Raw genomic sequence first — 72,089 nt, forward strand, 5'->3', positions numbered from 1 at the left:
AGGCCAACGCCATCAGGCCCTGCTCCCCTATTTCCTTCTACGCGATCGCGATCGCGGAACTCCCTTTCGCGTTCGCGTAGACAACTCAGTCCACCCCTTCGTGTTCGCGACCTCCACTCCGTATTCGCAAAGGCCAAATCTAGCAGCCTCCCACTTTCCTCTTCGCGATCGCGGAACTCCCTTCGCGATCGCGAAGAAGGAAACCAGAAACAGAAATCTGTAGCAATAACACAACCCGAAATGATCCGAAACCACCCCAAAACATGCATGAGGCCCCCGAGACCCGTCCAATCATACAAACCAGTCCCATAACATCACACGGACCTGCTCGAGGCCTCAAATCACATCAAACAATGCTAAAATCATTGATCACACCTCGATTCAAACTTAATGAACTTTAGAACTTAAAACTTCTTCATTCGATGCTGAAACCTATCAAATCTCGTCCAATTGACCTATCTAACTTCCAGAATTGGATTCCGACCCCGACATAAAAAAGTCCACTTACGGTCAAACTCCTCAAAAACCTTCAAATTTCTATCTTTAGCCAAATGACTCCAACATGACCCACGGACCCCCGAATTCACTTCGATCGCGCTCCCAACACCAGAATCACCATACGGAGCTATTCCCAGACTCGGAATCCCAAATGGACATTGATAACACTAAAATGCACTTCAACCCAAACTTATGAAATTCTTTCAAAAATGCTAACTTCCACAATAGGTGTCGAAACGTTCCCGGATCTTCCAAAACCCGATCCTGACGCACGCCCAAGTCTGAAATCATCATACGAACCTGCTGGAACCTTCAAATCCCAATTTTGAGGTCGTTTACTCAAAAATCCAATCTTAGTCAATTCTTTCAACTTAAAGCTTCTGAAATGAGAATTCTCTTTCCAAATCAACTCCGAACTTCCCGAAATTCAATTTCGACCATGCGTACAAGTCATAATACCTAAAGTGAAGCTGCTCATGTCCTCAAACTGTTAAACAACGTGCTAGAGCTCAAAATGACCGGTCATGTTGTTACATTCTCTCCCACTTAAACATGCGTTCGTCCTCGAATGTGCTAAGAACTGCGCTGGAGTTGTCCGAAATCACTGTTTAACACCTTGTGCACGTACCCGTGCTACTGCAACCCAGTTAAGTACATTAGCTCGATCAATTCTGAAGATACTCCCTTTTATTCAAGCAAATAAGCTTAGAGCCCAATTCCAACATCCGGAATTCTCTGCCAGGCTTGCTTCCAATATATGAACACCGTATCAATCACTACACGAGGTACCAGAACATGACTGCATACCCTTGCTGAATTCTCACTATGCACCACATCATTCATAGGACCATAACAACATTCTCTAATCATAATAACCGACATTTCCCGAATCTGATGCTCACAATGCACCTCATGATATATATAATTTTTGTTCCAACTCTCACAATACCGCTACGATGGAAGAGACGTGTAGAAATCCATAACCAACTGCCGATTCAATAAATCATTGGGTCTATACTCCTGACAAGAACCATCACCTCATCATGAACCAAATAATGGTCTTTGCTCCTTAATATACTTTATATAATCAGATTGCACTGATCCTAAATCCAATGATCTCGTCTCACCCAGTACGAACTGCTCAGGCAATAAGCTACACCGAACATGATCAAAAGTATCATATGATGCCACAATGTGCCAATAGGTTATGAACTTGAACGTGATATATAAAGGAAAACGAACACTGGAAGGGACTACTCAGCTCACGCACTAATATGAACTTTCCTTAGAAAATGGGAAACAAGACACACAAAAATTTCATAGAAAGCTGTATTCAAGATCACACTGTTGCGGCCTGCAACCCGATCCAAATAACATACCCGTGGTGGCGTGCCACCCGATCCATACATAAAGTTCACATAAGGAGATACACAACGAGCTAAATTGCTCATTACAACAAAATACCGAATATCGGTCACAAGCACGCTAAGTGCATAATACAAACCCTGGAGAGACATATAGCGCCATAAGCTACAAAACTCAAGCACAACTGAGGTGCGATATATGATCTGAATCTCAAAAGCCATCCTGCTCATATGACACCATCGCTATGCGAAACCTCAATGCCTAAGAAATTTATTAAGCCGTTTCGCAACTCACACGGCACGATATAGCATTACATGAAATAGCCGGCGACGAAATAACATCCAATGTCTGAATACTCCTCCATAAGGAGTGCTATGCTGAAATGAACACATTCGGCCTGATATAGAGCCCATATTAATATTTAAATCCATTCACAGACCTCAAGCCGATTCTGCTCGTACCAAACTACGCCAATAATCTTTCCTTGGTCCATAATAACCCTTTTTTTCCCATAACACACAAGAACAATCGTCCAATCCGGAACAACCCTCTAGAACCAAATGAACCGAGTGCCCTTCAGGCATAAATTCTCAATTAGCGATAGTACCACAATCTCCATACTTGGTTTAAATCCTCAATCAATTAAGTGACTACACGTCATACTTATACAATCTTTCCGAGGGATACACTCCCACGGCCTTCTAAACTAGGTAACAAGTCTACACATCCATACCACTGGCCATACAAATGCTGCAAAGCGAATCAAGGATCCGCGAGTCAATACACAAAACCTCTTACTCATGACACTGATCTCAGGTGACGCTGAAGATAATACCAGCTTACTCTAAACATCTAAATTCTTTTCCTGCTCATCCGAGCTTGTGACCTCCTTGCCAACACCGAACCGCAACCTTGATTCTCAACTTCCAAATCCCATACTACTCATGGCACTTAATCATAACAATGTGCGAGAGTACAAGAATTTCATCATAACTCCTGAACCACTAATCGGGTAAACACTTCATCATATAGAAACCTTTTACTTAACTCATTTCAAGGGAACTATTACAACTCGTGACTAAATTTTCATAACCGCAGAAAATACAAACCTCAAGTAGTGGTCAACGATCAAACCTCACACACATTACTGTAATCATGTGTATAACTTAACACGCTGAAGGAACCGATCACTACCACTAGTATGCCAATTCAACCATAGCTAACCAATCCAACCTCTTCCAATTTATCATTAATTGCCTTAGAATAATAATAACTTCATTCAACACATAACGCACTCAACCCGCACTCGTCCCTAGTGGCCTTGTAACACGAGACCATGCTGTCTCAAATCCCACGAACCACCTTATGCCTTCCTTGTGTGCATATTTGCATCTCAACTGGTACATCATTCTGATAATTCCTCTACGAATCCGAAGTCATTTTCTCTCATTCCCCCCAAATGTTACACTACAAGCTGAAGATATCATAGAACATTCCAAGCCTCTTTTCATAATCTGTTACAAAAGCTTGACTCTTAACCATACTTATGGGCTCGAAATCATTAGGCACCATACTTTAACTTTTGAATCCACTAGGACCGTTGTTGAGAGCCACCCACTCTGACTTGGTCCCGAATATAATCAACTCCATGAATCTTCTAGCACATGAACACCCTCTCGACAAAGCACCCGTCTGAATCACTTTCCTTGAAACCCACATTTATACAAGGCATAAATCCTGAATCCTTCCCCAAATCTGAACATGAGTCAATAGGTCCAACTACAGCACACCTTTAACAATTCCTCTGCTCAAATTGTCTCTTATGTTCCTTTCCCTTAGCTGAAATAACCCATCAATATACTAATAACAAGAAATCTCACAAATAGACGACCATGCAATCCAACCGTAGGTGGTGGGACTCTCCCACTTAGCTTGAAGCAACTATTACACAACTCTGGAATGCACCAAAACTCTTTATCTCTTATTGACATGACCTTGCACAATTAAACCGCCAGATTCCTTGAAATCCTTCTGTTAGCATTTCATAAACACTCTTAATCTCTAGCAACATTCACATATTAGACCTCTTACCGGATAGCCAATAAAATCCTTCGCAGGAGCTTCACCAACCACGCGGCTGTTGACCTGCTCATAGGAGATAACCCATCTGAGGCCGAGCTCATTCATCGGCTGCACAAGTCCTTCACTCCTCGTAGACATCAACTAAACGTGCGACAATATCCTCCAATTCAAGGTTATGTTGTATCCTTCTTCATATCAAGCAGCTCCTTTCCATCATATCAAATCTCCTGCAGTTATGCTAGCCAATATTTCAAATTCACTATCCACCATGAATCCCAAATCACTCTAAACTTTTCTCAAGGAGTGTAGTCATCTTACCACAGAACCCATATGCTACTCTGCCCCAAAGGCGGATTGAAGAAAACCATAACACCAACGAACTTAACACATCCAATCGAGGACGACGATACCACGCTGCATATGAAAATCCCACCACACTGAAAACACCAAGTCTCGTTACTCCATCGATCCAAATCTGGACATTCATAGGCCAATTTCTTTTCTCTACCGAAAATGAAATACCGGACCTCTAAATCACTCACTGAGTAGACCTCCTTTCAAGTCATTCACTGCTCCAACACATAGGCAAGTATCCTATCATCACATCAATATCGTGCGATAACCAATCATGAGCAATCATAACAATTTGCGCATAGCCTCAAGCTCTCAGAAGTTCAGCTACCGAGCTAAAAGGACAGAATATCCTTCTGCAAGGTGACGACAATAGCCTAACCAACTATGCCGGGAGAAACATCCCGCACCACATCTGTAGTACCATTACAATTCCTCAATTCTCGATTTATAATTAGTGCTTCGCGTCGCATAAGATTGAGTAGGAAGGAAACAAGGGCATAAGCCTCAAAGGAATCAAACTGCACGATGAGAAATCAAGAAGGGAAGTGCTCCTAACAGCCTTGTAGCCTCTCGAAGATAAGTACAGACATCTCCGTATCGATCCACAAGACTCTACTAGACTCGCTCATGACTCGTGAGACCTAAGGGAACCTAGTGCTCTGAAACCATGTTGTCACAACCCAAAATCTACTAAGGGTCGTGATGGCACGGGACACCGCTGTCAGGCAAGCCAACCATAAATAATTAATTAAATTCTCGTTTAAATAATTGTGAAAACTATGATTTTCCTTCAATTTGGCTAGTAAAGATAATCTTTACAAAATAATTAAAAGAATATTTAGAAGTTAATACAAAATACCCCATAATCATCCTAGAACCCGGTGTCACAAGTGCATGAGTAGTTTCTAAGAAATAATGTAATATAACAACTGTGCGGAATACAAAATGGATAGAAAAGAAAATGCAGTACAGTACTCTGAAGGAGACTTTACTGGCTGCGGAAAGTCTCGAGAGGTGCAACTCACCTAAGTCTCTATATCAACCATGCCGCTACGCCTAACTAGGCCACTAGACATACATGTGCATGTGCATTAAAAATGCACAGCAAGTGTAGTATGAGTACAAAAATAACGTGTACCCAGTAAGTATCACGTCCAACCTTGAAGAAGTAGAGACAAGAGGTCGACTTCGACACTTACTAGTGGTCGAATAATAATATATTAATAATGCGAATAATCATGGATTTATTAAAAACGACAGTAAACTCAAGTAAGTCAAGAAACAAGTAAACATTCCTTTTAATATTTAGAAGTCTCCAAATTCATAATTCATTATTTATCAATTTATCTTAGACTAGGGAGGCAATATCAATTTGTAAATCTCAAGCAAGCATGCGCAAATCATGTCGAGGTCCGATCCAACAAATATTTAAACTATGCACTGCTAGAGGGTCGAATGGCGCGAACCATAGATGCATCCATGAGGCGTCGTGTTACGTAGGCAATCCCCTTCGGATTCGATCATAGATATAGACAACCTGAGTGAGAATATACGAAAAGAAAGCAGAGAAAGAAAAAGAAAAGAAATTAAAAAAATAAAAAAATGAGCGCAAAGAAAGAAAAAGATTGAGGATTTGAAAGTTGATAAAAGAAAGGCCGGGATGAAACACACAGCCGTAGCAAAAGCATTTTGAAAAATGTTTAACTGTTTAGGTGCATTGCTTTCCCCAACATGTGATTCCCTATGTGTTAAATGTCTCAAAATAACCGGTTTGTTATGTATACAATCAAGTTCTATTTTTAGGTGGTTGGTTTTGTGGTAACCTGGCTTCACACTCTTATTTCATGAGATCTAAAGGAAGTATCTCCATGACATCAGAAAGTCACTTACCAATCATTAATCCCTCCGAGGATAGCCCGGTATCGGTTATCCTTATGTCAGAATCAGCAACTGCTGAAGAAAACAGAATATTGCATTGCTGCGTGATGGAGATGTGGGACGCTTGGTCCATTGGAAAGAACCGCATAGTGCAATCCCCCGGTTCCCTGAATTGATTCCAAGGTCAAGCGGAACCACCAACGTCCATATTCCTGTGACCAACCCATTCATTCCATTTGGGTACCCCACCATGTCGGCTAATTTAACTGGTATGCCTTCTGAGGTTCGCCCCCAGGCACCATTTTCGGGAGTATCTTCTACAGTGTTCATCGCACCAACAGTCTCTATGGAGGCACAACCAACACTGCCTCGACAAAGCTTTGAACCATCAACTTTCACTTTCCAAGCACCCCAATTCCAATTGGACACCGCTCGCATTACTCCAAACTCCTATCTTCCCTACCCATTGTATGAGTCTCCCATAAAGCATGAGAGGGCCGTGAAGAATCTTGAACAAGAAGAGATGGCGCGAAAAATGAAAAGCATTGAACAAAACCTCAAGAATATGCAGGGCCTTAGTGGCCAGAAGAGTGTGTCGTATGCTGATCTGTGCATGTTCCCTCATGTGCATTTACCCATTGGCTTTCAAAAGCCAAAATTCGACGGGCATGGAGACCCGATCACCTATTTGAAAAGATATTGCAATCAACTGAGGGGGGCAGGTGGGAAGGAAGAACTTTTGATGGCCTACTTCGGAGAGAGTTTGACCAGAATTGCTTCGGAGTGGTATATGGACCAAGACATCTCCCATTGGCACATATGGGACGACCTGGCCTGGGATTTTTTAAGGCAGTTCCAATACAATGTGGACATAGCTCCGGACAGAAATTCTTTGTCCAACCTCAAAAAGAAAGCTTCCGAGAATACGCTATTAAATGGCGTGAACAAGCGGCGAGGGTAAAACCCCCAATGGATGAGGCCGGGATGGTCAGTGTTTTCTTATAGGCCCAAGAGGTTGATTATTTCCAAAACATGATGTCCGTCATGGGTAAGCCGTTCGCTAAGGCTATCAAAATTGGGGAAATGATTGAAAACGGCCTGAAAACAGGTTGCATCATGAGTCAATCAGCTATAAGAGCCACTTCCCAAGCCATCCAGAGCGGCTCGGGAGGTTTAGCAAGCAGGAAGAAAAATGAAGAAGGAGCTGCTTCAAGCATGAGAAACTCTCGTCAACCCCGGGATTATTTTGGTCAATCTTCCAGGACCCCGTAGCATTACTACCCCCACCGGGATGCATCATATGATATGGCCCTGCATCCTTATGTGGTAATGAACGCCCAACCATATGCACGGCCATAAAAACATTACAAGCACAACAAAGCTCCACCTCTAAGAAACAACCCTCCTCACTAAGCCCCGTATAATCCACGTCCACCACAGAATAATTACCAATATAACACCTGTCTCTATGAACCATCCAGAAAAGCAGACTTCAAACCCATTGGTGAGTCATATTCCAGCCTCTTCCCAAAATTACTCCAAATGGGCCTGTTGCAGCCTCTACCTCCAAACATGCAGAACCTAGAATCTCCATCTTACAGGCCAGGTACCAGGTGTGCTTATCACTCAGGGGCAGAAGGGTATGACACTGAAGATTGCTGGACCTTTAAGAGAGCAGTTGAGAACCTAATCGAATAAAAGCGGGTAGTGTTATGGGACGAGAAAGTCCCCATTGTAACCAACAACCCGTTATCGGCTCACAACAACGGGCCAGTCATCGGGATGATTTGTGAAGATAAAGAATTAGACCCTGCATTAAAAGCTATTATTGCCATCCCTGCTACAGAAAAGAAACCTAAAATAGTGGCAAAATAAGCTAGAGATGAGAAGAAGATCAATTCCACTTCCCAAAATACAAAAAAGGCTATGGAAACAAAGATAGGGGCAGCACCTGCTAAAGATGCCATTCTCTACGTTCCTAGGGCCCCCAGGAATGAACAATTCATGGTAAGCCCTCCTAAAAGATTTGAGCAAAACAAAGTCACGCTAATGTGCCAAAGATATACGTGCCAAAGGGGACTTATGTGGCGCGAGGGCCGGTAATTTCACCAAGGCTGACTGAGCCCGTAGTTATTAGTCGCACACCACATAGCCCCATGAGAGACCACACTATCGTCCCTTGGAACTACAATAAGACATTGGTCACATACAAAGGAAAGGAAGTCATGGGAGAAGTAAATGAAACAAACCAATCTGGGAAGTATCATAACCCAGAAGAATTTAACAAAACAAAGCAGAAGCAAGTTCCGCTCAAGAAGCCGGTTAGCATTGAAGAAGCGGAGGAATTTTTCCGGAAGATGAAAACCTGAGAGTATGTTGTAATTGATCAACTTAGAAAGAATCCCTCCCAGGTTTCACTTTTATCCTTGCTGATAAGCTCAAATGAACATCAAAAAGTGCTTCTATAGGGGAGATTGACTTGGTCCTAACTATTGGCCCCGTAGATTTTGAAGTAACATTCCAAGTTCTGGACATGGTCACTTCCTATAACTTTCTCTTAGGAAGACCATGGATCGATGTTGCGGGAGTCGTGCCCTCTACTCTCCACCAAATGGTCAAGTTCGAACATAAAAACCAAGAAATAGTTGTCCACGGAGAAGATAAGCAGTCAATCTACATGGACCCATCAGTCCCATGCTTGGAGGCTAGAAAGGGTAGTGAACACATCGTCTACCAAGCCTTTGAAATCGTGGTCACTGACCAGTGCGAGGAAGGAACCCTATGTCCTCAACCCTGCTTATCAAATGCATCAATCATGGTTGCCAGCGAAATGATCAAACATAGGTACAAGCCCGAGAAAGGGCTCGGGGTATCCTTACAAGGCATTACAAAGCCTGTCACTTTGACTGTCAGCGAGAAGTTCTTTGGCATAGGCTTTCAACCTACATAGGCCGACGTAAAATGGGCCAATGAACGTAAGAACAATGGGCGGGCCCTGCCTCAGCAAGTCCCGCACCTCGCCAGGTCGTTTGTTAAGCCAAGGTATATAGTAGAAGAAGAAGAAGAAGAAGAAGAGGCCTTCACGGCTGAAGAAATTGAGGACATCTGTGGGGCAATGAGGCAAATATTGTACGAGGTTCACATGGTCCAACCAGGCGAAGGCTCAAGCACTGCTGAGGTGCAATACATGGGGCCAAACTCTAAACTTCAAAATTGGAAGGCCACTCCGTTCCCTGTCAGGCCGGAATCCCAATAGTTCAGTCTTGCCATCTTTTCTGCATTCCGAGTTATTTTAGGGTGTAACTCGAATGTTTTTAGTTTGTTGTCTTTTAAATTCCGATGTAAACCCTCCTATCTTCAAATTCAATGAAATGAAATCAATATTTCATCGTCTATGAATCTCTTTCTATTATTCTTTCTAATTTTGTTATTTTTCTTATCTCTCTCTTTTCAGTTCTAATAATGCGGACTTAAATAACATGACATGCTTGCGAACTTCATGCGTAGATCCTAACACGATGTCTAACTGTGAAATAATGAATCAAGAACCAGAATATGATGAAGATGAGGCTTATAGGGAAATAAATCGAGAACTGGAAAAATTTGAGAATAAGCCTAAGCTAAACTTAAATGAAACCGAGCCGGTTAATTTGGGTAGTCCAGAAGAGGTCTAGGAAACCATGATAAGCATTCACGCTGATGAAAGAACTAGAGATGCATTCATCCAACTTTTGTTTGAATTCAAAGACGTATTTTCCTAGTCCTATGATGAGGACTGAGTGTTGATTTGGTAGTGCACAAATTGCCAAATTATCCCAATTATCCATTTGTCCAACAAAAGCAGAGAAAGTTTAAAACAGACATCAGTGATAAGATCAAAGAAGAAGTCACCAAATAATTGAAAGCTGGTATGATCCGAGTAGTCCGATACACCAAATGGTTGGCTAATGTGGTCCCAGTGCCGAAGAAAGATGGGAAAACCCGAGTGTCTGTTGATTACCAAGGACAACTTTCCATTGCCAAACATCCACATTCTTGTTGACAACTGTGCGAAACATGAGATGTAGTCTTTCGTGGATTGTTGTGCTGGGTATCACCAGGTTCTGATGGATGAAGAAGACGTAGAAAAGACGGCTTTCACCACACCCTGGGGCACTTACTGTTATAGGGTCATGCCATTTGGTTTAAAGAACGCCGGGGCAACTTATAGGAGAGTTATGACTGCTATCTTTCATGATATGATGCACCAGGAAATTGAGGTGTATGTGGATGATGTGATCATTAAATCCAGAATGCAGGATGACCATGTGCGGGATCTGAGAAAGTTCTTTGAGCGTTTGTGCAAGTATGGCTTGAAGTTGAATCCAGCTAAATGTGCATTTGGAGTTCCATCTGGGAAACTTCTGGGGTTTATAGTCAGTCGGAGGGGCATCGAGCTAGATCCAACAAAGATAAAGTCTATTCGGGATTTTCCACCTCCGAGAACCAAGAAAGAGGTCATGAGTGTACTGGGAAGATCGAATTACATCAGCAGGTTAATTGCTCAGCTGACTACCACGTGCGAGCCCATATTTAAGCTATTGAAGAAAGATGCGACAATCAGATGGATGGATGAGTGTCAAGAGGCTTTCGACAAAATCAAAGAATATCTGTTGAATCCGCCAGTGTTAGTCCCACCCGAGCTTGGTAGACCTTTGTTCTTGTACCTTACAGTCCTGGAAAATTCTTTTGGTTGTGTCCTGGGGCAACATGATGTGACTGGGAAGAGAGAGCAAGCCATATACTATTTGAGTAAGAAGTTCACTAGTTATGAAGCCAAGTACACTTTGTTGGAAAGAACTTGTTGCGCCCTAACTTGGGCCACCCAGAAGCTTAGGCATTACCTGTTGGCCTACACCACATATCTTATAACCAGAATAGATCCTCAGAAGTACATATTCCAAAACCCAATGCCCACAGGAAGGTTAGCAATGTGGTAAATCCTGCTCACTGAGTTTGACATTGTCTATGTCACCCGCACGGTGATGAAAGCTCAAGCCTTGGCGGATCACCTAGCTGAGAATCATGTTGATGATGAATATCAACCCTTGTGCACTCACTTTCCGGACGAGGAAGTAAATTCAGTTGAGGTAGTTCCAGAAGACACCAATGTTTGGAAAATGTTCTTTGACGGAGCTGTAAATGCAAAAGGTGTTGGGATTGGGGCTATTTTGATTTCACCCACTGGTCAGCACTATCCGACCATAGCTCGGCTTCGGTTCTTTTGTACGAACAACACTGCCGAGTATGAAGCTCGCATTATGGGCATGAACATGGTAGTTGATTTGGATGTGGAAGAATTGTTAATCATGGGAGATTCTAACTTGATTATTCGGCAAGCTCAAGATGAATGGGAAACCCGAGATATCAAGCTTATCCCATACAGGCAACAAGTAGAACATCTTCGCAAATGGTTCAATTCCGTCGAGTTCAGGTGTATTCCTCGATTCCACAATGAGTTAGCTGATGCACTAGCTACTTTGACCTTAATGCTACCATATCCGGGCAATGTCCACATTGACCCACTGGAAATCCAAATTCAAGAAAGGCATGGTTTTTGCAATGTAGTTGAAATAGAACTAGATGTTCAACATGGTATCATAATATCAAAAGGTTTTTGAAAACAAATAAATATCCCGAGCAAGCCAGCGGAGACCAAAAGAGAACCATTAGAAGGCTCGCTAACAGTTTTTTCTTGAGTGGAGAGGTCTTGTACAAAAGAACTCCGGATTTGACTCTTTTAAGGTGTGTGGATGCCCAAGAGCCTGGAAAGATCATGAACGAAGTGCATTCGAGAGTATATGGGCCCCGTATGAACGGATACGTCCTTGCAAAGAAAATCCTTCGGGCAGGTTATTACTGGATGACCATGGAAAATCATTGCTTCAGTTTTGTCCGAAAGTGCCATCAGTGTCAGATACACGGTGACCTTATTCATGCACGCCTTCAGAGTTGCATCTTACGTCAGCACCTTGGCCGTTTGTTGCTTGGGTATGGATGTCATTGGGTCGATCGAGCTGAAAGCTTCAAATGAGCACATATTCATCTTAGTTGCCATTGATTATTTCACAAAGTGGGTTGAAACAGTCACTTTCAAAGTCATCACTAAGAAAGCGGTGGTGGACTTCGTGCATTCCAACATTATTTGTCGTTTTGGTATTCCTAAAACTATCATTAAAGACAATGCCGCAAACCTAAACAGCCATTTGATGAGGGAGGTATGCGAACAATTTAAGATTACGCATCGGAATTCTACCCATTATCGGCCCAAAGCTAATGGTTTTGTTGAAGCGGAAAACAAGAATATCAAGAAGATCCTCAGGAAAGTTCTAGACAATGGCATGAAAAGCTGCCTTTTGCATTATTGGGATATCGCACAACCGTGCGCATATCAGTTAGGGCACGCCCTATTTATTGGTTTGTGGCACTGAAGCCGTAACACCTGCAGAAGTTGAGATTCCCTCTCTTCGAATCATTATTGAAGCCTAGATTGGGGATGATGAATGGGTCAAGACCAGGTTGGAACAATTAACTATGATTGATGAAAAATTGATGGCCACAGTTTGTCACGGGCAGTTGTATCAACAAAGAATGGTCCGCGCCTACAATAAGAAAGTGCGGCCTAAAAACTTTGAAGTGGGGCAACTGGTTCTAAGGCATATTCTCCCGCATCATGAGGAGCAAAAAGAAAATTCGCTCCAAACTGGAAAGGTCCGTCCATTATAAGAAAATTGTTGCCAAAAGGGGCATTATACTTGGGAGACATTTAAGGAAATGACCCCGAAACAGCTGTCAATGCGGATGAGGTCAAAAGGTATTATGTTTAACCCCTTTTACGGTATTAATACTCTCTGATTGGGATGATGAAGGCTTTCATTCTCGCTACCCAAACACTATCAACCCTTTGCAAACCCTTTGAGCCGGTTACTTTTCTTTGATTGCCCTCTTTGGAACCTGAAAGTGTTGTTCAAAAAAGAAGAAATCAAAAAACAAAAGTTGCTTAAACTATGTTTGACTTGATTCTGAAAGGATACATAGGAAGCCTCTCTCTAGGGTTCAGTCACACCAAAACAAAAATCCAAAGTCCCCCAAAAGTGAAATTGGGGCAGATATTATAATATTTCGGCAATGGATTTGCCTGAAAGGTTCTAAAGTTGTAATTCAATCCAAATTCTTTTTACCCCAAATCCTGTTCAAGTCCTTCCGATCAATCGATAAAGATGTTCAAAATTGGAGGATATGGTTACTTCGATTTAGTACAATCAAATGAGAGAGTCTTATTGGTGAAAACCTACACGGGCACCATAGGGCGATTGGTAAATAGAGAAATTGAAAATGAGAGAGTCTCGGTAGTGAAAACTCATAAAGAGCGATATCAGGCGACGATGAGAAGAGAAATAAAAGAGGCCTGTTGGTGAAACCCCGAAAAGGGCGTCGCTGATCAAAAAAGGGATCCTCACAGCCATCGATATTGGTAGAATCCCGTGAAGGTTTCTTAATTTTGAGGTATGAGTTATGATGAGTTTTTGAGAGTTGGACGGTTTACACAGATCGGGTATCCAGTCCAAGAGGCATGTCATATTCATTGAAGTCTGCATGTACTCCAGATAAGTCCTTATTTTCTTCCCCCGAAAGGGACACCTCTCGTTTAAATTCATTATTCTTTCCATTGTTTATTTTTCGTTGAATCCCTTTCGGTCTAGTTCTGTTCCAAAATTAAGACAAAGAAAAGATGGAAAGATTGGTTTATAGGGTTTTGTTTGACAAAAGCCAATATTCAAGAAAGCACCCAGCCTCAACAGGTGCATCGAGTCGACCTCGACTAGCCATGATGGCCGATGCTTTGGAGTCGGAAACTCCTGAAAAGAAAGAAAATCAAAGTCAAATGCCCATAAAGGCAAAATAAAGTGAAAAAAGTAAGTCCCACATGATTAACCATCATGTTAAAGTTTTGGAAAAGTCACGATCCTCAGGTTTAGGAATGAAACCAATCCCCATAAGGCAAGCAAGCAATGGAGATCTTTGTTGAAGAAACCGGGCCAAGATCAAGTGATTGAAATGCTCAAGGCCACAAACCCAACCACTGTTTCAAACTGACAAATCGTTCTTTGTTTGAAAAATAGGGAAAACACGTGTAATTCAAAGCAACCTTGCAAGAAGCAGGTGCAACAAAAAGCAAACCACGCAGAGACTAAAATGGTTCTGCAGCAATAGTCAACCCAAAAGAGAAGTCCCCTCCAAATTCTTTACTCATTCTCTTAAATAAAAGTGATGAAAAGTGAAAAAGAAAAGAAGAAAAGTTTAAAGCCATGGTACTATAGGGTCACCATTCCCTAACTACAACTTTTCCAACATGGGGTCTCACCCCCTAGTTGATGCCAGCATAACCTGATGATTTTCCAACATAGGGTCCTATTCCCTAGATGCCAACATAACCTGATGATTTTCCAACATAGGGTCCTACTACCTAGTTGATTCCAGCATAACCTGATGATTTTCCAACATAGGGTCCCACCCCCTAGTTGATGCCAGCATAACCTGATAATTTTCCAACATAGGGTCCCACCCCCTAGTTGATGCCGGCATAACCTGATGATTTTCCAACATATGGTCCTACTCCCTAATTGATGCCAACATAACCTGATGATTTTCCAACATAGGGTTCCACTCCCTGATTGATGCCAACATAACCTGATGATTTTCCGACATATGGTCTCACTCCCTAATTGATGCCAGCATAACTTGATGCCAACATAGGGTCACACTCCCTAGTTGATGTATTTTTTTCAATCCCTAGTTGATTTCATAGGCTTTCCACTCCCTAATCTCTTTCTCCCAACGATGCACAATCCTAATTTTTATTGCTTTCAATAATGAAGTAGTATAGAGTTTTGGTTACAAAAAAAGTCACAAAATTTTCCTGGTAAAAATCGGGATAGAAAATTCCGTGCGTTTGTTTGTTTTGGTGTCTGAACAGGTTATACCTCGAGACACAGGGTTCGAGACACAAGGTTCGAGATGACTAAAAGTAAAAGAAGAAAGAAAAAAGAAGTAAACTCAAAGTGCAGAAGCGGAGAAAAGATGTGGAATGCTTAAGACATGATTGAAGTTGCAAACTTTATATGTCCCACCTTGATCCAAGAAGCTAATCAAGAATGAACCAGCACCTGCAGCTATCAAGCATCAAGATTCGGACCAGAATCTGCGTGAAGAACCAGCCAAGACTCAAGATCAAGCTTCAGAAGATTTATAGATAAGAATCTTGTAACCCATAGCTGATAGATTTAGTTAGTTTAGTTTTTTATTTTGATTTTGGTGTAATAAGGAGCTCAGCAAGCAGTAACAACAACAATAGCAGTGAAATCACAGTTTTCCGGTAGTCCCAGCTACCAAAATTTTCAGAACTACTCCAACCTGATTCCTTTATAGCCAAGGATATATAGGCAACCTCCACAGCAAGGTTCAGTCAAACTTTTTCAAAATGTTTCCCATGGAGTATCCGAACAGGCAAAAATCGCTCGTAATTGCTCACTTTATCTTTTCCAGAAAACCCTTCGTGTTTTCGAGCAAAGAGGGGTGTCGCGCCCCTTTTTTCTCGCGAAATCGGGTTTATCGCATGGTCATCATATCCATATCTACCCTTCCCACCCCGTTAAGGTATTTAAAGCGCAGATTGGTCTCGATTACTTATTGCATGGTATTACCCGTCCCAATCCTATCAGTCCCGGCGGTACTTAGGACTACTAATCCTAAAAAAAGGGAGGGGTATTAGGTTTATTTTGTAGTTTCAAAGGTAAAAACTCTAAGACGACATACAAAACACATATTGCACATTTTGGGGGAAAACATATAAACAAACAGGGACTCAGATATACCTCCTTAAACAGAGAAAGAATGTAACATGACTTACACACACTGTTTATGTCTGATTTAAAAGGTATTAAAGACGAGTGACAAGAGGTTGTTGAGACAGTTTCAGTTTATCACGTAACTCAGATAAAATGTCTGAATTAGGCCTGCCTGCTGGTTGTAACAGAAGCAGATTCAGTTTAATTTTTCTAAAGCTTGCCTAGGTGTTTGGACAGGGGTACTATAGGCATGATATCTACTAAATTCAGAAGGTGACGAGCTAGTAAAACTTGGAATGAATTATTCAAAGTCCTATATGCATACTTGTTAAACTAGTTAAGTGAGGGACCTATATTACTAAAGAGAAGCAGAATTTAAACGAATTGATTACAACTTCTGCAAATGATGACAACCATTATTACTGATTTTAGATCTGACATTGAGTGAAGCGAATCAGATTCATTTAGAAACTCCTATAGGCATGGTTTCTAGGCGTTACTGATTTTAAACCTTTATAGACGGGGTACCTAAGTGCAGAACTGTTTGAAACCTATAGACATGGTATCTAAATGCAGAAGCTGTTTAAAACCTATAGACATGGTATCTAAATGTAGAAGCTATTTAAAACCTATAGACATTGTATCTAACTGTAGGAGCTGTTTAAAACCTATAGACATGGTATCTAATGCAATTGAATATGCAGAATTCAGAACGATCCTATAGGCATGGTTTCTATATGTGATTGAATATGCAGAATTAGAACAATCTATAGGCATGGTAATTGAATATGTAGAATTAGAACAACTTATAGGCACGATTTCTATATGTAATAGAATATGCAGAATTAGAGCAACCCTGTAGGCATGATTTATACCCTTTGCATGCATAGTTACCCACCCCATTTCACTAGCTAGTTCCAAATGTTTATTACAACTTATTACAACTTATTACAAGCCAGAATGAATAAAATTACATCAAAAATACAAATGAAAGTACAACTAGAGAAAGCCTGATTCTGACTTCCTCTCTGAGTTACAAGATAGACCAACTCAAAGATCATTGATCCAAAGCCTTTTTCCAATTTGAGTGTTTTATAGTTCCCTAAGAGCCTCAATGGGACTCCGGGCAGTACTCACACCCAAATTGTATCACCGGAATGGGAACAAGTGCAGTGTGGAAGGGCCAACCATCAAGTGTCTAAGTTCAGAGAGAGCTCAAGGGGTCCCAAGGCAAGGCTCACAAGAGGGGGGGGGCAGAACTTAAAGTCTAAGAGAGAGTGCAAGAGCAGAAATAGAACTTTAAGAACTAAGGAAGTAAAGAAAAGGGTACTGAGAAATAGCTACAGAATTGATAACTTTGCACAAAAGGGGTCGGGGATTGGGAACTGATTGCAGAGAGCCCATGCTTGGCAAGGGTAAGCTTTGGGCATGCACATCAATGGAGATACTGGCATGCCTATAAGCCTACCAGAACATACAACAACAAAGAATCATAGGGGTTAGGATACCAGGGGGATCAAGCTTGAGTCATGGATAGTAATATTCAGTACTGTCATGCCTCAAGCAAACCATAGTATCAAACACATAGGGGCAGGGGTTTGGGGTTCATAACAGGACAGGCAAAAGGAAATCACATCGTGTTAAAGTAAGTATTGAACCATACATAAGCAGTAGACAAACAAGAAGGTAAATGTGTTAAGTAACACATTGTTATGATTGCTGAAAATCTTAATCAGAACAAACCACTTTCAAAGAGGCAAAGTACAATAAAAGCAAGTAGCCGGACTTGAAAGCAGGCCACAATACAAGTAACAAGAGAGAATGCTTTTTGAAGGTGAGTGTGAGTTTAGAAAACTAAGAGTGTCTGTGTGTGTTGTGTTAATGAAAAGTCAGGTATTTATAGTGTGAAAACAGGCAGAAAAATAAGGCAAGAAAATAATTATGGAAATGTGTACCAATTATAATCAATCAGTATAAGAACTTTCTTTAATTAAGGAGTTAAAATCAAACGGTAACATGCAAGTGCTAAATAAGGAAAGAAATCACGTAGGGCTGAATATTGACCAATAAGGAAGTATCTCAAGTACACAATAGGTAATAGAGGCTAAGTTCACCAGACTCTAATCAAAGAAAGGTCTGTAAGAATCCAATACCAATGTAATCTAGGTAAGGGGATTAATCAAATTGAGTACAAAAGGTAGGGGTCGAAAGTTCAAAGGAAAGTATTCAAATAGGTCCAAGAAACAGGGAAATCAATACAACAAGGAAAGAATCAATTACAAGAGTGCAATCAGAATTACACAAAGATGTTTGAAATCAGTCCACAATTAAAGGGTTATTTTGAGAGGGAAATTTAGCATATAAAAGGGTGCATAACATTAGCATGCGAGGCTGAACTCATGACAAAGAGAATAATCACATGACAGTCACATAGGTTAATAGAGAAAAGGGAGAGTATCAGAAACATGCAAAAGGGTCCAGTAGAAAGACCTTTCTGAAAATACAGTCGAGTTTCAATGATAGGAGGAGATCAAAATCACATGAAGCAACAGAAGTTGAAACAAAGATTTCGAAACTCAGTCGAGCAGTAGATGAAACAACTTCAGAAACTCGAATAGGTCCAAAGAGATTAAGGTTTTGAAACCAAACAAGTTCAGAGATGAGGAACAAGCAAATCACATAGCAAATAGTCTCAAAACTTGAATGAACCCCCAAATTTTAGGGTTTTCACCATCAATCGAGTATAGAGATGAAAGACAAGAGAATCAGGCAAAAAAATATCAATAAAAAATCGGGCAAAAAATAATATATCAACAAAGAAAAATAAAATCAGAAACCTTAAGAAAGAACCAAGACTTTTAACATAAAGAAACACAGTAGAAGAACAACATAAGAACACAATAAAAGAATCAATATAAGAAACACAGTAGAAGAACAACATAAAAAACCCGGTAGAAGAATCAACATAAGAAACACAGTAGAAGGCCAACATAAGAAACACATTAGAACATCACTACAAGAAAAAAGGCTTATTTAGCTACCAGTTTTATATATGGTCTCTAAAAATATACTTATAGGGATGAGATTTTTTTTTTGTCTTTAATACCCATTCCCCCCCCCCCCTACATACATGACTAGACTTATTCTGGTCTAATTAAAATTTAATATCTAGTCTCTAATGCTCGATTTTAGCGGGATGGGGGCGGGAATCTGAAAGTAAAGCTAGAAAAAAACCTCCAAAAATATGTTTTCACTGTAGAAATTCACTTTCACCCTAAAATCTCTCCCAAATCACTTTCACACTACAACCCCTAATTAAGCGGCAACTTCAATTCTCTTCGGAGTTCAGAAGGTTGCAAACTTCATCAGTTAGAACTCAAAAGGTAGCGAAATTCACCACTCCAAACTCAGAAGGTTGGCATCAAAATTTTGATTTCTTTCTCTTTTATCTGTTTAGTTTCCTTTTTTCTTCTTCTTATTTTTTTTCCATTGAACCAGAAATCAGAGTTCGGGTTCTGCAATTTTTTGTTTTTTTAGTTGTTTTCTGCAATTGGGTTGTTTAGAGTACTGATAGTTATAGTGTGAGTGATAAAAGTGAAAATATTGGTTTAAAGATGGGGCTCGTAGGTCAAAAAGGAGAAATTTGAGTTTTTCTTGTAGAGTTTCGTCTCTGCGAGGGTTTTCTCCTTTGCATTATACAAACAGAAGAATTGTTTGACGGGTCATGAGTTTGGGGTCGCTGCTAGCAGCAGCCCTACGTTCAAAAATCTTGTTATCCCCTAACTCCATAGCTATGGCTTATTCAATAAATAAAACCTGCAATTTAAAAAAAAAGATGGAAACTTCAGTCGGATTTCAAATGATTTGAGATAAAATCTATCAAAAATGGCTTGAATCACATTGCAGAATTTCTTTTGTGAAAAAAAATAGGATTCCACTAGTTAATGATAAAATCGGCTAGCGTTTTGGCGAAGTTGATTCGTAAAAGAAAGTGTAATGGCCAAGCTTGTTCACAAATCGTAGCATAATCTTTCAAATTAAGCTGAAAAGGAGAATATGTTGGTTTCACTGGTAACTTTTAGCTGTCTGTATAATGACTTTCCAATAATTCTAGAAGACTAACATGAGTTGCTCTTCCTCCTGATTTTCCATCAGATACCAGTGTGTACTATATTGCTCAGATTTTGTGTAGCCTGTATAAGTTCACCAACACAGCATGTTACGAAGATTAACATGTTCTGTAGCCTGTATAAATACTGATCATTTTACATAAGTTTTCCTTGTTTTCATTGACATGTACACTTAAATTAAATGAGTCTATGTTTGCTTAATAAGGGTCAAAATGTATTCCATTTATGTCTTACCCAAATTTTTATTGAAAGATTTGATTTAATACATGGATTTGAATAAGATCCTAGATGAAAAGTACTACCCACCGTTGCTTGCCTTGGATTGCACTTTTTCTTTTTTCTTTTTATGTTATTCAAATTTTTTATCTTACAAAAGGTATAGTACTTATTACTCCATATAAAATAATTTATTCACAATGAGGGATCAAAGCATATAAAGTATAATTTTATCTCCCCTTCTGAGTTTCCTTGGTACTATGTTTTGGTTTTATTATGAGAGAGTAGCTATAGATGCACCAATATTCCCATCAGAATCGCTACTGCAATTTGCAGCAACTTGAACACTTTCCTGTTGCATCAAAACTCCAGCCTTCACATTAGCCTCAATTTCCTTAGGTTGCCTGGTTGCCCAACTTCAACATTCATTTTTTAATTGTATTTGATCGATCAGCAGCCTCATCCAAAGCACCAACATTGAAAATCACCTCTGCCCCGTCTTGTTTGTGCGCCAGCAGTGGGATGATCAACTACTGATTTTTGAACTTGCTGAACATCTGCCTCATCACCTGTAGCAAGTGCACCATTTAAAGCAGCCACACCAATTGTATTCACAGCATTAACAGCCTTCAAACTTGAACTCCCAACCTTTGAAAACATTCATCACAGCAATAGGACTTTGATTTTGAGACTTCACAAACGCTGCTACTTCCTTCACCATCTTGTAACTCCTTCAGATTACCAGATGCCCCAGCCTGCTGTTGAACCATATCAGGTTTGTTTGAGGTATTAGCTCGATCAACAGCAGCCTTCAATGCACCAGCAGTAGCTGTGTACATCCTCGCAAAAATCGTAGCAGCGGGAATATCCTTCAACCTCCTATCCTCTTCAGTTGGCTTTCTTGACCTGCTCCACACCTACACCCTCAATCTTTTGCCCAGCTTCAACTTGACCTGAAGCAGCAGTAATGTCACCTGAAGCAGCAGTATCCTTCAACTTGTGTTGGTTACAAGAAAAAGAATTTTTTTTCTTTAGAGGTTTTTTCTAGATGTCCAGATAATATCTTTTGATGGACACTTTTGATGACCTTCATCACCTCTCTTTTGATGACCTTCATCACCTCTCTTTTGATGACCACTTGTCCTTTGAAATTATTTGTGCAAAATCCCAGTACATATGCTATCCCATTCTAACCTGCCCTAATAGTTTTCCTTTTCATTAGAGTTATTTGCTGCTATTTTATCTATATTATTCTCACTATTCTAGCTTAGTGTCACTTTCTAACGGAAATTATATACAAAATTTATCAGTCGAGAATAAAGCTTATCAACACTTTAGTTGTATGGGATATCCTGATATTTACACCAGAATCTGATATTCATCTGAAATGGCCTCTCTACTGTCATAAGGTAGGGGTAAGGTCTGCGTACACTTTACCCTCCCCACCCCAGTTATGAGATTTCACTAGGTTTGTTTTTGTTGTTGTTGTTTGAATCTGATATTCATCTGAATATCTCTCAGATGATGGATATAAATTCTTTTTCTCATCTCCCTAAAGTGAGTCATCTTTGATACTTCAGAATACAACCAGTATTTTTTCTAATGTTCCAAGATTTGTTGGTATATACTTGGACATTTAACTTTATTTAATTAAAACTCCTCTAGTTGTCTTGTAAATTATCCGTGGAGTAACTCTACCTTGGTTTGAATGCATTGCTCTTGAATTCACGGCATTAGAGTTAGTTGCTGCTATATCATCTCGATTACTCTCAGTCTTCTAGCTTAGTGTCACTTTATAGTGGAAGATTATATGCAAAATTTATCAGACGACAAGAAAGCTTATCACACTTTAGAACTATATGGGATATTCTGATAGTTACACCAGAATTTGATATTCATCCGAAATATCCCTCAGAAGATGGATAGAAATTCTTTCTTGTCTTCCTAATGTAGTCATCTATGGTGCTTCAATATCTCTCAGACGATGGATAGAAAATCCTTTTCTTATCTCCCTTAAAGAGAGTCATCTATGGCGCTTTACTATACGACCTGTTACTCTTTCTTTTATTCCAGGCTTTGTTGGTGAACACTTGCACTTCTATTGTAACTTCCTCTGGTTGTCCTGTAAATTATTCGCGAAGTATCTTTCCAATGGCGTCGATGCACTGATCTTGAAGTCACGGCCTAGTTATGTAAAAATTATGATTGTGAAACATTATTCATTTGTTGCTTGCATAAAAGTTGCAGAACTTCCAACAAAAAATGTCACTTTATCAGGTGTATAGTACCTCATTGTTTAAATCCAGTATTATCAAAGGCGAAAAGCGCAAAAAAGCTCTAAGGTCTATTAGGGCTTTAAGCGCAAATAAAGCGTGGCCTTCAATTAAAAAAGTCTCAAATGGAGAAAAACTACAAATATGTATGTGTAGTCCAAGACTAATATCAGTAAGCATGAATACCAAATATAAGAATAAAGAAATTGAAGAAAATTTACGATAAAGTAAAATATCAATTGCTTAGTGTCGCCTGTTCTACAAAGGAGAAAAACTACAAATGGTACTACTTACCATTTATCTCTCCCTTTTTCTTTTCTCTTCCTTTTTTCTTCCTTTCTTGCTTTCCTCTTCTTCTTCTTACCCTTCTTCAGCTGATGGTCTATTGGAAACAACCTCTCTACCTGCATTAGGTAAGGATAAGGTCTGCGTACAAACTACCCTCCCCAGACCCCACCTTAGTAATTGAAAAATGTTCTTTACTTTTAGTTATATTATGAGATCTGACAAAAATTTATCTATATTCTTTGTAGGCTCAAATCAAGGAATTGGTGCAGTCCGAACCGTCACTTCCTACCATAGATTTTGTAGAAAAATGCTTTGGACCTCAAAGTTGTAGTCATGTATTTGGCTTGGGGGGTGGAGTAAAGGCAAAAGATTTGAAAGGTGGAACTTTCTCAAAAATTGAATTATTGGCTAAGCTACGTGCAACTGAAAATGAAAACCAGTCTTTGAAGGATCGTCTGTCTAACTTCGAAAATGAGATGAAAGAAGTGAGGCAATTAAAAGAATTATTATTAGCACAACAAACCTATTTCCAGCCTCCAGTTTAGGAGAATGACTATTCGGATCCTTGATGTACCAAGTGAGTAACAACTTACCTGAAACATCGATTTATTTTGTTGATTTAAGTGTATATTATTATATATCCTTTGCGGAATTTATATCTTCTGTTGATTATAAATTTGTCCTTATCTTTCTTTTTAGCCTTTTTTTCCCTAAGATAAAATATGCCTTCTTATACACACATATAGCATCAACAAACAGGGGAAAATATCACTTCCAAACAAGTAAACAATTAAGTTTTCATCGTCGTTTAACAGTAAGTTTTCAGTTTCAAATCACAGTGATAGACACCCCTGCTACGGAAAAAATCTACAAAATTTATCAAGGGTTATAGTTTCAACTTAATGATGAAAGGAAGTCCATGGGGCATCTTGCCATCTGAAACTAGAGGAAAGGCTACATTGAAGTTTTGTTAGGGTGGATCAGAAATAGTCTTAGCTTGCTTGAATCATTGTTTGGTAAAACAATGATAGTTCACTAGAAAGCTGGTACTTGTTTGCTAAATAATATTGGTATTACCAGTAATAAGTGGTTAAAGGATCTGCATTGTGTCCTAGTTGAAACTGAAGCAGTCCTTTTTCATCCTTCTGTTATCTTCTTTTATATTAGGTTCAATTGAAGAATTAAATAGTCGTGTATCAGCCGACTCCATTCCATGCATTTACTACTAACTCAGAACATTCTTGGTAAAAAAATTAGGATGACTGAGCTCTCATACTTCAACACAAAATGGTCCTTGCCAGATAGTGACCTATTCTTAACTTTTGCAGTCTTCTGATTTTGTGGACCCTAGCATGGGGTTTTACGCTTTTAAATTACCTGGTCTTTAGGTGTAAAATGGACAACACAAGGTTACGTATCATCACTATCAATTTTTTGATCACATTCCTTATAGTCTTGTATATTTCAATGAACTCCTGAAACTACTTAAACATGAAGAAAGGATTGACAATAAAGACAAAGCATATGAATGTTTATTTTTATTTTCTTAAATACATAATTTCTAATGCATTCACAATGCGCATATTCGTGGTCTTTTAACTTGTGACATGTTCTAATAACTTGAGGAGCCTTCGGCATATCCATAAATCTGTCCAAAACTTGATTCTTTGTCCATATGATAAGGAAATTTCAGAATGAAACTAGACCAAAATATTCAACACCTTACAAGATTTCAATGAAACTTCAAGAAGCGTAAGGCCGTAAGTATTGATGCAGCTAAAATACAATCATGTTAGATGAGTTTGCATAACATTTTTCCAGATGAGTAACTTATGAATCGTTTTGGAAGTACATCTGAGGAGTGACAATGCAACTTATATACTTAACCTGATAATTGCTCATTACCACCAAAGTTTCTAAACTCCTTTGACTGTCCACTTAAAGTCAAAGACATTCGTGAGTTAGTTTGATCTCAATAGAATGTCTGAATAAGCAGTATGCATGATAATGAAAATCTTCTTTGAAGTCTACCCTGAGAGAACCTAGAATGCATTTTTGGTTGTAAATTTCCTCATTAGTAGTGTAAGTTTCATAGCTCATTTGGAAGAATATCTTTCTCGGCCCCAATTGTCTGTTTTTACACTTCCTTTTCATTTTAATTCTTTTGAAGCTAGGTTGGGTTTGAGCTGCTAAGGACCTGTTATCTAACAGTGTATTTTACTTAAAATTGTAAATTTCTCATAATATCAGAATTTAACAGATCTTCATTTGATTCAGTTCTAACTCTGCCAAAATTAGGTGGTATTGTCGCGCTATTTGCTTGCTTGGGTGTTCAGCTTGCAATGGTTTATCCCCTATATACTTTGGTATGCTGTATCTAGCTCAAATAGTTTACACAATAATAAATGGCTGAAAGATAATATTAAATGTATGAATAGAAGTAAGCAATTAATGACAAAAATTCCTGAAATTTGAAGGAAATTTTATGGAGTCCTTACATTTCGAGTTGCTCTGGCTAACTTTGAAGTTTTATGAGTTTACCTGTCTTAGTCTAGGAGAAGATCAATAAAGTAACGGAAAGCCCCAGTTAGAAGATGTTTACTGTATGTGATAATGGAAAGATGGCCCAATCTTGCTATATTGGTTGAAGTTGGCTAATTACTTACTCCTTTAAGTTGAAAAGATCATTGCCGGATGGAAGTAATCATGTCCTTTTAGTCCGAAACTGTCTTGCAAGGCTACGGCTTCAATTTCATTTCACCAGATGTGTGAAGAAATCATTAGTTGCATATAGAACAGCACCCTGGCACTTCATTCGAAAAAGACCAAGTATGTTCCCTTCTTCTGTAAGTAAAGTAATCTGTCTTATTTATGGAGTGAGTTTATGTTAGAACCAGATCATAAGTTTGAAATCTGTAGTAAGAGCAGAACAAATAACAGATTGTGATTTGCTGCATTAAGTTAAACTATTTGTCTCAATTCTTTGTCCCTATATATAGCTTAAGGCAACTTTTTCAAGTGATGAAAGGGAACAATGGTGTCTAGCCATTAATTTTTTTTTGCTTCTTTTTTCTCTGTGTAGCCCTGATTTTGTTCCATCTACCTTGTTATAGTTTTTCTAAATAAAATTTCTTATTTCTTCTACAGGTTTAGGATATTGAAGTTCAAGATGCAGATTTTTTATGACATACTGATTGACCATCTTTTTGCTGGGAATGTCAAAAAAATTTTACATGTCAATCGAGGGATATTAGTGATATATAGTTTTTTGCTAAATGTTTATGAACACATTGTGACTAGCTTACATCATTGATGTACGGTGCAACTAACTGATGTTTATCATTTTTGGTAATATTTTATGAAAACATATCATCTATATAATAATATATTCGATTTTGTAGTTGCAAATTGAATGTGATTTAGGGAATTACTTGTTTCTTTTGGGACTAGACTGTTAGTCCTTAAATCCTTTTTTGGAGTAGAAAATTTGGTTGCTAAATCTGTAGCTTGGTAGTGCTGCTTTGTTCGACTTAGCGACCAGCTTTAAACTTCTCGCAAAAGATATAACGGCTAGCTTCTAACTAGTCGCGAAAGTACTATTTAACGACCATATTTAAATTGGTCGCAAAAATATTCTAAGGACCAGGAATTTAGTCCCTAAAATATGCAAATAGGCACCAGAAATATGGTCCTTAAAAATCATTTAAGGGCTAGTTTTAAACTGGTCGCGAAACAGTTTTAACGACCAACACCACATCTGGTCCTTAATGACCTTTAGCGGCGGAAGCTATAAGGACCAGATTAGCTAGTCGCTATTGATCATTTGAGACCAATTTCTTACTTTTAGGAACCGCTCCGCTATTGAGCATTTTTCTTGTAGTATGTTAAAAATCAGAAAAGCTTTGAAATGACTTAACAGAACCCTAAGTCGGAAACGGTAAAGGTTTTGAAGGTAAAGTTTTGAAAGAAACTTTGAGAAAACGTTTAAAAGCTCAGAGAGAACACAGATCTCAGAGGAACCTCGAAGGTTAGGGTTTCGGAAGAACTCAGATGGTGAGAAAGGCTAGGAAAGTCATTGATCTAAGCATGAGAAGTCAAAATCAGGCTTGAATAGTCATGGCTGGCCGGAGCAAGGTCGGAGACAACCATAAAACTCGAATGAAATGAAGTCTGGGCCAAGCTTCTTCAAGGTATGACCTTGAAACCATAGCAGTCGAGCATGTAGGAGTCGCAGGAGGCAGGTATAGGCATTTAATGGCTTTGGAAACCATGGATTCCAGCGATTTTAGGGTGGAAGCGAAGGGAGGCGGCTAGGGTTTGAGAGAGGGTTGAGAGAGAATTGAGAGAGAAAGGGATTCAGAGGCGGCTGGGGTTGTGAAATGGTTAGAATTAGGGGTTAGGTCGGGATTAAAAAAGGAAAGGGTGTTTGGTGGCCGTTGATCATTTTGATCAACGGCCTGGATTAATCGGATAGGTGGGGCGGTTTAACAGGGTTGGGTTTGGGTCGGTTCAAACAGGGATTGGGTTAGGGTGATTGGGTTTAAAAATTGGGTTCAATTGAGGTGCCAAATCAGGCTACAATTGAAATGAACATGGACTATCATTTAAATAGTCATTTTCCCTCATTTATTTTATAAAAATATTAAAATAATTTCTGAAAAAAAAATAAAGGTACTAAAATGATTAATAATACATAATTATTAAATTAAAAATACGGGAGTCGATTTTGTAAATACAATTATAATTAAATCTTGAAAGAGGCCAATATTGCAATTATATGCAATTTAGCTTTAAAAATATTAAATAAATTTGTAAAATATGCAAAAATTATGCTAGCTATATTTTAATATAAATGTGAGAATACAATAAATGAATCACCCAAAATGATAATTTTGGGGATAATTACTGGGTTTTGTTTTGATAAAATAGGGCAATAAATTGATTTAAAAAATCTTTAAAAGTTAAGAAAAAATAATAAAACTTTGGGACATACTTATATATGCACATACATGCTATTTTGAGAGTATTTTGTATATTACAAATATACAGGGAAAAATTGGGTATCAACAAGGGGTAGCTGTGAGCACGTAATTTTTGCTCGATGAAAAATACTCCTACAAATTCACAAAAAGTAGATTTGTTTTAAATATTATTAATTTTTATAGAAGTTTTAGGAATTTCTTGCTAATTGTTGTCTGCATTTTTAGTTGCATGTATATTTTAAAATTATAAGAAAATACCAAAAAATATCTAAAATATTCTTTGCATAACATTTCAAGTTTATTTGCATTTAGGAATTAATTAGATTGAGTTAATTACATTATTAAAACAAAAAATCACAAAAAATAATGTTCATTTTATATTTTTTTTTACCTTTTAGTGTTTAATTAGTAATTTTCTTTCATTAATTTAGGATTAACTGATTATGAAAATAGTATAAATAGATAATTAGTTTATTTTACAAATTAGATTGATTTGAGATTAATTTAGGATTTTATTTAATTAGGAATTAAATTCAAAAAAAATAAAGAAGAAGAAAAAGGGGGCTTTATTGAGTTGGAATTGGGCTAAAATGATGTTCAAACAACCAATTTCTACAATTTCCGCCCCAGCCCAATTGAAACCCAACCGTCACAGTCCCCCTCCTACCAAAAATGACCCCGTTTTGACCGGGCCAATCCCAGCCGTTAATTTCCCACCATCCAACGGCTGAGAACTGATCTCCACCTCCTCTTATAACTGTCAGAAGGAGACCCTTACCCCCAAAGATTCCCCCTCCTTCCGTCTCTCTCATCTCTCTCATCACCCTTCAAAACCACTGCTAGAACCGCCGCCGGAAATCGCCCAAGGCGGCGGGCCACCACCAAATGACCCTATTTTTAACCAGACAATCCTCATCACCCCCTGAATCCTAAACCCCCATCAATTTCAACAAAAACCACCCAAACTTTACCAATTTCAAACCTTAGAACACCAGAAACCCTAGCTTTCTCTTTTCGGATTTTTTCTGATTTTTCAAGACTCGATTTGATCGAAACCTACGCTAGTTGATTGTTCTCGACGAGAACGATTAATTAGCGTTATTTTTGGTCTATTTTCGAAGAATTTCGAATTCACCGAAGTCCATTCAAGCCAACCATCCTTGTTGCCTACCCTAGGTATCCCTATTTCTCTTTGTTGATTTCCTCTTTTTTTCTTTCTTCTATTTTTTCTTTCTTGCTTGTCTGACCAGAATGTGCGACTAATGTGTTCATTGGAGGTCATTCGATAATTTCGATTCAGTCAGTATTTAGCTTAGAATCCAATGGTTAGTTTGACTTTAATTACCCCTTAAACTCGCTAAACTGTTGTTTAAAGTGATATTAATAACATAATTAGTTCAATTTCTTGTTAATCAATTTATTTGCATGAGTTGTTAGTCTAACCAATTTCAAGTTAATTAGTTGCTAAATGGTTTGGTCTTGCATTACTGCTTTTGTTTTGATCTGTATGGTTTTGCAATGGTTCATTCATCGTTAACCAAAAGTTGAAAGGGATGTTTGGGAATAGAAATAAATTGTTAATTCAGTTGTTTGAGCTTATTTACTCTTTTGGGGTGGTTATTTGTAATTAATAGAAAGCTAAAGGGGTCTAAAAGGAACATGAAAGTTTAGGGCATAGAAAATTAGAAACTAGGGTGGCTATTTGTGTTAAGCAGAACTTAAAGAGGTCAATTGGGAAGTAAAAATGGAGGAGTTTCAGGTAAAAATATCAAAAGCTTCTAGTATTGGACAACTGTCCATTTTTAGTGTTAAAAAGATGTTGAAAATTGGATAAAGGACAGTTGTACCAAAATCTGTTAAAATGATGTTGTCCTATCCTTTTTTACAGTTGACACCCTAAAATATATGTTGGAATATTCTCCATCAGACCTTCTCTCATTTTTATCCTTTTCATACCCCTACACTCTATATAAAGAAGCTGATCTTCACTCACACAGAGAGGTTAATGATCAGTATACTCGCTCTAAAATGCATCTTTGAATATTGATTTTTATTTTTCTCTTGAGCTTTTCAAATCAGATATAGAAACAGAAAACAAAACAAAAAAAAAAGTTCTCAAGGAGTCAAGACCCAAATCTACCCTGTCGTGATGGTGCTTATCGTGGAACTAGGCAAGCCGACTCTTCTACCCAAAATAGTCCGATATTTCAATTTAAAGATTTCTTCAAGCTATTTGAACAATAAAACTTTATAAGATAAATCTGAATATCAAAGTGCGGAAAGAAAAGCCCGACATCAAGGTGTCACTAGTCATGAACATCTATTAAGAACTGTTCGATAATACTAAGACTACTACAATCTGGAAACCAACTAATAACATCTATAGGAAGATAAGAGGGAGAAGAGTAGGGTTGGATCGCCATGCAACTACCTTGCTAACTCCAACAGATCCGCGACGGATGAAAACAACACTCACTAGCACATTCAGCAACCCCTGGATCTGTACATAAGCTGCAGGGAGTAATGCAAGTACGCCAACTCAGTAAGTAATAAAGGTAAATAAAGTCTGAGCAGTAGTGACAAGCAATAAAACATATACTATTCATATCATGAAACCTTAGTAGAATAACAACATGCTTTTAAAATCAGGGTTTTGAATCAACTCAGCTCATTTAAATCAGTTTTAGTAAAACCATTTAAAACATCTTTCAACAGTTTTCAAACGAAGTGATAAAACAGTAAGTAAAAATGATGAAAACATAATCAGCCTCTCGAGCAAAACTCACTCGTATACACCCCCTCGGGGAACATAAATCATAAATAACTTCTCAGGCAAACATCACTCGTATACAGCCCCGCGGACAAACATGAATCATAAACATCCCATCGGGAAAACATCACTATCTCTCATATACAGCCCCTCGGGCATACATCACAATCACTCGTAAAAAGCCCCTCGGGCACAACATGAATCAATAACAGCCCCTCGGGCAAAACATCATATCACTCACTCAGGGTACTCGCGCTCACTGGAGGTGTATAAACTCCGGAGGGGCTCATATAGCCCAAGCGCTATAACAAGTCACCTCGTGGTATAAATCAATCAGGCCCTCGGCCTCATAACAAGCCACCTCGTGGCATAAATTAATCAGGCCCTCAGCCTCACAAAATCATGAATCAGTAACAACATATTGCAGCGTGCAGCCGATCCCACAAATATCCTCACAAATATAGGCCCTCGGCGTCACTCAGTCATAAATCTCTCAAGCCACTCGGGCTATTGGTAAAACATGGTACTCAGCCCAAAATAACATTTTAAAGCATCAAATGGAGTAATAAAGACTGAGTTATGAAATCAGTAAGTATAACGTGATTGAGTATAGATTTCAAATCAAAACAGTAAGAGGATAACAAGAAAAGACCCCTAAGGGTCCAAACAACTTTGGCATGAGGCCCAAATATGGTATTCAACCCAAATTTATAGGAATTCTTTCTAAAACACATAAATATCATATAGTTTCAGTCAAATACGTAACTTAATAGTTGCTACGGGACAGACCAAGTCACAATCTCCAACGGTACACGCCCACACGCTCGTCACCTAGCATGTGCGTCACCTCACAATAGTAAATGACGTGAAATCCGGGGTTTCATACCCTTAGGACAAGATTTACAATCATTACTTATCTCAAACAAGCCAATTCCAATACCGAGCAAGCCAAGCGATGCTCCAAAAATGCCATCTCGCGTGTTCCGACCTCCGAACGGCTCGAAACTAACCAAACACAATTCAAATACATCAAACAATGCTAAATCAACCAATCCCAATCGAAAAAGGTCGAATCTTTAATCAAAAGCCCAAAATCGGCCAAAAAGCCCAACCCGGGACTCACAAAATCCGACAACCCATTCAATTATGAGTCTAACCATACTATTTCATCTTCTCCGACAGGAACTATAGCAGATTTCTAAGTCGACTTCCGATATTCTCCTTCCAACCATGCTGTAACCAATTCTGATAGTATTCGTTCTAGGTCCAATAACCTCATCTCATCCAACACGACCACTTTGATGACATGACACATCAATACAATCCAAAGCCATAACCTGTGCAATTCGTACACCCAATAGCAACATCCCAAATGTACTCAAATCATGAAAAAAATGACTCAAACGAAGAGGGTTGTACCGCAAGCTCACTAGTACCACCACAACACGATGCTAAGAACCCACCACACACCGTAGAACCAGAACACACGAATCTAACCCGAAGGATCATACCTCCACATAACTCCGCTACAACGCGTGACCCTATCCAAACGCTGGTCTGCATTATATACCTCAAGCCACCCCACTCAAAATCCATAACCATTCCGAATTCAACATCAAGGACCCAAATTGCATTACCATAACCACGGAGAAGCAAATGACATAACACCACACAAACCCGAAAGAACATAACCATACGCCATCTACCGAGCAATACCTAATACTCTTCCCACTCGAATTCTGCTATGAGACCCCAATAGAACCGCACCATATGTTCATATAACCAACAATTATAACTCCTCGCAACACGGAAAGGTAACTCATCACCCAGAACATGAATAAGCTCAATAACAATCGAACGACACATCCCTCAACAATAGCAATTAGGACTCAACAAAGCTGACTCGCTGTAGAACACACATCCATATTGGCCTACCAATGAACCCCTTATCAAGGAGTTCCTGAAGTTTCTCCTTCAACTCCTTTAACTCCGGTAGTGCCATACGACATGGTGGAATAAAAAATGAGCTGAGTTCTTGGCAGCAGATCAATACCGAAATAAATAATCCTGTCTGGTGGTATGCTAGGCAGGTTTGCAGGAAACACATCCGGAAAATCCCTCACCATTGTGAATGAATTAATGGTAGGAGTCTCTGCACTGACATTCCTCACGAAGGCCAAATAAGAAAGACAACCCTTCCATACCATCCGCTGTGCCTTCAAAAATAAAATCACTCTACTGGGAACAAAATCCGTCAAACCTCGCCACTCAATCCGTGGCACCCCCGGCATATCCAATATCACCGTCTTAGCGGAACAACCCAGAATAGCACGACACAGAGACAACCAATCCATACCCAATATCACATCAAAATCCACCATTCTAAGTAAAAAAAGATCCACTCGAGTCTCCAAACCCCCAATAGTCACCACACAAGACCGATATACGCGGTCCACAACCACGACATAACCTGTTTATAAGAACTCCCAGTCTCCAAATCCATAAAGCATACGAATCACCATATCAAATCCCAACTCCACTGCCCGTACATCTAATGCACCGCTGATACTTGATCATTCCACGAGGGATACTCTTATAATTCTTCTGCGCCACCAAGCAAACTCGAATATCAACAGTCGATCAAATAAGAGAGTGCCGCAATACTAAGGACGTATTCTTAACTCAAACACATTGCCCTTTCTGAAATGTATACTCTCATCAAGCTACACCAATTAGTAATGTCATTTACCTAGTCATCTGAAACTGCCCATGCTGCCTAAGAATTTATGACCTTCTTTTCAAAACTAAATCGTAACCTTACACATGCAAATCTCAACCCTACACAACATACCACATATACCATGCCATCTTATGATAAATATGAGAACTTCATATCTATTTCGAGCCACAAGCAAGTACGTACTCAACTAGCTAAGAACTTTACATTTGATCCCATCTAGAAGAAAATCACTATACATTGCATGCTCCTCACGCCAGTAGAAAATATACATCTTTAATCGTAGTAGAAACCACCAAGATCTCTCCAAATCCCATTTGCACAAAACCAAACCGTTAGGACTAAATCCTTCTAACTCAATCAAGCTACGCAGGTCACCAAAAACCCAAAAGCATTGCCACGAAACACTAGTAGAAACTCACTACCTTATAATCACCCCAAAAAAGTAATCATATCCCTTACCATACTGATCCGACCTACTACCAAGCTGTCCTATTTATCCAAGTCTCTTCTGAATTACCTTCGAATTCGATACTTCTCCTTGCCTTAATACCGCAATCCTCAACCCAAACTCACCACACAAGACCCAAGCATAAAACCACACCATCTAAGGCTCATAAGCTTCTGAATACTCTCTTAAATATCCCCAAAAGCACCACATTCAAAATACTTACCCTGAAGAGACTTCTTGCGAATTCAAAGTTATTACCTTCACCTTCCTGATAGTGATATGCAGAATCCATAATTCATATAGAAATGCCACAAGTCTTGACACCCTCCAATGTAAACCCCCGTTTCTAGCCAAATATACATCCTGAAGATCTCCAATTACTACATGTAAATCTTGAATCCTTTAAAACCATTCTCGGGAGTCATCCACTCTACTCAGGTTTCAATTAAACTTGTCAAACGAGCCGAACGCCCTGTGCCCCATTAGTACAGCAACACCTAAAGAAGTAACCCATCCTTCTAAGCAGCCAAGTGATATCCTACTCCATACCCGTTACGTCCCTTACAACAACAACAACTAATTCATTCAACGATTTCTCATATACCCATAAAGCATAACAAAACCCTCATTCAAAATTTTTTTTAGTCGAGTCAACCTCGATCTCAACCTCTGTAAGCCACAACTGATTCACCGGTATACCTCAAACTGAAACTAATACGACACTTAGCCGCGCAATCAACTTATCAATAGCAGACTCCCCCCACTTGGCTCAAAGTCATAGGTCAAAACACATAAAAACTCACAATGCCCACGCTCTATTACTGCCATAATACCATAGTGAGATTAAACTAAATTTTTCATAAGCTCGTGCAACACAAACCATCTGGTACTTCAAATCATCTGCAAATCTCGCATTCACCCTCGTAATAGTCAAACCCACTAGCATAAGCGATCCAAACTCAAATTGCAACATACGTATTTCACTAGTAAAAGAGGACTTCCAATAAGCAACATAAGGATCATACAAACTTTAAAACATCCTGCAGGAGATAACCCACCTGCTTCGCCTCAAACGAACATCTCTTTAACCCTTCCACCGTCATAAACATTACGCAATCACTTAATCTTCCTGAGTATGAACTCATAACGCAACATGAAGATCTACTCCACTCCATAACTAAACTACATGAGAGGTTCTTCAACACACCCATAGCTCGAGTCCATACGCAAACTCAAGACAGAAGCCAAACACCCAATGGTCCTTGTTACATCCCCAGCAAGCTCTTCTCGCCACATTCGAACAATCTGAACACATCTCACAATCAAATCATACTCATCACATAGCCGTCCAGCCACAAACCCTACTAATAAGGACACTACCAGACATATAAATCTAAAAGCACGTGCTCACACAATCAACACCTTAGTGCTCAAGTTACAGTCAAAATCTAGCCTCAAGTCCCCTAAACTGGCCCATCATTAGCAAACTGAAATCACAAGCCTTCAATGCATAGTTGGTACTGAGCGCTCATGTGTACATACGAATGTGTGGAAGGAATTTAAAGAGTTATATTTCAAGATGAATCAATGTCGCACGATAAGAATTCAAGAATATGGGATTTCCTAAAGGTTCTGCAGCCTCTCAAAGATAAGTACAAACGTCGCCGTACCGATCTGCGAGACTCTACTAAACCTGCTCATGACTCGTGAGACCTATGTAACCTAGGCTCTAATACCAATTTTTCAAGACCCAAATATACCTGTCGTGATGGCGCCTATCGTGGAACTAGGCAAGCCGAATCTTCTACCCAAAACAACCCGTTATTTCAATTTAAAGATTTCTTCAAGCTATTTGAACAATAAACTTTATAAGATAAATCTGAATATCAAAGTGCGGAAAGAAAAGCCCAACATCGGGTGTCACTAATCATGAGCATCTACTAAGAGTTGTCCGATAATACTAAGACTACTACAATCTGGAAACCAACTAATAACATCTATAGGAAGATTAGTGGGAGAAAAGTAGGGCTGCGATCGCCATGCAGGCTACCTTGCTAACTCCAACAGATCCGCGATGGATGAAAACAACACTCACTAGCCCGTCCAGCAAACCCTGGATCTGCACTGTCACGACCCAAACTGGAGGGCCATGACTAGCACCCGACCATACTTGTCGAGCACCAACGTACATTTCATCTAACCTTCATTATTATCTTTTAGGGCTGACGAGATCAATATAAATGGTAGACCTGGATCATGGACAACCAGCAATAAAATGTGACGGCATGAACATACATAGCAGGGATAACCAGACAATCAAGAAACTACATATAAGGTATGAGCTACCACGCTACCATGAAAGACTATATAACAAAAACCAGCGACAAGGCATACCAAACTATACATGAGTCGACACTTGTCTATGAGCCTCTAAATGAACATAAGTGCTGCAACATAACCGGAAAAGGGCCCCGACATACCCATAATGTCTATAACAAAAATGCATACCAAGACCAAGGCAAGTCCGGAGAAGGGATCTCACCAATCACCGCTGAACTGGACAGGCTACTGTGGTGGGGGAGCTGCACCTGCCTGTCTATCAGGACCTGCAGCACGACATGCAGCGTCCACAAATAAAAGGACGTCAGTACGAATAAAGTACTGAGTATGTAAGGCAGGGAACCATAAATACGATCAGTAATGTAAGCAAGGATAGAGAATATACAACCTGTAACATCTTAGTACCTCTGAGGGCTACTGACATGAAATGCATGATACATATGTATAAATACATAAACCTTTAAAACATTCGCCTCTATGGTCATCATCATCATCATATCGTACCCGGCCATAATAGGCTTGGTAAAAAACGTACCCGGCCATCATAAGGCTCAGTAGAATCATACCCGGCCACGTGGAGCTCGGTAAAACCCAACTGATTAGTGGTTGCACAATAGGTGCCGTACCCGGCCAACTATAGCATGGCTCGGTAGAGTAAAATAGATACATATATATAATGCATGCTCGACTCATGGAATCACATTCTAAACCTTTTGGAGTGACGTAAGGTCGGTATCCTCTGTACACGTTATTAGGACTAACTCTTCACTATGAACCTTATAAGAATCAGGAAGTACCAACAACATTGATAACATAAGAATAAGAGAAGCAACATTAACATCAATCGTTCCATAAGAGGGAAAACAATGTAAGTACTGCTAGCTTCTAAGAGTAGAGTATCTTGGAAGCTCGTTCATTACAGTATGTACAATCGGAGTCATGCAAAAGAAGGAAAGGGATAGCCTCACATACCTTGTATATACTGCCCCAATCTCAAGCTATGCAATTGTCAAAACTCCTTAGTCTACAATAAGAGAAACGATACTATCGTTATCATTTAAGCATCATAACTATTATGTATCGACCACAACCTATTTTACGATGAAACGGACAGCACCTCCCCTATATATATGACTTCACACCATTCAAAACAATCACCAAACAGCCCAAACAACATCAATAATAAACATATTGAGCCTCCCAAAATAGTCCACGCACAGCCTAATCACTCCATACATACGACGACCACCGTAGTCGTGTCAAACGACCCGGAAATGTTACGAATAACTATCATCCCACAACCCTACATATATATGGTGTTTCTCCACACCCTTCCTCCTCCAAAACTCCACAAAACAGTAGTAAAATACGTAGCCCAACAGCAACGCAAAACAGTCCACAAAACAATAACATTACTACCAAGCCTTTCGATATATATTTCACAAGTTCTAGCTTCAATGGCTTAGCCGCAACTTGGATAATATTAAATACATATAGAGTAAGAGGTTCCTTACCTTTATACAGAAAGAAAAACTCCAATTTGACCTTAAATTTCCATGAAATATCCCTCCAATGCTGCCACAACAACAAAAAAGCGAAACTAGCGATCAATTAGTGTTTTTCGGCATTAGAATCACTTTAAAAGGCTTGAAATCACCTAGGATTGATATTAAGAACATGAGAGAGTATTTACAGAACATAAACCCTTTAAAACAACCTCCCACACGAGCTGGAACGACACAAAAATGAGCAACAACAAGAAGAACAAGAGACTTACTAGCGCCACGGAATTCCCGACACTTGATTTGTGTTGTTTGCCCTTTTTTGGGTCTTGAATCTTGAGAGAACCTTGAGAGGATGTTCCTAGGGTTCTAAGGTCTTAAAATAGTGAGAAGCAAATGACTTAAAACGGGTTGGAGGAATATAGGTCCAAATATCTTAAACCGCCTTAGTGGGCCCCATAGAGAGGTGCTTGGCGCAGTCTCGTGAAAATGCGAATATCTCTCTACTCCGAGATCGTATCGATGAACAATTTAATGTATTGGAAACTAGACTCATAGATCTTTAATTTGGTTGGTAGATCACCCCGTAATTCTTTGTAAATTAGGAGAAAAGATTAGAAACATTTGACCTAATGTTTAAGTAAAATTATGAACCTAAGTTGAGACAACTTTTGTTGATTTTTGTTTCATAACTCGTTTGACTTCAAGACTTATGATATGGATATTATATGATTAAAATACATTAATACATGACCTCTTGAGTGTATTAAGCACCGCTAGATTTACCTGAAAATACGAGTTACAACATCCTTGATTCATTTAACTTCTAATACTTGTTAATCACCCTTATACACTCTTGTATCACTTAAGACCAATAGGATTGACTTCTTATCATCTCAAAGATAATTCCTTCTTGGATTTATGTTAACTAATATATGGCATGAACTAACACATGTGGATAAGGGTTGTAACATGCACACAAGGTGCAGAGAGTAATGTAAGTACACCAACTTAATATGTAATAAAGGTAAATAAAGACTGAGCAGTAGTGACAAGCAATAAAACATATACAGTTCATATCATGAAACCTTAGTAGAATAACAACAGGCTTTTAAAACCAGGGTTTTGAATCAACTCAGCTCATTTAAAGTAGTTTCAGTAAAACCATTTAAAACATCTTTCAGCAGTTTTCAACTGAAGTGATAAAACAGTAAGTAAAAATAATGAAAACATAATTATCCCCTCGAGCAAAACTCACTCGTATGCAGCCCTCCGGGCAACATAAATCATACACATGCCCTCGGGCAAACATCACTCGTATACAGCCCCGCAGGCAAATATGAATCATAAATAACCCCTCGGGCAAACATCACTATCTCTCATATACAGCCCCACGAGCATACCTCACAATCACTCGTAAAAAGCCCCTCGGGCACAACATGAATCAATAACAGCCCCTCGGGCAAAACATCATATCACTCACTCAGGGTACCCGCGCTTACTGTTGGTGTACAGACTTCGGAGGGGCTTATATAGCCCAAGCGCTATAACAAGTCACCTCGTGGTATAAATCAATCAGGCCCTCGGCCTCATAACAAGCCACCTCGTGGCATAAATTAATCAGGCCCTCGGCCTCACAAAATCATGAATCAGTAACAACATATTGCAGCGTGCAGCCCGATCCCACAAATATCCTCACAAATATAGGCCCTCGGCCTCACTCAGTCATAAACCTCTCAAGCCACTCGGGCTATCGGTAAAACATGGTACTCAGCCCAAAATAACATTTTAAAGCATCAAATGGAGTAATAAAGACTGAGTTATGAAATCAGTAAGTATAGCGTGATTGAGTATAGATTTCAAATCAAAACAGTAAGAGGATAATAAGAAAAGGTCCCTAAGGGTCCAAACAACTTTGGCATGAGGCCCAAATATGGTATTCAACCCAAATTTATAGGAATTCTTTCTAAAACACATAAATATCATATAGTTTCAGTCAAATACGTAACTTAATAGTTGCTACGGGACAGACCAAGTCACAATCTCCAACGGTACACGCCCACACGCTCATCACCTAGCATGTGCGTCACCTCACACTAGTAAAATGACGTGAAATCCGGGGTTTCATACCCTTAGGACAAGATTTACAATCATTACTTACCTCAAACAAGCCAATTCCAATACCGAGCAAGCCAAGTGATGCTCCAAAAATGCCATCTCACGTGCTCCAACCTCCGAACAACTCAAAACTAACCAAAAATAACTCAAATATATCAAACAATGCTAAAGCAACCAATCCCAATCGAAAAAGGTCGAATCCTTAATCAAAAGCCCAAAATCAATCAAAAAGCCCAACCCGGGCCCGCATCTCGGTACCCGAAAAAACTTACATAATCCGACAACCCATTCAATTATCAGCAGAGTCGCCAGAGCTGTCACACCTCCTTTTTCCGCACCCGCTAGGGCGCAGGGGGAGTTTTTTCCAATTAAAGGACAATCGAAACGGGATTGGTTTATTTATTTCAGAGTCGCCACTTGGGAGATTTAGGGTGTCCCAAGTCACCAATTTTAATCCCGAATCGAGGAAAATAATGACTCTATATTACAATCTGCGTACCAGAAATCTAGATAAGGAATTCTGTTAACCCGGGAGAAGGTGTTAGGCATTCCCGAGTTCCGTGGTTCTAGCACGGTCGCTCAACTGTTATATTTGGCTTATTTATCTGATTTTTAATACACTATGAACTTATGTGCAAATTTATCTTTTAACCGCTTTACTATTATTGTTTTTAGGAGAATGTGAACATCGTTTAAAATACGGCTTTGGACTGCGTCACATGAAATGCACCCACAATCCGGAACGCATTTTATTTGATGTTTTGAGATTTAGATTTTGGGTCGCATGAAATGCACACCCGAGTTTAAGAAAATTAAATTATTAAACACGCTCCTAAAGAGACTATCGCGTTATTATTTTGGGAAGGCCACGAAATTCACTAAGCGGCCCTCCTGAATTCTAAGTAATTTAAAACAAGTATTTACTGAGGGCCCCGCAATTTGTGTTTTTATTCGGCGAGGCTCATCTCATTCTTATTTTTTAAAGGAATTTGCAACGTCATGGAAATACATCACGGCCACGCCACAATCAATGCGCCCGTGACTAGAGACACATTTCGACTCCGTTGAGATTTGGATTTGGGTCACATAAATGTGTACCCGAGTTTAGGGAGATAACATTATTGAAGGCGCGCCTAAAGCAACTAGCGCATTATTATTTTGGGGAAGGCCGTAAAATTCGCTAAACGGCATGTCCCGAATTCTAATTATTCTAATATATACATTTAGAGGGCCCCGCAGCTTGTGCATTTTTCGAGGCTCGTCTCATTTTTACTATTTAAGGGCAAACTTAAAACAACTACGATTTCCTACTAGTGAAGCCATCCGAGATTAAACGAAAAAAAAAAACGATTCTAACAGGTAATAATATCCATGGTAAAAATGAAAAATAGAATAACCTCATTCATATGCTCACATTTAATTTAAGCATGCAGTAACTAAACATAACATAAACATTTTTAACGCAACAACACAAATTGCATTGTTGACATTCATATATATCGAATATTCTCATTTCTTGCCTTGAACCATAATATGCAAAACGAACAAAATGAAACAAGGGACGAAGAACACCAACCTTCGAACCTCGACAATCCTAGAATGACAAACAGTGCTTCCTACGGAACTCGAACCGGACCTCACTCGACGAGGAATAATGATGAAACCTCGGACAAACACCTCGATGTACCGGACCTCGACGGAAAACAGAAAACTCGGCAAGGCGGGATCGCGGCAACCCACAACTGCTCGCGAAAGACGGAACGACGTCGACAGCAGTAAGGTCGACGCGGGGAGGGGGGGGGGCTACTGACGGACCTGTTTGGTGGTGTACGCCGGTGGCTTTGGACGCGAGGGTTTTGTTGGTGGTTTTGGACGTGAAGGGGTGGCGTGTGGGCAGTAATGGAGGAGTGGGTGTCGCGGACGTGAGGGAGTAGTCTTTTGGACGTGGGGGGGGGGGCTAGGGTCGTTGGGTCGTCGACTGGTGGTGGTCAATGGTGAGGCCGGTAACTGGAGGTGGAAGGGTGGTTGTTCTTGGTGGTTTTGGGCAATAGGGTCGACGCGGTGGAGCTGGAGGTTGCTGGGGTTGTTGAGGGAAGTTGGTCCGGTGCTGGGGAAGGTGACGGGGAGGTCTGTGTGTTTGGACGCTGCGAGGAGGTTGACGACGGGTGAGTAGGTGTTGTTTGGTTCAGACGGTGGTCGACGAGGGGAGGGGAACTGGTGGTTATGGGCAGTGGGGGTGCTGGGGAAAGTGACGGGCGGTCGGCGATGGAGGTTTTGGGCGTGGAGGTAACCGGAAGGGATCGGAGGGTTTTTGCCCTGGTTTTCGTAGGGTTTTTCTTCTTCTCTTTTTTGAGAAGAAGATGAATAGTTGCCCGTCCCAAAATTTCGAAAGTCCTCAAAGTCCTCCTGTTCGTTCGTTTTTCTTTGCAGGTTTCCTTTCTTTCTTCTTCATGCAACAGTACCCTTTTTCCAATTTTTTTAAAGTCCCTTCCCTCCTTTTCGTTGGTCCCCCGTCCATTTAGCATGGGTTTTGCCCAGAAAAATGAGCCCACGCGTGGTGGGGTTCGAGGCATATGTCCCCCACGCGTGGTGGGGTTCCCCATGTGTCTTGGACACTGTTTATTATGGGCTAGGTCCGAAAATTAGGCCTAAAACCGGGTAGTTTAAACCCGAATATTATTCTTTTGCCCGGACCCGAGAAATAGGAACACGTTGCTTAACTAATCCTATGTAAGCAAAATAACTACCAAAAATACGACTAGTATTTAAACAAAACTATATCTTTTTAAATATTTTTCAAGGTTTAAAAATAGCCACAAAATATTAATAAAACTATTTTTTGTAATTTTCGTTTTTAAATATTAAGATAAAATATGAGGTAATATTTTTGTATTTTTTCAAAGTTAAAAATGCCTATAAAACTTTAATAGAATTATTATTTTTGTATTTTTTCGAAATTATATAAGGTATAAAAATAAAGTGCAATTTTTGTATTTTTCAAGTTTATGAGAAATACATAAACTAAAATTTTTATATATATTTTTTTGAAATTTTCTTTTTTGCAACGAAATAAAGTAAAATAGTTAAAATAGCTATACTAGACCCAATTTCACATATTCACGCTAAAAATGTGAAAATTCTCGGGGAGGGTCAAAAATCACGTGCTTACAGCTGCCCCTCTTTGACGGGAAACACGAAGAGTTTTCCTGACAAAGAACGACTAGACGTGTTTTTGACCCGACCATTACTTGGACGGACTACACTTAAGGAAAGGGAGGGAATGTGACCGAGCCCTGGTATCTGAGCTGCCTACATATCCTTGGTTATACAGGAATCAGGCCACGTGTAGTTCGGGATGAGAGAGATAGTGAAGTGTACCGAGGTGAAGAGCCGATCGAGGTGCTGTTCCGTTGAGGTTGCGGTCCGCGGTTCTGTCATTACAACAAAAATGAAAACTGAAAAAGACTAGCTAAGCCTATCAGCTACTAGTTACAAGGATTCCTATCTCCTAAGTCTTCTGAAACTTGGTCTTGAGTCTTGAATGGTGCTTCATACAGACTTTGGATTTGAACCTTGATACTTAGCTAGTTGTAGGCGCTAGTTCTTGAGCAGATCACATCCGTTCTCCACTTCCGTGCTTCGGATTCATTCATCATTTTTTTTTTCTTTTTTTTTCTTCTTGTTTTTTTTTTGTTTTTTGGTGACCAGCTTTTGTTGATCATCCCAGACTGTTGACTTGCATTCTTGGGGCGAGCTTCTTGTTGCTTCTATCTTGGATTGAGTGCTGGGGATTTTTGTTGTAACCTTCTGCTTTCCAGTGGGTCACTGCTTGATCTTGAAACATGCTTCTCCGTTCTACAGGCAGACTCCTGACTTCTTCTATCTTCGACACGCAACAACCTCCGTTCTACAGGCGGGTCCCTGACAATCAAAACAAACAAAACAAACAAAATTTTCTAACCCAGTTTGTACTGGGAAGATTTGTGAGTCGGTAGCAAAATTGTAACTCACTTACACTACTGATTCAATGATGAGAGTAAACTAAAGACTAGGCTAGGATGTGCATCTCCTTTGAGTAAAACCAAAACTCTTGCTAGCAAATGTGTCTGCTAAAATAAAACCTCAATGACTCAAACTAGAAAGTGTGTCTTTATGGTTGAATCGGAATGAGCTAAACTAGGAAGTGCATCTCCTAAGGGTGAAAACTCTAGTGACTAGAACTAGGAAGTGTGTCTCCTATGAACTTGAAAGACCTTGATTAGGAAGTGCGTCTCCTACAGGTAAACTTCAAAAACTGGACTAGGAATTGTGTCTCCTATGGTCGAACTTAAAAATGAATCAAACTAGGAAGTGCATCTCCTAGGGGTGAAGTCTTTTTAGGAAGTGCGTCTCCTATTGGTGAAACTGAGCTTAGGAAGTGCGTCTCCTACTGGTGAAACTTATCTTAGGAAGTGCGTCTCCTACTGGTAAAACTTGCTTAGGAAGTGCGTCTCCTACTGGTGAAATATTTTTAGGAAGTGCGTCTCCTATTGGTGAAACTGAACTTAGGAAGTGCGTCTCCTATCGGTGAAATATTTTTAGGAAGTGCGTCTCCTATTGGTGAAACTGAACTTAGGAAGTGCGTCTCCTATGGTAAAACTGAACTTTAGGAAGTGCGTCTCCTATGGTGAAACTGAATTTTAGGAAGTGCGTCTCCTATGGTGAAACTGAACTTAGGAAGTGCGTCTCCTATTGATGAAACTTGCTTAGGAAGTGCGTCTCCTATTGGTGAAACTTGCTTTAGGAAGTGCGTCTCCTATGGTGAAACTTGCTTTAGGAAGTGCGTCTCCTATGGTGAAACTTGCTTTAGGAAGTGCGTCTCCTATGGTGAAACTTGAACTTTAGGAAGTGCGTCTCCTATGGTGAAACTGACTTAGGAAGTGCGTCTCCTATTGATGAAACTTGCTTAGGAAGTGCGTCTCCTATTGGTGAAACTTGCTTTAGGAAGTGCGTCTCCTATGGTGAAACTGACTTAGGAAGTGCGTCTCCTATTGATGAAACTTGCTTAGGAAGTGCGTCTCCTATTGGTGAAACTTGCTTTAGGAAGTGCGTCTCCTATGGTGAAACTTGAACTTTAGGAAGTGCGTCTCCTATGGTGAAACTGACTTAGGAAGTGCGTCTCCTATTGATGAAACTTGCTTAGGAAGTGCGTCTCCTATTGGTGAAACTTGCTTTAGGAAGTGCGTCTCCTATGGTGAAACTGACTTAGGAAGTGCGTCTCCTATTGATGAAACTTGCTTAGGAAGTGCGTCTCCTATTGGGTGAAATAAACTTAGGAAGTGCGTCTCCTATTGGTGAAACTGCTTAGGAAGTGCGTCTCCTATTGGTGAAACTGACTTAGGAAGTGCGTCTCCTACTGGTGAAACTTATCTTAGGAAGTGCGTCTCCTACTGATAAAACTTGCTTAGGAAGTGCGTCTCCTACTGGTGAAACTTGCTTAGGAAGTGCGTCTCCTACTGGTGAAACTTGCTTAGGAAGTGCGTCTCCTACTGGTACAATAGATCTAGGAAGTGCGTCTCCTATTGGTAAAACTTAGCTTAGGAAGTGCGTCTCCTATTGGTAAAACTTAGCTTAGGAAGTGCGTCTCCTATTGGTGAAATCAACTTAGGAAGTGCGTCTCCTATTGGTGAACCTATTCTTAGGAAGTGCGTCTCCTAATGGTAAAACTGAACTTAGGAGGAAATGCGTCTCCTATGGGTAAAACTGAACAAACCTAGGAGGAAATGCATCTCCTATGGGTAAAACTAAAACTTAGGAGGAAATGCATCTCCTATGGGTAAAGACGTGGAATGTATGCCTCTATTATCTGGGCGGGCTCCCAATTTCAACACTTGAAATAAAAGACTGAATGTATGCCTCTGTTATCTGGGCGGGCTCCCAATTTCAACACTTAAAATTAAAGACTGAATGTATTCCTCTGTTATTATGGGCGGGCTCCCAATTTCAACACTTGAAAGTAAAAACTGAATGTATGCCTCTGTTATCTGGGCGGGCTCCCAATTTCAACACTAAAAAAAATAAAAAGACTGAATGTATGCCTCTGTTATCTGGGCGGGCTCCCAATTTCAACACTTAAAATAAAAGACTGAATGTATGCCTCTATTATCTGGGCGGGCTCCCAATTTCAACACTTAAAATAAAAGACTGAATGTATGCCTCTATTATCTGGGCGGGCTCCCAATTTCAACACTTGAAAGTAAAAAAAAGACTGAAATGTATTCCTCTCGTTATACAGGTGGGCGCCTGGTTGTAAAGATATGAAAAATGATATGCCCGCATTATACTGGTGGGTGACCTAGAACAGAAATGAAAAGACAGAAATGTATTCCCGCATTATACTGGTGGGTGACCTAGAACAGAAATGAAAAGACAAAAATGTATTCCTCTCGTTATTCAGGTGGGCGCCTGTTGAGCAATAACTTTGAAAATAAGATCCTATTTGAGGGCGGATGAACCCGACATGTCCTATTTGAGGGCGGACGAACCCAACATATCCTATTTGAGGGCGGATGAACCCAACATATCCTATTTGAGGGCGGATGAACCCAACATATCCTATTTGAGGGCGGATGAACCCGACAGATCCTATTTGAGGGCGGATGAACCCAACAGATCCTATTTGAGGGCGGATTAACCCAACAGATCCTATTTGAGGGCGGATGAACCCAACATATCCTATTTGAGGGCGGATGAACCCAACATATCCTATTTGAGGGCGGATGAACCCAACAGATCCTATTTGAGGGCGGATGAACCCAACAGATCCTATTTGAGGGCGGATGAACCCAACATATCCTATTTGAGGGCGGATGAACCCGACATATCCTATTTGAGGGCGGATGAACCCAACATATCCTATTTGAGGGCGGATGAACCCGACATATCCTATTTGAGGGCGGATGAACCCGACATATCCTATTTGAGGGCGGATGAACCCAACATATCCTATTTGAGGGCGGATGAACCCAACAGATCCTATTTGAGGGCGGATGAACCCAACAGATCCTATTTGAGGGCGGATGAACCCAACATATCCTATTTGAGGGCGGATGAACCCGACATATCCTATTTGAGGGCGGATGAACCCGACATATCCTATTTGAGGGCGGATGAACCCGACATATCCTATTTGAGGGCGGATGAACCCGACATATCCTATTTGAGGGCGGATGAACCCGACATATCCTATTTGAGGGCGGATGAACCCAAAATATCTTTAAGACTTGAAAATGTCTTACCTTGAATACTTGCTGGGGATTGGGATGAATTTTCCTTTTCTACCTTCCCCATTTTTATTATTATTCTTTTTTTTTCTTTATTCCTTTTTTATTTTTGTTTTGTTTTTGCATAGCTTCTCCTTCAAAGAATACCTCCCTTGATTTACTTACCTGTTGGGGGGTAAAATGTTATCAGCTGGGGGTACCTGACTTCCAGAAAATTTTCTAAATGGAAGGAAAATTTTCTGCCCCAGTTTGATAATATCCCTTGTGGCATGCGTTTCTGCCTCAATGCCATTACCTGTTTCAAATCAAACAAAATTTGTTAGTTTAAAACATGGTGGTTGGTTGTGATACTCCCAACGGGATGGCTTTTCCTTTTTCCTTCCTTGCTTTGCGTTGCACAACTTGTTGGGGATGATATTATGTGCTGGGGATAATTCCTTCCTCCTGGGGGATATCCCTCTTCTTTTGTGGCATAGCTTGGAAACTGGCATTTCCCCGACCTCTTGGTCTAGTATGGATTTTGCCAAATCATGCTCACTGCTCTCCTTGCTCTGTTCATGGGCCTTTTGCTGGGGATATATATTTTGACACTGGCCTCGCGCTTGTTCCTCGCTAACTATACCACTTGGATGTACTAGTCAGATCTCATTTTGGAAAGCTGATGGCCTATTCAAAGTCATTTCATACTTGTTCTGACCAGACAGACTCTATTGGGGAATTTTTTATGAAAGGAGAAAGATAACAGAAACAAAATAAAAGACAAAGGAAACAACGACTCTTTTACAAAAGAAACTATAAATAAAAACCTATCAAACGCAGATACCGACTCTAATGGCCATGACATGCGTATGTGGCCTATCCTCTACCGTCAATCATCTTTCAAGATCTTCAATCGGCGATTCCCCATCTGATTCTCAATCTTATTCGACTTGTAGTGCCCGAAGGGTTTTCACTATCAAGTCTCTCTCATTTTTGGCTTTTCTCTCAGCTTTCATCGCCTTATGGTGCCTGTGAAGGTTTTCACCGATAAGACTCTCTCATTTGTATCATTTTCCAATTGGGGATTTGGAGTGTCGCCGGTATGACTCTTCCTGCTAGAGATTATAGTCCTTTCTGCTGTGGAACAGAATGTTATGTTCGCCGGTAAGACTCTTCATTTGTCTGACTTGACATCTTTTGAAGACTGATCGGAAGGTCTTTCTTTGGACCGTAATGTGGGTTTTGGATAGGGCTAGAAAGAAAGGGTATAAAAGGCTCAAAAATGCATTAATTTTGGGTTATTAATTACAACCTTCGGAATTAGATTTATTTACAACAAACACAACTTTTGCCCCAGTTTCTTGCTTGGGGATATTTTAATTGATGATTTTTCATTTTTCAAACTATGACCGAGCCGTGAAGCGCCTACGTATCCTCTTTGAGGAATCAGGTCAAACGTAGTTCCCAATTCCTCTTTTCATTCCGACTTTCTTTTTGTTTTTTTTTCTTTGTTATCAATTTTCTTTTCTTTTCTTTTTCTCTTTTTTTTCTCTCTTTTTTTCGTTGCTGTTTTCTTTCTTTTTTTTTCTTTTTTTTTTCATGCCATGCTTGCATTTTCTAGTTGTTTTTACTGATTCCGAACGAGGGGTATGAAAGAAAAATAAGTAAGGCTCAAAAGGGGTAACGAAGGATAAAGTGTTTAGGTAGCAGAACAAAATGCCTTCGTCATTCCAGTCTTCAAAACATGCCAAGTGCAAACAACACAATTGAACAATAGATTTATAGTCTCTTCCGATGGTGCTGGACTTGACAATTATATTCAACATATGTTTGTTCATTTGTCACTTCTAAAGCACCGTTGGGCGACACTCTTATTATCATGAATGACCCTCATGCCAATTTAGGCGAATCTTTCTTTAACGGTTTTCTTTGTGTTTAACTTGCCCCAGTTCCACATGACTCGGGCTCTGAATAATCTCAAACCGTCCTTATTTCCTTTGAATGATTTGATCACCTTCCTATGGTTTTATGATTAACTTTTAAGATTAGGCCCAAACTGGGTGCGCATGTTATGTCCCTAGAATCGGCATCGAACAAAAAATGGTAAAAGGACTAAACAAAAAGATGACTGGAAATAATAAAAGACCGGACTTTGTATTAGACTACCGGTGAAATGATTTAAATAACAAAACAAACAAAACAATCCAGAACAAAATCCTAAAAACAAACTGGACAAGACAACATCCGACTCATAACCCTAATAATCCGAACAACAGAAATGACAACAAAATGAGCCACCACAAGCTTCTCTCTTGCTGACCCAGGAACAAAAACGTCCTCCCACTTTATCAGAATTGGCATTTTAGCCACTGAGCTTTGCATCAATACTGCCGAGACCATTACCAGCTTCAACCTCATCAACCTCCGTCGGCAAATTCTCGAGGAGGTTCGAGTGCTCCATGTCACTGTTATTAATCGCAACCCGCCCTTCTCGGATCATTTTCTCTACTTCTCTTCTCCAGCTATGACAGCTCTCAATGTTGTGCCCTACGACATTGGAGTGGTAGGCGCATCGTGCCGCCGGATCAAAGCTCCTTGCAAGCGGATTTATAGTACATGCGGGGAGTGGCTCAATCGAACCAGCATGCCTTAGCCTTTCAAACAGACTGGCATAAGATACCCCGATGGGGGCGAGAGCATTTCCTCGTTTCAGCAACCTCTTCATTCTTGCGTGTTGACAGGGCCGGAAACCTGATCCAGGTGGCTTTTGGTAGGCTTGTGTAGGTGGGTAGGCATTTTGTGGAGCCGGGTGCCTGGAAAGTGAAGTATGGCGGGGAAAGAAGTGGTGTTGGGGAGCGGAAAAGCATTGAGGAGTGATGGAGCTACTCGGGTAGCTGGGAAGGCTGCCATAAGTGGGTTGGGATGGAGAGTATGGGGGATCTTCCATTATGGTGTTGGGTGCTTGGGAATTGACTGAGTTCAAGAGACTTGGCGGTGGAGGGGGTGGTGCTTTTCCTATTATCCATGCCTGATACATGTCTGCCACATGCTGTCTCAGCATTTTCACTTCTTCTACCAACCCGTTGTTCCGTTCGACCAATTGTTGTCGGTCATCAGTACCGACCCACTCGGTTCTGCGGTTCTGAGCCATTGTCCTTTGATTTTGCTTTGCAGGGAGGAGTTACCACAACCAACCACTCTCTATATATGGATACATCAAAGGGAAGTCATCACGTTAGTGTTAGGCCATTGGACAGACAATCATATATCAAAAATGTACCCAAGCAGTTAGGCAATTGTGCCCCCTGAAAATCTTCCACACTCTCTTTTATTTATTTATTATTATATATTTATTTTATTATATTTTTTTTATTTTTATTTTTTTCTTTTTTTGTTGTGGTCGAATCTTATGGAGATTGCCTACGTATCATGACCCCGCATGAATCAGACCTTGCGTAGTTCGGACCAATAAAAGATAAACAATAATGAACATTTTTTCAATTTTCATATTGAAACAAACTGGGTTTCAAAGGTTTATAGATGACCTGCAAACTTGAAAATCAAACAACCCGCCTATTTTAATCAAAAGGTTTACAAACTTCACAAACAAAAGGCTAGCTCCCTTTCTCTGTTCGACAAATGCGCAACCAAACGATTATTTTTGCAAATGTGGCCCCTTCCAAATTTCACATAAATTTGAGGCCGGGGAGGATTATTTTATGACACTTTTACAAACTTGTCCGTTCTTTTACGAAAATAACCCTTCGACAACTGAAAGATACTCTAAGGCTATTTCGGCAAGAACGGTTTAAGACGCGGCCGAAACTGGCTCGGCTTATTTTATTTTTTCATATATTTTTTGACTAAACATCCAAACGGCATTCACCCGACCGTTGACTCTTTGTTTTTTTTTTCAAATTATGATAAAAACTTGGTGTTGCAAAACACGGCCCTTCAGCGTCTCGGGGACGAAGCTTTCTTAAGGCTGTGTGGGTCCATATCTCAAAATGACCCAAAGGTGCCTGTTTATGCCAAGTCAGCCTTCCGGCGTCCCTTTCGGGAACATTCGGCTATTTATGACAAAACAACATCACCTGACTTATTTATAACTCTTTTTTCATTGTTTTTCAAATTAGAAAAGTCAATATTGCAAACACGGCCTTTCAACGTCTCGGGGACGAAGATTTTTAGGCTGTGGGGGTCAACTGGACCAAGTCTTAAAAATGACCCAAAAGTGGCTGTTTATGCAAAGTCAGCCTTCCGGCGTCCCTTTCGGGAACATTCGGCTATGTCTTGATAAAACAGCGTCACCCGACTTCTTTATGAAATTTGACATATATTTTTGCTATTTTTTGTAAAAGGGGAAGTTGGACATCATCCGACTTATTTATGAATAAAAAATTGACATGTTTTTTTTATTTTTATTTATTATTTGTTTTTTTGGGTTTTTAGCAAAAAGGGGGGTTGGACCCGATGAGGGTTGCCTACGTATCTCACATCCGGTGAGAATCAAACCCGCGTAGTTCGGGCAATCAAGGATAAGTAGATGAACTAACTTTTTTTTTTGAATTTGAAAGAACTACTTTAAAAGAAGAAAGGAAGTATATTTTTGAATTTTTGATTGATTTTCTTTTTAAAAGAAACACTTCTAAGATACATTTTTGAATTTCATTTGCTTTTTTTTTTATTCTAAAGAAGAAGAAGAAAATATTTTTTGGAATTTTACCTTTAATAAAAGAAATGCTTCTAAAATGTTTTTTTTTCTGAATTTTCTAAAGAAGAATCAAAATATTTTCGGATTTTTATTTATCTATTTTATCTTTTTTGAATTTTGAATTTTGAACTTTCTTTTGAATTTTTTTTTTGGATTATATATATACTTATTTTTGGAACAAATAACAAAATCACATTCAACGCCGGACTCTTTTTATTTTTATTTCTGGCATTTTCATAGACAAACAAAATAAAATAAAACATTTTTTTTTGAAAAACAAACTCTTTTTCATTTTCATTTAATGGCAAAACAAACTATTTTCTTTAATATTTTTTAAAAAAAACAGACAGAACAATGGTGATTGTTTTTTATTTTTCCTTTGCTTTTAATATAACAAACTAACAAGACATTTTTTCATTTTTAAAATTTCGGCAGAGTTTCGACTCTACTCGGACTTTTATGCTGTTATTTTCTCCTTTTTCACGATTTTCTTATATGTGGAAAATGATGACAACATACAAAATCTTTTTTGAATTTTCATGCTTTGTTTTTATTTGTAATTTTATTTTTTATATTTATTATTTCTTTCAAAAATGTGGCATGGGAGACATAACGATTTCCAAGACTTTTTGGATTCCGCAAATGCTCCCCATGCGCTTTTCCCAACATATGAAGCGTGGGGGACATATGGGAATTCCAAGACTTCTTGGATTCCACAAATGTTCCCCATGTGCTTTCCCAAAAGCAAGCGTGGGGGACATAGGGAATTCCAAGGCTTCTTGGATTCCACAAATGTTTCCCCATGCTTTGATTAAAATAACATCATGCTGGAAATGACCAAATGACCCATACGCCCTTGACTAAATACAACATGTAGCACATAGGATGCCGAAAGATTGTCTATTATTTTCAGGTTGCTTGTCCTAGACGGACCCAACCCCTATGTTGAGTCCCCTAAGTCAAATGCACATGATGCAAATAAACGTTCCTACTAGGGATCCGGCATGTGGCTTTGTTATACTAGGTTCAAAAACCTGGGTCGGTGTTCTAGACAGTGTACCCGAGCGGACAACTCGAGCTGAGGAAGGAGCTCCTTTCCGGGAACCAAAAGGCCAGCCGACTTAGAAACTTTCCGAGCCTCTTTTATTCAGGGTATGACACTAACAGAATAGGGAGTCTCAACCAGTAAGCACATCCCCGGAGGTAAGAAGAGAAGGGTTTCGGCACAGTTTATATACAGTTCAAATAATATCAAAGCGGTAAAAGCAGCATTTAGCACATTAGGCTCAAAACATGTAATAATCAGATAATAAATAAAGCCAAATAATAACAATTATTCTAAGCTCGAATTCTTAACCTGAACCAGTGGTTCTGGGTTTAAACATATATCCCCAGCAGAGTCGCCAGAGCTGTCACACCTCCTTTTTCCGCACCCGCTAGGGCGCAGGGGGAGTTTTTTCCAATTAAAGGACAATCGAAACGGGATTGGTTTATTTATTTCAGAGTCGCCACTTGGGAGATTTAGGGTGTCCCAAGTCACCAATTTTAATCCCGAATCGAGGAAAATAATGACTCTATATTACAATCTGCGTACCAGAAATCTAGATAAGGAATTCTGTTAACCCGGGAGAAGGTGTTAGGCATTCCCGAGTTCCGTGGTTCTAGCACGGTCGCTCAACTGTTATATTTGGCTTATTTATCTGATTTTTAATACACTATGAACTTATGTGCAAATTTATCTTTTAACCGCTTTACTATTATTGTTTTTAGGAGAATGTGAACATCGTTTAAAACACGGCTTTGGACTGCGTCACATGAAATGCACCCACAATCCGAAACGCATTTTATTTGATGTTTTGAGATTTGGATTTTGGGTCGCATGAAATGCACACCCGAGTTTAAGAAAATTAAATTATTAAACACGCTCCTAAAGAGACTATCGCGTTATTATTTTGGGAAGGCCACAAAATTCACTAAGCGGCCCTCCGGAATTCTAAGTAATTTAAAACAAGTATTTACTGAGGGCCCCGCAATTTGTGTTTTTATTCGGCGAGGCTCATCTCATTCTTATTTTTTAAAGGAATTTGCAACGTCATGGAAATACATCACGGCCACGCCACAATCAATGCGCCCGTGACTAGAGACACATTTCGACTCCGTTGAGATTTGGATTTGGGTCACATAAATGTGCACCCGAGTTTAGGGAGATAACATTATTGAAGGCGCGCCTAAAGCAACTAGCGCATTATTATTTTGGGGAAGGCCGTAAAATTCGCTAAACGGCATGTCCCGAATTCTAATTATTCTAATATATACATTTAGAGGGCCCCGCAGCTTGTGCATTTTTCGAGGCTCGTCTCATTTTTACTATTTAAGGGCAAACTTAAAACAACTACGATTTCCTACTAGTGAAGCCATCCGAGATTAAACGAAAAAAAAAAAAACGATTCTAACAGGTAATAATATCCATGGTAAAAATGAAAAATAGAATAACCTCGTTCATATGCTCACATTTACTTTAAGCATGCAGTAACTAAACATAACATAAACATTTTTAACACAACAACAAAATTGCATTGTTGACATTCATATATATCGAATATTCTCATTTATTGCCTTGAACCATAATATGCAAAACGAACAAAATGAAACAAGGGACGAAGAACACCAACCTTCGAACCTCGACAATCCTAGAACGACAAACAGTGCTTCCTACGGAACTCGAACCGGACCTCACTCGACGAGGAATAATGATGAAACCTCGGACAAACACCTCGATGTACCGGACCTCGACGGAAAACAGAAAACTCGGCAAGGCGGGATCGCGGCAACCCACAACTGCTCGCGAAAGACGGAACGACGTCGACAGCAGTAAGGTAAGGTCGACGCGGGGGGGGCTACTGACGGACCTGTTTGGTGGTGTACGCCGGTGGCTTTGGACGCGAGGGTTTTGTTGGTGGTTTTGGACGTGAAGGGGTGGCGTGTGGGCAGTAATGGAGGAGTGGGTGTCGCGGACGTGAGGGAGTAGTCTTTTGGACGTGGGGGGGGGGGGGCTAGGGTCGTTGGGTCGTCGACTGGTGGTGGTCGATGGTGAGGCCGGTAACTGGAGGTGGAAGGGTGGTTGTTCTTGGTGGTTTTGGGCAGTAGGGTCGACGCGGTGGAGCTGGAGGTTGCTGGGGTTGTTGAGGGAAGTTGGTCCGGTGCTGGGGAAGGTGACGGGGAGGTCTGTGTGTTTGGACGCTGCGAGGAGGTTGACGACGGGTGAGTAGGGGTTGTTTGGTTCAGACGGTGGTCGACGAGGGGAGGGGAACTAGTGGTTATGGGCAGTGGGGGTGCTGGGGAAGGTGACGGGCGGTCGGCGATGGAGGTTTTGGGCGTGGAGGTAACCGGAAGGGATCGGAGGGTTTTTGCCCTGGTTTTCGTAGGGTTTTTCTTCTTCTCTTTTTTGAGAAGAAGATGAATAGTTGCCCGTCCCAAAATTTCGAAAGTCCTCAAAGTCCTCATGTTCGTTCGTTTTTCTTTGCAGGCTTCCTTTCTTTCTTATTTATGAAGAAGATAGAGCAACAGTACCTTTTTTCCAATTTTTTTTAAAGTCCCTTCCCTCCTTTTCGTTGGTCCCCCGTCCATTTAGCATGGGTTTTGCCCAGAAAAATGAGCCCACGCGTGGTGGGGTTCGAGGCATATGTCCCCCACGCGTGGTGGGGTTCCCCATGTGTCTTGGACACTGTTTATTATGGGCTAGGTCCGAAAATTAAGCCTAAAACCGGGTAGTTTAAACCCGAATATTATTCTTTTGCCCGGACCCGAGAAATAGGAACACGTTGCTTAACTAATCCTATGTAAGCAAAATAACTACCAAAAATACGACTAGTATTTAAACAAAACTATATCTTTTTAAATATTTTTCAAGGTTTAAAAATAGCCACAAAATATTAATAAAACTATTTTTTGTAATTTTCGTTTTTAAATATTAAGATAAAATATGAGGTAATATTTTTGTATTTTTTCAAAGTTAAAAATGCCTATAAAACTTTAATAGAATTATTATTTTTGTATTTTTTCGAAATTATATAAGGTATAAAAATAAAGTGCAATTTTTGTATTTTTCAAGTTTATGAGAAATACATAAACTAAAATTTTTATATATATTTTTTTGAAATTTTCTTTTTTGCAACGAAATAAAGTAAAATAGTTAAAATAGCTATACTAGACCCAATTTCACATATTCACGCTAAAAATGTGAAAATTCTCGGGGAGGGTCAAAAATCACGTGCTTACAACTAGTTTCATCAATTCCGACTCCGAAACGATGTTCAAAACTTAAAATTTCACTTTATGAAACTTTAGGCAAAAACTCCAAAATTTCACTTTGAAATCAACAATCAAATGTCAAAAACGAAGGTGGATTCATGAAATATAATAAAACCGAGTAGAGAACACTTACCCAATACATATGGTGAAAATCACCTCCAAAATCACCCAAATCCGAGCTCCCCAACTCAAAATATGACCAAATGAACAAACCCTTATTTATATATTTTTTTGCCAGCTATTCTGCCTCGCTTCTCGTGCCAAACGATCCTCAAACTCGCTTTTGATGCCTCCAATGGATTTCTTATAAAATTTTAATCACGTTAGGCTATTGAATCACTCAATTTGACCTTATATTGAGGGAGATATGTTGGTTTTAATATTTGAAAATAGTGCAGATTTTTTAAATACGAATTCAGTGGCAATTTTGTAATTAATCTGAAAAATCTAGCAACCCAATTCTTAGTAAAATGATCATAAAATCCTCATACGATGTCCAAATTTGACGATTCTTTTTTCTATGGTTCCGTAATTACGATACGGATCTAATGCTTCAATAAAATAGAAATCGGAGCTCATTTGCTTAATGTAGTACTATTTATGCTTGGAAAACGACGTTGAAACATAAAAAACGAGCGGAACACAACCCAAACCTATCCGAAACTCACCCAAGCCCCTCGGGACCCTGTTCGAACATACCAACAAGTCACATATCATAATATGGACCTACTTGAAGCCTCAAAACATACATAACAACATCGAAACTACGAATCACACCTCAATTCGAAATCAATGAACTTGAAACTTCAAACTTGCACAACCGATACCGAAACCTATCAAATCAGGTCCGATTAACCTGAAATTTTGTACACAAGTCACATTTGATATTATGGACCTGCTCCAACTTCTGACCCCGATATCAAAAAGTCCACTCCCGGTCAAACTTTCTAAAATTCCAACTTTCGCTATTTCAAGCTAAATTCTACTACGGACCTCCAAATCACAATCCGGACGTGCTCCTGAATCCAAAATCACCCAAGGGAGCTAATGGAACCATCAAAAATCTAATTTGAGGTCAAATTCTAAAAAGTTAACACTTGGTCAAACCTTTCAAATTTAAAGCTTCTAGCTGAGAATCATTCTTCCAAATTAATTCCGAATAACCTGAAAACCAAAACCGACAATTCACATAAGTCATAAAACTTCATACGGAGCTACTCATGCCCTCAAACAACCGAGCAAAGTGCAATTGCACAAATCGACCGGTCGGATCATTACAACTGTCTTTCCTTTTCTCCATTTTTCTACTAATTTACTCCATTTGTGTTGGGAATTCGAGTTTGATTGTGGGTTCCTTTGTTATTGCTAGTTGTTGTTAATATTTTCTGCTACTTATTGTTGTTTACTTCTTCTCCAAAGCCAGAGATTTATTTTCTATTTTTGTCTATCTTGCTACAATCAGGTACTCACTTAAATCTGAGTTTTTAGTTTGGCATGAATGAGTTAATTTCTTTATTTTTCCATGAAGTCCTGATTCAATCATCATTTGCTAATTTTCTTATGTTTAGTATGTTAATTAGTAAAACTTGATTTTTCTGAGTTTAGTTCCGATGTTAATAATTCATGTTGTAAACTGGTTGAGTATAAGTTGGAAGGTGACCGAGATTGTTTAAGTCTAAACATTAGTTTAAATAGCTATATTCCAGTTAACAGTACCCTGAGCATGTAGTCTCAGTTATTAAATTTTTGTTTTAAGTCTGAATACAGTTTAAGTTTTGTTTAAACCATGTAGATTCAGTATTAGTTCAAAAGGCTTTACTATAGTATTGGTTTGTTGAAGTATGTGGATGTGTGTTGAGTTTGGAATGTAAGGAGGTGGCTACTGCTGAATACATGGCTATGATTTGCTTATCGACCACCAATTGGTCAGACAGGTGAACTCTAAGGCTAAGGGGTGGATTTGGAGTCATTTATGGAGGGAGATTAAGTAGAATATTGATAATTTGATTATGTTATGTTCATATTATGAACCATTCATGTATATATTTAAGGATTTATATCTATTACCATTATTGACAACTGTATTATAATTCGCCAAAGTCTGTTATGTTTTAGATTAATTCAAATCGCTCAACTGTCCATTTTCACTGTTCTTGGCATTTTTAATTCTGGAAGTTTGAATGAGTTACTACCGATTTTGTTTTCTTAGTTCTTTCACTTTTATTGTTCATCGTTGGTGAAGAGGAGTAAGCCATCGTTTAGTTGTCGTTTTTGTCAAACTGATAATCTGTCTTGTTTCATGTGCGATTGTTCTATAGTTTCATTCCTGTTTAGTTGATTTTGGCCAATTTGTTTCATAAAATCGAAAGCAGTAGTGAGATAAGAAGGTTTAATTCACTTGAACAAGACTAAACCATGTAAAGTGAGGCTTAAGTTTTCCTTTGAGAGTAATGGACCTGGGCCGAAATTCTTTCCAGGCCCAACATCATGCAACGTAAATAGGTTAACTCTTTTTAAGGGCTTTAGATATAAATGAATTTCCCAATGACAACAATGACTAAGTCATGAAATTTATCTATAACAATTTTCATACATCATGATCTTACAACAATCTCAAAGTAGTTTAAGAAAGATAACTCATAAACCTCGTAGCTTGCTTTAGGCGCGATTAATAATAAATCAATTGTGACTATGGGTACGGTTCCCGTGGCATAGTTATAATACCTAATTCAAATCCGGGTGTGCATTTCATGTGACCCGACCACAACTTCGAACAATAATAAAATAAACATGTTGTAATCACGGGTGCATTTCATGTGACGCGGTTTGCAATGTGTACCAAAACGACAAGTGTACGACAATCGTGACTTGTTGCAGAAAAAAATCCATAAATAAATAAAAGGGGTTATAAAGTAAAAATGCACAACATGTTTAAAATATGTAATAATTAGGCCATTTATTAATAGTTGAGCGACCGTGCTAAAACCACTGGACTAGGGAGTGCCTCATACCTTCTCCCGGGTTAACAGAATTCCTTACCCGATCTTCTGTGTTCGCGGACAAAAGAGTCAATTTTCCTCGATTTGTAATTTAAAATAAATCGGTGAGTTGGGACACCATAAATTATTCCAAGTGGCGACTCTGAAATTAAATAAAATAATCCCAATTCAAATATGTCACTTTAATTGGAAAAACTCCCTATCCCCTTGGGAAAAAGTAGGTGTGACAAACATGATACTGTGTAATGTGTTCATCACTATCACACGAAAAGAATACCAATAGCGAAACCAGAAATTTCCTCAAGAGTGTTAAGACTTGAAAGAAGTAAAAAAAATATTTCGAAAAAGGGTGTTCAATATATGTTATATACACCTAAAATCTAATATTTTACTTATATATATAATTCAAGTTAAAGGGCGGTCAGCAAAAGATGGCTTCGCCCGAGTCGAACGCTCTTCTTTTTAGTAATTCAAGTTAATTCAACTCCCGGTCTTCTCTTGGTTCCAGCAACGGCAAATGCTGCTTTAACGTGGAGTAAGCAAGGAACCTGATTAATTTATATAGACATCATTGGTAAATTAAATGATAAATTTTGGTGAAAGATACTATATATTATGTTGTACAAAGACTAGGTGCGAAATTTCAGTGTAAAGTAACTAATACTTCACTGAAAATATTATTAATTAATACGATGATTAAGTATTAGAACCAGGTATTGGATTATCATATCGCAACGACCAGTGAACCCCGTAGTTAACACCTTAGGTCAAATACACCAAATCACAAGAATAGTATAAATATAGTAGCAATCAGCTGGGTTACAGGAGGAAGTTTATATGAGAATACAGCTTGACGTACAGGGAAAATCAACAAGAAACACAGAGAGAGCAATTTAATATATGTGATAACTGACTCTTCCTATAACTGGTTTCGTTATATCTATAAGGCAATAATCAAACTAAAACCTTGGTCAAATAATAATAAAACAAGCTGATTCTCATCCTTGGGAACACTTTCAGGGGTTTTGATTTTGGGTATAGATATAGTCAAGATGAGCAGCCAAAGTCCTCCTTTCCAAACATTCTTCTTCCTTGACTCCTTTGCAGCTCTCTTCCTTACCAACTTGTTTTGGTTCAACAACATCCTGCGATAAATTCAAGAAAAAATAAAAAAAGGAAGAAATATCCCATTTGTAAGTATTGTACGTTTAACAAATTCAATAAACATGAGTCAAAGACAATACTAGTAATTTGTACAACACAATAATGTCATCACTATTGAAACATAACATAATTAAATGATTAAAAGTGTATTTTGTTTAACAACTTAAACTTTTAGATGAGATGATCGTATAATTCAACAATCAAATTACCGAGTGTAACGCTTTAAGTACCTGGTTTTGAATATTGCTGAGGGTGGCCTCATGAAAGGTTGGCTCAGGGCGAGCAGCGTAGGACAGGGTAAAGCAGAGGAGAAGGATGATTAAGAAAAAGCTGGCAGATGCTTTAGAATTAGACATGGTTGTTTAGCTAGATGCTTAATTAGACTCTAAGTAAGATGCAGGGGAAAGTTTTCTTTAGCTCTATGACTCTGTGTTCTGTGTGGTGGCTTGAATTTATAATGAAAAGGAGAGAATGTTAATACCGATGTTTTGAGTGTGAACTAGGGTGAGTAAAAGGGCGACTTTGAACACATTGATGTCAGGGAATCAGGAAATTGTATCTTAAGTGGACTAGGATGTATGTAACAAGAAGTTTTTTAGAAATAAACAAATGGCCAGATAAAGATAGGAAAAAGTTATTTGGACGGAAAGTTGAGGTGCTGAGGATGCAGTAGAACTACTAATCCTCAAAGGGATAGTGATTATGGGCAACCACAAGAATTTAATGAAAGAGAAGTTTAATTACTGATACGTAGATATTAATGGCCAAGTTGTAGAGTATTTTTAGAGTTTTTGGCTAAAACATCCTTATACTATCCCTCAAACTTAAATTTTATCCTTTATATATCTAACTGAACAGAAAACATCCTTAAAGTATGAGAAAATGGGCAAAATACATTCTACTGTTAGTCAAATTTCCAAAACTAACGGCAGACATAAAATCCATCTTCTGCCCTGTTTTTAAACAGCACATGCTGCTTACAGATTATCAACATCCAGTATTCTTCCTTAAGTACTCCATTCTGGTATAATAAATCACTCCAATTCCAAACCATCGAATTGATACATATCCTCATATCAATAACAGGGCCAAAGAGATGGATCTGATGTATGCCCATCAAATTAACAATCAAAAGGAAGTAGGAAAAAAAATTGTTCTATGGCCAAATAGTTGTACTGATTTAACAATTAGTGGGCCAAATATTTTTTTAGTAGCTTCTTCGCATCTAAATTCAGAGAACTCTCATGACTAAGAGATTTCAATAAAGTATCGTACTCCTCTTCCGTATCCTGTATGATTTTGGGATATTATTATTTTTAGCCCACGTCAGAAATTATTTATATTCGGTAGTCGAAAAAGTATATAAAATTTTTGTAATATTTGTACAAAAAATATATATATTTCGGCTATTATTTTAAGAGCGACTATACAGTGCCATTTTCCCTATGATTTTTGCCAGGAATTCACTTCAGTTAACTTCCTGATCAAGAACAAACAAAGCATTCTTTTTTCAAGTGCTTATCGCGCACAATATTTTTTTGAAAACTTCACCATTCATTTTTATAAGTACAACTGGATTCAACCTGGGTTACGAGCATACTTAAATGGCCTATCTGAACTCAATCATAAGCAAATAGGCTATTTAAAAGTGCTCAATCAGCTTTCTCTCTGTACTGCATAGTCTTCTCCAAGAATGGATAAGGTAGAAAGAGACACTACACACTGCAACAGTTTTCTTCGTGGACTAGGTACCCTTTTTTTACTTTTTTCATCTTTCTTTTTGATTTCTATTGTAGGATTTATCTAACAACAAAGCAACCTAAATAACCATCCATATAATCTCCAAGCAACATGTACTATATAAAAATCCAGGGGGAAGAATATGGGTTATATGATCTGCCGTTAGTTTTGAGATTTTGACTAACAGTAGAATGTATTTTGCACATTTTCACAAACATTAAGGATATTTTTTGTTCACTTGAACATATAAAGGATGAAGTTTAAGTTTGAGCAATAGTATAAGGATGTTTTTAGCCAAAAAACTCAGTATTTTTAAGTAATCCGATTTAAACTTTTGTAAAGCAACCTAAGATAAATCGGGGATCTTGAAGCTTCCACTTGCCCTATTTCTCTTGCCATAGCCTTTGGGTTTAGCATTTTTCTCAATAAAGCATATATTACTCCACATTCTAGAACAACCAAGAAAGTTTTCTTCGTTCTTCTTTTTGTTTCAGGTAATGGGAATTTATTAAGTCTTTTTGTATGATTATTTGTGGTGCCATTTGTCGTACGTAGTCCTAATCGGATATCTGGAGGATAGTGAAATATGCATGGACATGGAATTTATCACATAAACTTGCAAGAACTTGTTGTGGCTCATAGAACTTTGAAACGCTAATGAGGTTACGTTGCAGAATAGCCGTTTAAGTTGAAGAATCTATCTAGTACAAGTTGACAATATTTTGTTTCACATAATTAATGATGAACAAATAATTCTTACATTTTATTGTGAATTAGCCCAGTTTCCTGTCTCTCTCTTGATATAATCACGACCCCATCTGATATATGGTACTGTCACTTAAAAATAAAAATGATCAATGGGATTACCATCTCACGGAGTTCTCTTTGTTAACGGCAAAACAATCTAAAGAGATCAAACTCACATAAAATTTTATAGAACTAACTCCAAATTAAGTTGCACGTCATTCAGTAGTTTTTCAGCTTTTATTTTACTACTAGTTCGCAACATAACAATGTTCACATCATACCAAAAAGGTTAAGTGCACGGGAGAGGGACTAGCTTTAGGATTTGGCCAATTTTGCAAAGGTGGTGATGGAATATGGATATAAGAAATATTAGAAATAATGGGATGAAATAATATAGCTTTGATAGTGTAATCACTGTCATTTAGGAATTAACAGACTCATGTTTCCCTCTAAAATATCCTTTAAAATATTCAGAAAGACAAAAATAATGCTTTTAAAGACTTCTTCCTTTCTTTAATTTTCCAACTATGGACAACACATCCTCTTCTCAAATACTAACTAAATCCAACAAGAAATACACAAGTCCATCACGGTCCTTTTATTAATTCAAGTTACTTCAACCCAATCCACGGTCTTCTCTGTGCTTTGTGACCACAAAGGCTGCGTTAACGCGGACTAAGCAATAGATGTAATTAAGACAAAAATTATTATTCTAATGATCATCACATGACAAAAACCTCTAACTGGCAGTACAACTTGATGTAAACGGTTATGAATATTCAAACAAAATACGCTAACTAAATTGACGAACATATGTTATGAGCGAAAAAGCTATTAACTACTAATAACTACTTAGTTATAGATTTGGAGGAAAGGAATGTTGAACAACAACTTATTTACCAAAGTTGACCAAACGCGGAAGGCCAATTAAAAGTCATATTCATATATACTTTAGAGAAATAGGATCACTAAACCAAAGTGAAAAGAATGTTAATGTTTAAATGGCAAATCTTCGACCAGTCAAAAGCTCTCCCGTTAAGCGCTTTCGATCGGCTGCTAAAGCACAAATGCCTCTGACAAACTTCTTCCTCCCTTTTTGTTTATTTTTCTTCGTTAAGCAAACGATGTGTTTTATGCGGGAAAAAATAAAGGAATTTAAAAAGAAAAGGGTTTTACCAAGATCTTCTTAGATTGTGATTCAGCGTTTCCTGACAAAATTTAGAGCACTTTGTGAAGTTAGACTTTCAGCATTCGAACAAACGCATGTATCCAAGAATCTAAGTGAAGGGTCCATTGCTGATTTTCGCATTGATTGAAGTGTGTTAACCGCTTAGTTGCAACAGGAGAATTTCTTATGTGCACTTAGTGCTTATATTGCTAAACCAAACAATTTGACCTTGAATGTTACAAATTAAAGTGATAATACATCCAGTATAATTTAATGATGGTGTATAGGATAAAATCAGTTCACACTAAATACTCGAATGACAGAGTGACACGTGGAACAGGGGACAGACGGAAGACAATGGAAACCGAGAATGCGGGCAACAACTTCGGGTTGGCATCGGATAGACCCCGAAGGGAACATTATCAACAAGGGCCACCAGATAACATTCAATAAAGAATATTTCTGAGTATTAAATACACATCTGTTATAGAGAATTTTGACATTCATGAAATGCAGTTACATATTCATCAATGGTCCCCATTATTCATTTAAGAGGGCTTGATCCTAGGACCTTGTTCCCTAGCTATAAACAGTGGCTTCAACAACCATTGTGACACACAAAAAATCTGACGAACATATGCTATACATTATTCCAAGCTAAATAATACTTTACTTTCTGTCTAACGTCATTTTTATTGCTGTCTTCGGAAGCCTTGCTCCCGGAACCAAGTTGTCTGCTATTTTATCTCAATTTCAACGCTAAGTCTTGTATTTTATTTAATTTATCTAGCATTTTGGGATCAAATCGATTTGTTTGTCTATAAACAACGCTATAAATTTAATTGTACCGTTTTACGGGTAAATAATTTGGTGCCCACCGTAGGGCTTAGACAGTTGCATAATTGAGTTGATCCTTGCATCTATTACTAATCTGTTTGATTCTTGTTCTAAGAAAAAATCAAAAAAGATGACAGCTAACAATGACAACATCGCACACAAAGTTGAGGCACAAGAAAATCTGCCTCAACACGAGGATTCGATCGTGACACCCGCAACGAGGAGGACGTAGCCACGCCGGTTCTTGGCGAGCGGTATCCCCAACACGTACAGGAGGCAACTCCTGATGATGACGAAGACGAGCACATTACGGATATGGTGAGGATCATGAGAGAACAACAAAAAGCTATCATGGCCCATCTCTCACGGCAAGACCAGGCCAAGACAAAATTAAGGCAAGCGTTGTCAGGTGCTTCCAACAACGCGAATGTAAGAGGTCCAGTTCCTCTCGGTGCCCCATAAATTTACAGCACAAAGGGTTGATAACAACACCCCGAGGGTGGGGTCGGCTTCGATGGGTCCGGGGGGATCGTCAGCGGATCTGGTAATAACAAAAATAATGATCCCTTTAAAATCGAGCTCATGCGGTTTATGAGGGGAATAAACGCTCGAATGGACCAAATTCCGGGCACAACACTAGTGCTGAAGGGATAGGACTCAAATAAGTACACTCATTTGCCATTCAAACCGAACGCAACACCAGAGTTGATTTTGATTTCAAAAGGCCAGACGTACCAAAATATGATGGGACTTCGGACCCTTAGGAGCACATCACCACCTATACAATGGTGGTGAAAGGAAACGACTTGGATCTACACGAGATTGAGTCGGTGCTGCTGAAGAAGTTTGGAGAAACCCTCACGAAGGGGGCCTTGACAGGGTACTCACTTTTACCCGAGCACTCAATAGATTCCTTTGAAATGCTCGCAGACTCTTTCATCAAGGCCCATGCCGGGGCCAGGAAGGTCTAGGCCTGGAAGGCAGACATATTCAGAATTTTGTAAGGAGAGTTCGAGTTGGTGCGCTAGTTCATGACCAGGTTTCAGAAAGAAAGGGTGCTGCTACCAGCCATGCTAGATGAATGGGCAGCTGGGGCATTTACTAAAGGGTTGAACACTTGAACCCGAGGAGCTGACGCCTCCCGAAAATGGAAAGGAAGTCTGCTCGAGTTCCAGGCAACTACATGGACAGATGTCCACAACCATTACGAATCAAAGGTAAGAATATAAGATGACCAGCTCGGTTTCCCGGCATCAACCAAGGGCCGGGATCGGGAAAAGAACATAGATAAGTCGAAGGATGATTTTGACACAGATCGACGATCTTCTAAGGGCCGATTTTTGCCCAACGAAAGGGACGAAGGACACGGTACAGGGTTCCCGTCGGCGGACAGGTTCACTCCCGATAGAAAAGTAGATCGCGGTCGGAATAACAAGTCATTTCAAGATAAAGAGGTATCAAGTTCCTGGGATTCTACTTATCCTAGACTGTCCGAGTACAATTTCAATGTCAGCATAGTGGAGCTGGTATCGGTGATGAGGAACATCAAGGAAGCACGATTCTTGAGACCGATGAGATCTGATCCCTGCCAAAGGGATCCTAATATATAGTGCGAATATCATGGGACTAATGGCCACCAGACTGGGGACTGCCGACATATGCCCGAGGAGGTGGCGATGTTGTTGAAAAACGACAATCTTAGAGAGTTCTTAAGCGACCGGGCTAAAAACAATTACGGACGCAGTCGAGACAATGCAGAGCCCTCAAAGATAGGTGAAGACCCTCCCCTGCAAACCATCAACATGATTTTCAGGGGAAACAAGATTCGGTGTGACCTTCTCGGCAGCAAAAAAGACAAAAGTATCGGTGACTCACAGCAAGAGACTCCGGGAATTTGCCGAGGACGGTATCACCTTCACAGAAGAAGATGCCAATGGACTTCTACTGTCGCACAACGATGCCCTGGTAATTTCTCTTAACGTTCTAGATTTTAAAATTAAATGTGTTTTGGCGCACCTAGGAAGTTCAGCCAACATCATTCAATAGAGAGTGTTGGAGCAAGCCAAACTAACTGGAAGCATCATTTCGGCAACAGAACTCCTCGCCGGGTTCAACTTAGCAAGTATGACAACACGAGGGGAGATGTTGCTGCCCACAGATGCTGAAGGGGTCATGAAAACTACCTTATTTAAAGTAGTAGACGACAACATGGGCAATAATATAATTCTTGACAGACCGTGGCTACACGAGATGAAGGCCGTACCATCAATATATCACCAATTGCTAAAATTCCCAACTCCATAGGGAATCAATCAAATAAGAGAAGATCAACTGGTGGCAAGGGAGATGAATGCAGTCTCAGTTTCTAGCAGTAAAGGGAAGGAACACGCGGTATAGCAATTACAAGAACCAACACCTGCTCCCGAACCAAACGAAGTCAAAAAAAGGGAGGAGCCATTGGAATCCTACCATGTACTGAGATATTTCCAGGTACCGGAAGAAACGGACACGACCAAGTCCACGATGAAAGAATTTATTGTATTTATTAAAACTAATGTTGATTGTTTTGCATGGTCGCGTGCGGATATGACAGATATCCCGCTAGAGGTGGCCGTGCACAAGCTAATGATATACCCAAGCATCCCGCCGGTAAGGCAAAAGAAGTGCCCAATTGCCAAGTCAGAAACAGGTTTGTCAAAGAAGAGGTAACTTGATTGCTCGATATCAGTTCTATCCGGGAAGTAAAGTATCCCGGCTGGCTAGCTAACATAGTAGTAGTTCAAAAAAAGAATAATAAATTCCACATGTGCTTATATTATAAGGATCTGAATAAGGCGTGCCCATGAGACTCGTTCTCATTGACAAACATCAATCAAATGATTGATGCAACGGCCAGACATGAGTTGATGAGTTTCCTCGATGCCTATTTTGGGTTCAACCAAATCAAGATGAACTTGGAGAATCAGTAAAAAAACTTCGTTCATAATGAACTTTGCCACATATTGCTACAATGTGATACCCTTCGGGCTTAAGAACATCAGAGCCACTTAGCAGAGGCTCGTGAACAAAATGTTCGAAAAGCAAATAAGAAAAACAATGGAAGTTTACATAGATGATATGCTGGTTAAGTCTTTGAACGCAGGTGGCCATTTCAAATACCTCCAGGAAACTTTTGACATCCTAAGGAAGCACAACATGAAGCTTAACCTCGAAAAGTGTGCGTTCAAAGTCAGCTCCGGTAAATTTTTGGGTTTCCTGGTGTCACAAAGGGGATCGAAGTTAATCCCGACAAGATTAAAGCCATCAAGGACATTCCAGACCAGATGACAAACGTGAAATAAGTCCAAAGATTAACCGAAAGACTGGCCGCTCTAAGCAAGTTCATGTCTCGGTCTTCAGAAAAATGCCATCACTTCTTCTCACTTCTGAAGAAGAAGAACGATTTCGAATGCACTCCAGAATGCCAACAGGCTCTAAAATACCTGAAATGGTATCTATCCATCCCTTCATTACTATCAAAATCGGAGAAAGGCGAATAGTTGCTAATATACTTAGCTATCTCGGAGGTAGCAATAAGTGTCATTCTAGTATGAGAAGATGAAGGTACGCAATATCCTATCATATACGTTAGCAAAATTTTATCGGGAGCGGAAACTCGTTATCCGCACCTCGAAAAATTGGCCTTAGCTCTCATATTCGCTGCTTGAAAGCTCGGGCCTTATTTTTGGTGCCACCCAATAGCCGTGACAACCTTTCCCCTGCAAAATGTCATTCACAAACCTGAGTTGTCAGGTAGACTGGCCAAATGGGCAGTCGAAATTACTGAATTTGATATCGAATATAAACTCAGGACTGCGATCAAATCACATGTTTTGGCCAAATTTGTGGGTGATTTCAGTCACGGGCTGCTGCCTTTGGCCACAAAGGAAGCGATGATGGTGCCGGAAACGACATCAGGAGTTTGGACCTTATTTACGAATGGAGCTTCTAACGTGAAAGGGTCCAGGCTCGGGATAGTCTTAATCACGCCCTTGGGAGAAGTCATGAGGCAGGCCATAAATTTTTTTCCCTTGACTAACAATGAAGCCGAGTATGAGGCTTTGATTGCACGACTAGAATTGGCTCGGGGAGTAGACTCCAAGGTGATTGAAATCAAATGCAATTCCCAACTGGTGGTAAATCAAGTATATAGAACCTTCGGCACCAAGGAGGAACGCGTGCAACAATATATGGTGAAAGTTCAAACTCTGCTCGTATGGTTCAGGGAATGGTCCATCACCCTCATCTCGAGAGAAGAAAATGCAGAAGCAGATGCATTGGCCAATTTGGGCTCGTCCACAAAAATGAAGGGATAAGATTCCGGTACGGTCGTATAGCTTATGCACTCGGTACTGGATGTGGACGGTTATTATGAAGTAAATACAACCAACCTGGTCTGGAACTGGAGGAATGAGATCATCGACTACCTTGAGCACGCGAAGCTGCCATAAGACCAGAAGGCATCCCGAGCACTTCGCACCAAAGCAGCTCGCTATAGCTTCTAGGGAGGATAGTTATACAGAAGGTCATTCCAAGGCCCGTTGGCCCGATGCTTAGGAGCCTCTGAGGCTAATTACGCCATGAGAGAGGTTCATGAGGGAATTTGTGAAAATCATTCAGGTGAAGATTCATTGGTGTTAAAATTAGTTAGGGCAGGATACTACTGTCCCCGGATGGAAAAGACGCTAAAGCGTTCGTTCAGAAATGTGACAAGTCTCAACGTCATGCACCGTTAATGCACCAATCGGTACAACTACTACATTCGATATTATCCCATGGCCATTTATGAAATGAGGGATGGATATAGTCGGGCCGCTACCACCAGCTCCCGGGAAGGTAAGATTTCTTTTAATTTTAGCTGATTATTTCACAAAGTGGGTTAAACCAGGTCCTTACCAGAAAATCGGCCAGCACAAAGTGGTCGATTTCCTATGGTAGAACATAATTTGCTGGTTCGAAATACCGAATGAGATTGCATGCGACAACGGGCCATAGTTCATAGGCTCAAAGGTCACAAAATTCCTTGAAGACTTGAAAATCAAAAGAATCATATCTTCGCCATACCATCCGAGCACAATGGGCAAGCGAAATCAACAAATAAGGTTATTATTCAATGCCTCAAAAAGAAATTAGAAGCAACCAAAGGCAAGTAGACCGAAGAGTTACCAAAAGTGTTATGGGTATACTAGACGACGGCCAAGTCAAGAACGGGAGAGACACCTTTCTCTCTCGTATACAGAGTAGAGGCTCTGATCCTGGTGGAAGTGAGAGAACCAACCTTGCGATATTTCTGGGTGGACGAAGAAACAAACAGCAAAGCATTGCTGGTCAAATTGGAGCTGCTTGACGAATGTAGGGACTTAGGGAAAATAAGGATGATGACCCAGAACACAAAGAATGGAAAGGTACTATAATCGAAGGGTCAATCTCCGCTATTTCAAAGTAGGAGACTTGATTTTAAGAAAAACAACTCAAAACACCTGGGAGCTCAATGAAAAGCTGGGTCCGACATGGGAAAGTCCCTACCGGGTTTCAGCTGTCACCGGAAAAGGATCATACGAACTAGAAAACCAAGATGGAGTCAAATTACCAAGTAACTGGAACGTGACTCACCTCATAAGGTATTATTGCTGATGAGCACCGCTTATACTAAAAGAATGTGCTGCACTCTTTTTCCCTTCATCCGGTTTTTGTCCTAATTGGATTATTCTGATAAGATTTTTAACGAGGCAGTAGCGGAAAGCATACTACGAAGGAAACACCATCAACAAAAATAAGACCTTTAAACGACAAGGCATTGAAATGACAAACCACTGCAAGATGGTTAAATAGTCTTTGGCTCGGTGGCAAATTCCTAATGGGAAGCAAAACTTGCCACCGGACCAAAGGCTATTCAACCACTTACAGGTGTTTTCCCTACAAGCCACTAGGGTGGTAAGATAATCTTTGGCTCGATAGCTTAGTTCCCAACAGGAAATGAAGCTTGATATCATACCAAAGATTATCCAACCATTCACTAGTGGAATCCTCAAAGGAGCAAGACTAGCAGTATTCCAATTCACATTCTTTGCATTCAAATACTAGGGGGTGAGTGATATGAGAATACGGTAACCTGATTTCCATAGAAACCCGGACCACAAAATCCGAGAACAAAAATATCTCATCATGACCAGAGACTGCACAGTCAGCCCCGTAGAAACAAGTTGTACAAATTAGCCACATGTAATGGCAATTTCTTTTCTTTCAACAGAACGAATGCTTATGCACTTTTAAAGATAGAAGAAATAAAATAATGTCCTTTTATTTTTATCTTATTTCTTGTCCAAACGATGAATTGATTTTATCATTAGAAAGTTAATCAAGTACTTCAAATGCCAGTGCTAGAATGAACATGAGACGTCCTCTTCAATAGCACAGTAAACATAAGAGGGCCCTCTCTTATGAAATAAAGGTTGGTTCCAAAAGAGTTTATGCCTGGAACCTAAATGCTATTAGGGAAAAATGCACCCAAAGCCTTGCATAATTCGACCCAAAAAAATAAAATTTACGCAATGCTTAAACAAAAAGCACTTTTATTTATCAAACGTGCTGTTACATCTCGCGTTTTTGTACGTTAAAGTTTCGTCTTCAGTTAATCGACATAGACTCGGGGATGAGATTATCTTGAGGTTAATGTATTTATGCTATTTATAACAAGCGATAAGTAAGTGTACTGAAGGATTGAGGGTACACGAATAAAAAAATGAGTTTCGTTAAAGGTGGCCGATTTGGGATAAAATACGGGTCGAGCAATAATACTCGATATTTATGGACTAGTACCATACAAGGTACCATATGACCACGATAGTATAATGTATAAAGTATATTAAAAATGAGTAATATTTTAAGTAGTTGAGATACTTCCTAATTATGTGGGTAATTGGTTAATTATCGGGTAACGGGACATTACCTAGTTAATTATTAAATTGTGAAAATAAGATGTGGAAGCAAGGAATCTCACAGGACCAATGACTAAGTAGTCATATAAAATTAGGGGTCGTTTGGTAGAATGCATTAGATAAAATAATGCATGCATTAGCTTTGTGTATTAATAATACATTGTTTGGTACACATTTTGAACCTATGCATTAGTTATGCAAGCATTAGTTATACATCCTATTTGGTATTATCCTATGCATAACTAATGCATAGAAAACAATGGTATTAGCAATGCAATGAGTTTTAATGCATGCATTAGCTTAGTTAAAGACAAAATTGT

At 39.4% G+C, this 72,089-nt stretch overlaps 1 long non-coding RNA gene across 2 annotated transcripts; it reads left to right on the forward strand.

The window, feature by feature from the left end:
- The first annotated feature begins 19,232 nt into the window (after positions 1-19,232).
- LOC107763542 (uncharacterized) lies at positions 19,233-26,376 on the forward strand. Of its 2 annotated transcripts, none has more exons than XR_012707733.1 (4): positions 19,233-19,478; positions 23,217-23,548; positions 25,522-25,817; positions 26,119-26,376. It is a non-coding gene; the product is annotated as an uncharacterized LOC107763542 (long non-coding RNA). The 2 variants fall into 2 exon arrangements; XR_001643057.2 differs by having other exon boundaries at positions 19,234-19,478; positions 25,522-25,800.
- Positions 26,377-72,089: the final 45,713 nt, after the last annotated feature.

Source organism: Nicotiana tabacum, chromosome 3 (assembly GCF_000715075.1).
Source record: "Nicotiana tabacum cultivar K326 chromosome 3, ASM71507v2, whole genome shotgun sequence".
In the NCBI taxonomy this organism is placed as follows: domain Eukaryota; kingdom Viridiplantae; phylum Streptophyta; class Magnoliopsida; order Solanales; family Solanaceae; genus Nicotiana; species Nicotiana tabacum.